Below are 72,089 nucleotides of genomic sequence, written 5' to 3'. Positions count from 1 at the left end.
AAAGGTATGTGTAAAAACTTATGAAAAACCAACAGAAAGAAAATAAAATCTGGAATTAATAAATGAGTTTATTAAGGTTACAGGATGCAGGAAAAATGTGAAGAGTCAGTCTTATTGGTATATACTAACAGTGAGCATCTGGAAACCCAAGTGATAAACACAACATTTACAATTACAGAAAAACTGAAATGCTGATATGTTAAACTTTATAAAACCTAAACAGCACCTCTAGCTATAAGTTTCAAAATGCACATGAAAAAAAAAAAAGACCTACAACCTACGTAAATAAAGAGACATACTATGTTTGTGGATTGAAAGACTCAACATTGTAAAGATATCTATTTTCCCAAAATTGATCTTCAGGTTCAGTGCAATTTTAATTAAATTCTAGGAGGGTTTATTTTATTTTATTTTTTAGAAATAGACAAGCCTTTTATAAAATATGTATAAAAAACATATACTCAAATATCTCAAACAATCATCAACAAGAAGAATAGAGGGAATTGTTCTACCTGATTACAATACTTATTATATACATACAGTAATCTAGACTCTGTAGCATTGGTGGAAAGATAGAACCATAGATCAACTGAATAGAAGAATACCATGCAATGGTCCCATGCAAGGGTGACTTACTGTTTTTTGACAAACCCACAAAAACAATTCAATGGAGGAGAAATAGTCTTTTCTATAAATAGTGCTGGGACAATTGGCTATTTCTATAGATTGAATGTTTATGTCTTCACCAAACTGATCTATTTAAACCTAATCCACAATATAATAGTATTTGGAGGTGGGGACTTTGGAAGGTAATTAGGTCATAAGGTCTGAACCTTCATTCACAGGATTAGTGCACTTATAAAAGGGTTTCAGAGGGCCCCCTCACCTTTTCTGCCATGTGAGGATACAGTGAGAAGGCCATCTATGAAACCGGATGGAGGTCTTCAGCCACTAATTCTACAAGTGTCTTAATTTTTTACTTCTCTGCCTGCACAACTCTGAGAAATAAATTTCTGTTGTTTATAAGATACCCATTCTACAGTATTCTGTTATAACAGTCTGAGAGGACTAATACATATATCCTTAGGCAAAAAGAATTAGCATCAACCTAATCTTCACACATTAAACAAAAATTAATTCAAGATGGATTATAGAATTAGATGTAAAATGTAAAACTGTAAAATATCTGGAAAGAAACCATGGGAGAAACTCTTGGGGAACTCATGCTTGATGAGCAAATTTAGATCTGACACAAATATTATGATCCATGCAATCTTTAAAAGATGATAAATTATGCTTTGTCAAAATTAGAAACTTCTGCTTTGTGAACAACCATGTTAAGAGGATAAAAAGACAAGCTACAAACTCAGAAAGTATTTGAAAAACCACATAACTATTAAAGGACTCATATCTGGAATATATAAAGAACTCTCAAAACTCAACAGTAAAAAAAAAAAAAAAACTGTAAAGAAAAACAAAAACTAAAAATGAGCCAGTTATAAAATCAGTAAAAGCATGAACATATATTTTACCACAGGTGATATCCAGAAGGTACATGAAAACATATTCATCGTTATTGGACCATCAGGCCAGCATAAAGAAAGACCATGGTGAGATATCACTACACACCTACTGGAACAGCTAAAAGAAAAACAAAACAAAAAACACTCATGATACCAGATGTTGGTTTGAATGCGGAGAAACTAGATTCCTTGTATGTTGCTGCTGGCTTTCTAAAACAATACTAGAAAAATAGTTTCGCTGTTTTTCTTTTAATGTAAACTTACGCTTATTACATTATCCACCAATCACACCTATGGACTTTTTTTTTAAGGAATGGACACTTGTGTCTTTACAAACTCTAGTACAAAATTGTTCATAGTAGCATTATTTACACTAGAAAAACATCTGAAAAAATAAAATTTCTCATAATAGACTAATGAATAAACAAACTGTGATAGAACCATAACATGAAAAATTAATAATAAAAATTAAATAAACAAGAAACTATTGATCTATCTAATGACTTGAATGGATCACAAGGAAATGATGCTGAGTGAAAAAGAAGAATCCACCATCAAAATGTCACGTATTTTGTATTTTGCAGTTCTATTTATGTTTTTATTTATTTATTTATTTATTTATTTATTTATTTATGTGTATACTTTAAGTTTTAGGGTACATGTGCACAATGTGCAGGTTAGTTACATATGTATACATGCGCCATGCTGGTGCACGCTGCACCCACTAACTCGTCATCTAGCATTAGGTATATCTCCCAATGCTATCCCTCCCCCCTCCCCCCACCCCACAACAGTCCCCAGAGTGTAATGTTCCCCTTCCTGTGTCCATGTGTTCTCATTTTTCAATTCCCACCTATGAGTGAGAATATGCGGTGTTTGGTTTTTTGTCCTTGCGATAGTTTACTGAGAATGATGATTTCCAATTTCATCCATGTCCCTACAAAGGACATGAACTCATCATTTTTTATGGCTGCATAGTATTCCATGGTGTATATGTGCCACATTTTCTTAATCCAGTCTATCATTGTTGGACATTTGGGTTGGTTCCAAGTCTTTGCTATTGCAAAATGTCACATATTTTGCAGTTCTGTTTATGTAACATTCTTAAGATGTCAAAATTATTGAGAGAGAAGGTAGACTATTGTTTGACAGGGGTTGGGGATGGTGTATGAGAAAGAGGTGGATGTGAACTTACAGAGGTTGCATGAGGGAGATCATTGTGGTAATAGAAGAGTTCCTTGTCATTACTGTGGTGGTGATTACACAAAACTACATGCAATAAAATGATATAGAACTATACACACACATTGTACCAATGTCATTCTCAATTCCTTAGTTTCAATATTGTATTATAGTAACCTAAAATGCAACTGGGTAAAGAGAACACAAAACCTCTCTGTATTTTACATTTGTTTGTGACTTCCTATAAATCTATAGTTATTTAAAAATTATGTATATGTAATATATTACATATTATATGTATGTTGCATTAGCTTATCTATCAAGTTGTGGGTGTTGAGGAAATTGGTATCAGTGTCTGGAAAATTGGATAATCATTTTAAGCTGTGTCAAAATATTTTATAAAACTTTAGCCAGTGAGAATTTGGAAAGCAGATTATGAGCCTTTGAGGCTGACAGTTCTAGAGGAAATAACTGGAAATATAGGATTAATATAATCCTGGGCATAATAATGGTCACCTTAAAGATGTTCACATCCTAATCCCTGGAATCGGTGAATGTGTTATCTTTCAAGGCAAAGAAGAATTAATACTGCAGAATGCAATCGGAGTACTAATCCACTCACCTAATAGGTAAAATAGGTAGATTATATTGGACAATATACAAATAAGCCCAGTAAAACCACAGTGATCCTTAAAGGTCAAAGAGGCAGGTGGAAAAGGAGAACCAAAAAGGTGCCATTGTGAGAAGAATTCAGTTGAACATTGCTGGCTTCAGAGACTGATGAAAGTGTACATGAGCTGAGGTCAGTGAGCAGCCTTCTAAAAGCTGTAAAAGGCAAGAAAATGAATTCTCCCCAGAGACTCTAGAAGGGAATACAACCCTGCCGACAACTTAATTTTAGCCCAGTGAGACTCATTTTAGATTTATGGTCTACAGGCTGTTAGATAATAAATATATGCTTTTTAAGCCACTAAGTTTGTGGCAATTTGTTACAGCAGAAATAGAAAATGAATACAGTGAATACACTGTATGAATGCACTGTATTAGCTACTACTGGCTGTGTTTGACAAGGTATTACAAGAAAGAGATGCACTCAGAGGAAACTTGGCCAGATTGTGGGTATAATGAAAGGAAATGGAAAGTCCAGCACTGTTTCCTTTTTTTTTTTTTTCCACTTCAAAGAGGAGTTAATAACACCTGTTTACTCCGAATTTGAAAAGTAGCACTGTAAAAGTCCTTGAGCTGTGGAAACACATTAAGAAGATGGTTTTGTTAAAAATCAGGTAAAGAGTGTGGCCTTAGCATTAAAGCTTGAGACCCTCAAAGTAGCCACCATTAGACTGAGGCAGTAAGTGCAATCACGGTGGTGAAAAAGAAAAAAAATTGACGAGTAAAATATGTAGAAAATGGCTCTATATGCGGCTATTGGAATATGGAACTAAATCAAAACAAATCAGAAGTTAACTGTGTTTTTGCAGGAATTGTATTTCTAAAAAAAAAATGAAATAAAACATAAAACCTTAAGCCCAGATTAAATTGTCTTTGACCATAAAATAAGTAAAACAATCTTAAGCCACCAACTTTCTTTGAGTAGAAAACAATTTTCAAAATTTCTATGATCTTCTGGATTCACAAATACTCCAACTTCATACATGGCAAGAGAGGATAGACAAGGAAGAATGTTGTACAAGGCAGGGACATGAATCAGAGAAGAGACAAGGGAGTTCTTTCCAGGAGCAAAATTAGGAATAATGAGGAAATGTACCCCCACATCCATAGACAATGACACCCATAACCGTCTCTCTCACAATATTGCAGCATTGTGGAAGCTCTGTTTGTCCCAGCTTTGCTGCACTGTATTTGTATATGGGGGATGGAGGCAGATAACTTGACTTCTTGTTTCTGTACATTGTCTAGCAATTCTAGATTTATACTCAGAAGAGGGTTTATTGAATTGGACTATGGCATGAGTCAGAAAAAAAACAACATTTATTATGTGAAGACGCTGGGATTTGAGGCTGCTTGTAATATCTGATAGCAATATTTATCTTTATTAATTTAGATTCATTAGCATAAAGTGATAGTTAAAGCCATGGAATTCGATTAAATAAAAGGGAGGAAAAAACTGAGAATAGACAGAAATCTCAAAATATTCAGAGCTGAAATGACTATTTTTCAATAGGATGGATGAGACTCCATATAAGCCCATGTAAGCTGAGGATTGCCAAAGTCCATGGCACCCCATTCATATGAATTATGTGTAATAGGCATCCCTGGAGTTACACAAAACAGCTGTCCTGCGAATAGGATCTAGACTAAGCTAAGGGGACATTATTATGGAAAATAGAATGAAAATAAAGTTAAAAAAATGAAAACAACAGTATTATCCTGTAAAATTGCCCCCAACACAGATTTATAATCAAATTTAAGACTACTGAAAGCACAGTAAGAACTCAGAATACAAATTTCAAGCAGATAAGCTGCTTTTATACATTCTCTGCAGCAGATTTTGCTCTGAATCATTTTCTTCATTTTAGTTTTTTACATGTGACTTTATGTGTCTTTGTTTGTACTTCCAGTGCTCCTGATTTTTAAAAAGATACTATCTTCAACAGGATGAAATACAGGACAACGTATATTTCCCTTCAGTGTACAATTTGCAACAACTAATTCCTTTGTATCTCTGCCACCTCTGAAATCCAAGCTACTTATAAAATTTCATCACTCAGCAGTCTGTTCTTAGTTAAAATATTTTAAAATTAGATAATAAATAAAAAAGAACAAGAAATATATTTTATCATAGTAGAATTTGGAAAACGGAGTGTTCCAGATTTGAAATGCAATAGACAGAAAATTCCACTCTATATATGTATCTTTAAGTGTTTTGTGTGTGTGTATGTGTGTGTAAATATACACTCTGCTTTATTTAAGATTTTCTAATTTAGGCTTAAAGAGATAAAGAGTATGTCCCAATGGAATTGCACCATTCTTTTTATTCATTAATTATGAATTGGAGAGTAAAATAAATTGACTGTATTATCAATTCCTAAGCACTGTATATATTTTTATCCTCTACCTAATCTATATGCAGATACTTAATGTTCTTCCTCTTTGTCCAATTATTTTCTCTATTAATATTGCGGTTAGTAGGAAAGTGGAGAATGTCCCAGCATATATTCATTCTTTGTTGTTTTTCTCAGACAGGATTCTATAATAATAATAACATAGATTCCCTTTTATTATTTGATTTATAGCAATTGAATGTAACTATCATGGATAAACACGATATTTCTTACATAGCTCTGAATTCCTTTATTGTGTACATCATAAACTCATGATATCCAGCCTTTAACTCCCCAAAAGCCCTTTCTCATTATGGTCATGGGTAAGTTTTCACTTTTATTTTTATGAAAATACCCCATGACAGTGGCAGAAGATGAGAAATTATCTTGTTGAAATGAAAATAGGGATTTAGAAAAGAAAAGAAATGGTTTGGTTATGTGTAACTGCACTGGAGAAGGAAAATGAACCTTTTGCAAGAAGTTGTCTGATGGATGAGGTAAGTTTTCTCATTTACAAAATTGAGTGCAGAATGGAGAGCTATTAAATAACTCATATAAACTTCAATTCAAGAAACATGTTCTGAGTATTAATATGTACCAGGTAGTTTTATATGTGGTTCAATGTAGCCATCTTTGAAACCCTGCAAATGAGCTGATAGTAGCCTTGCTTAACAGATAAAGACATTGATGCTCACTGAATGCAGGTGATATGTCCAGAATCATTGGAGGTAAATGAGAGCTAAAACTGTGCATGCTTTTTTCCCCCTATATATATATTCCATTGTTTTCTTAGAGTGGAATATTTTTGTAGACTTGCTGTAAGACTGTGCTTTCTTGGGTGCCCATTCCTCTCTGGCATATAGTGTTAGCATACACATCTCTGGGTAGAAAAAAGTAGAACTGTATTTCAAAGACTACTTACTCCTGAATTGGGTAGGGTGCTTCCTGAACAAGGGAGGAAATGTGGACACTACACAGTTACCCCGTGGTCTCTGACCACAATGACTCCACCATGTTACATGTTTCCTTCAAGATTATGCTGATGATGGACCATGTCTGCTGTGCAAAATACTCAGTGTCTGAAAGGTGAACATTTTACCGCAGTTTGTAGAGCAGAAAGTGCTTAAAATAATGAGTGTAATAATTATTAATGATGGGATAGAAATCAATCCTGTATAGACTTCAAGAAATAGTATTCAAAAGTATGGTTCAGACTGCAAATTGTTTCTAGAGATCGTGTTGGAAATTGTTAATGTCTGTTATTAGGAACAATTGATTACCTTTCAGAACACATATTGGTTTTTGTGTTTCATTTTGTTTGGTTTGGTTTTTGTAACATCGATGTCAGGCTATTTAAAATATTGTGAAAGTGACAGTAGTCAGTAAGTAATGAAGGATAATTCTTTTATCCCTTTCTGTTGTTCATATGATTAGTATTAAAAGAGAATGCTGCCCAAAATGAGACTGCCACCAACATAGAAAAGCCTATTGTCTTTCATTGTTACCTAATGACAAGTTTGTTTATTGGTGGAAAAAGTTTATCTGGCTACGTTATATTGTATGTAAATTTGATTTTCTGAGCAACACATGCCATATATTTATAGCTGATTACTTTTGTATAATAATTATATTTCTGAAAATGTATTTTGAAAATAATTGAAAAATAATAATTTACTCAATTTAAATCTTAGCAAGTTACTTTGTGGATATTGAAAAACTAATTCTAAAGTTTATTGAGAAAGGCAAAAGATCCAAAATCGTCAACACATTATTAAAGAACAAAGTTGAAGGATTGCCACTACCTGACTTTAAGTCTTATTATAAAGCTGTAAGAATAAAGACAGTATGGTAATGGTGAAAGGATAGACAAACAGAGGAAGAAAACAGAATGGAAAGTCTGTGAACAAACCTACTGAACTATAGTCAACTGATCTTTGTCAAATGAGTAAGGACATGTCTTTCCAATAAATGGTGCTGAGGCAAACTGGACATTCACATGCAAAATGACGAATCTAGACACTGACATTATAAGCTAAAATGGATCATATACCCAAATGGAAAATCACAAACAGAAAATTTCTAGAAGAAAACAAGAAAATCTAAGCTGCTTGGAGTGTCATGGTGAGTTAGTAAATACAACACCAAAAGCAAGATCCATGAAAGAAAAAAGTTAAGTGTGACAATTAAAATTAAAAAACTACTCCTCTGTGAAGGGCACTGCTGAGAGAATGAAATGACAAATCCCATACTGGGAGAAAATATTTTACAAAACATCTTTTTGATAAAGGACTTGTATCCAATATGTACAAGCAACTCTTAAAACTAAACAATAAGAGATCAAACAACCCAATTTAAAAATTGGCAAAGGATCTGAATGGATACCACAGAAGATATACAAATGGCAAATAAGTGTATTAAAAGATGTTCATCATTATGCATCATTAAATAAATACAAATTTAAATAACAATGAGATACCAGCACACCACTATTAGAATGGCTAAAATCCTAAACACTGAGAATACCAATTCTGTCAAGGACATGGGACAACCTGAATTCTCATTCACTGATGGGGGGAATGCAAAATGATTCAGCCTCTTTGAAGGCATATGATTTATGCCTTCTTCTCTTACTATATGATTTATTAATTGCACTCCTTGGTATTTAACTCATTTACCAAAATGAGTTAAAAACTTATGTCTACACAAAAACCTGCATGTAAATATTTCTAGCAACTTTGTTCACAATTACCAAAACTTGGAAGCAACCAAGATATCTTTCTGTAGGTTTTTGAATAAATAAACTATAGTACATCTATACAATAGGATATTATTCAGTGCTAAAAATAAATGAACTATCAAAACACAAAAGACATGGAGAAACCTTTTATGCATATCGCTAAGTGAAAGAATCCAGTTCTAAATGGCTACATGGTATACAATTCAAACTGTATAATATTCTGGAAAAGACAAACCTATAGGAAAAATGAAAGATCAATACTTGTCAAAGATACAGAGAGGGGAAGTAAGGATGAATAGGTGCATCACGGGGAATTTCAGAATAATACCGAAACTATTCTGTATAATAATATAATGGTGATATATGACATTATGCATTTGGTCAAATCCATATAACCAGACAGTACAATTTTTCTTCAAACTTAAAAGCGTTCTAAAAAATAATCTATTTAGTAAAAAATTATGGAACCTGAATTATTATCATTAACTTATTGATTTAAAAATAATGTGGTTTATAGATAGTTTTTTAATAGCATCTGATTTGCAAGATGTATAAATAGGTAAATTCTTAATTATATATAGTTTATATTGAAGGTAATGGACACGTCAATGAATACTTAAATATCTTAATTTTTTATTTTTTTTAATTATAAGCTCCATTTTTTTTAAATTTATTATTATACTTTAAGTTTTAGGGTACATGTGCACGACGTGCAGGTTTGTTACATATGTATACATGTGCCATGCTGGTGTGCTGCACCCATTAACTCATCATTTAGCATTAGGCATATCTCCTAATGCTATCCCTCCCCCATCTCCCCACCCCACAACAGTCCCTGGTGTGTGATATTCCCCTTCCTGTGTCCATGTGTTCTCATTGTTCAGTTCCCACCTATGAATGAGAACATGCGGTGTTTGGTTTTTTGTCCTTGCAATAGTATGCTGAGAATGATGGTCTCCAGCTTCATCCATGTCCCTACAAAGGACATGAACTCATCATTTTTTATGGCTGCATAGTATTCCATGGTGTATATGTGCCACATTTTCTTAATCCAGTCTATCATTGTTGGACATTTGGCTTGGTTCCAAGTCTTTGCTATTGTGAATAGTGCCACAATAAACATACGTGTGCATGTGTCTTTTATAGCAGCATGATTTCTAGTCCTTTGGTTATATACCCAGTAATGGGATGGCTGGGTCAAATGGTATTTCTAGTTCTAGATCCCTGAGGAATCGCCACACTGACTTCCAAAATGGTTGAACTAGTTTACAGTTCCACCAACAGTGTAAAAGTGTTCCTATTTCTCCACATCCTCTCCAGCACCTGTTGTTTCCTGACTTTTTAATGATCGCCATTCTAACTGGTGTGAGATGGTATCTCATTGTGGTTTTGATTTGCATTTCTCTGATGGCCAGTGATGATGAGCATTTTTTCATGTGTTTTTTGGCTGCATAAATGTCTCCTTTTGAGAAGTGTCTGTTCATATCCTTTGCCCACTTTTTGATGGGGTTGTTTGTTTTCCTCCCTAACTCATTTTATGAGGCCAGCATCATCCTGATACCAAAGCCTGGCAGAGACACAACCAAAAAAGAGAATTTTAGACCAATATCCTTGATGAACATTGATGCAAAAATCCTCAATAAAATACTGGCAAACCGAATGCAGCAGCACATCGAAAAGCTTATCCACCATGATCAAGTGGGCTTCATCCCTGGGATGCAAGGCTGGTTCAACATACGCAAATCAATAAACGTAATCCAGCATATAAACAGAACCAAAGACAAAAACCACATGATTATCTCAATAGATGCAGAAAAGGCCTTTGACAAAATTCAACAACTCTTCATGCTAAAAACTCTCAATAAATTAGGTATTAATGAGACGTATCTCAAAATAATAAGAGCTATCTATGACAAACCCCAGCCAATATCATACTGAATGGGCAAAAACTGGAAGCATTCCCTTTGAAAACTGGCACAAGACAGGGATGCTCTCTCTTACCACTCCTATTCAACATAGTGATGGAAGTTCTGGCCAGGGCAATCAGGCAGGAGAAGGAAATAAAGGGTATTCAATTAGGAAAAGAGGAAGTCAAATTGTGCCTGTTTGCAGATGACATGATTGTATATCTAGAAAACCCCACTGTCTCAGCCCAAAATCTCCTCAAGCTGATAAGCAACTTCTGCAAAGTCTCAGGATACAAAATCAATGTACAAAAGTCACAAGCATTCTTATACACCAATAACAGACAAACAGAGAGCCAAAGCATGAGTGAACTCCCATTCACAATTGCTTCAAAGAGAATAAAATACCTAGGAATCCAACTTACAAGGGATGTGAAGGACATCTTCAAGGAGAACTACAAACCACTGCTCAATGAAATAAAAGAGGATACAAACAAATGGAAGAACATTCCATGTTCATGGGTAGGAAGAATCAATATCATGAAAATGGCCATACTGCCCAAGGTAATTTATAGATTCAATGCCATCCCCATGAAGCTACCAATGCCTTTCTTCACAGATTTGGAAAAAACTACTTTAAAGTTCATATGGCACCAAAAAAAGATCCCACATTGCCAAGTCAATCCTAAGCCAAAAGAACAAAGCTGGAGGCATCACACTACCTGACTTCAAACTATACTATAAGGCTACAGTAACCAAAACAGCATGGTACTACTACCAAAACAGAGATACAGACCAATGGAACAGAACAGAGCCCTCAGAAATAATGCCGCATATCTACAACTATCTGATCTCTGACAAACCCGACAAAAACATGCAATGGGGAAAGGATTCCCTATTTAATAAATGGTGCTGGGAAAACTGGCTGGCCATATGTAGAAAGCTGAAACTGGATCCCTTCCTTACACTTTATACAAAAATTAATTCAAGATGGATTAAAGACTTAAATGTTAGACCTAAAATCATAAAAACCCTAGAAGAAAACCTAGACAATACCATTCAGGACATAGGCATGGGCCAGGACTTCATGTCTAAAACACCAAAAGCAACGACAACAAAAGCCAAAATTGACAAATGGGATCTAATTAAACTAAACTGCTTCTGCACAGCAAAAGAAACTACCATCAGAGTGAACAGGAAACCTACAGAATGGGAGAAAATTTTTGCAACCTACTCATCTGACAAAGAGCTAATATCCAGAATCTACAATGAACTCAAACAAATTTACAAGCTCCATGTTTTTATAAAAATTTTAATTTATGATCAACATGCAAGAAATTGATTTTTTAGTCTGATCCTTAGATTATAAATTGGCACACCACATCAAATAGTTTTAACTATGATCTTACAGATTTCAATGATTTTAGTGGTGATAATTGATAACATATTAGATCCATTCTTGGTGAAAGTATGGATTTATCAGTGTATTTTATCACCACCTTTAAAACAGAAACCATCAGCTTTTTGAGGAGTTCTATATGGTATTCAATAAGATAATATTGTTGCAAAGAAGATCTGATTTTCATAACAAAACTGAAATAAATGCAAAAGATACTTAATAAAAACTCAGTGTTTAAGGTAGTGTTAAGATTAATCAATCAAAGTAAATATAAACCAGAAAACGAAAGGTAGGAAAGTCCTTGATGATTAGCCTTTTAGTAAGGAGGAAGTAACAAAGGACAAAAAATAGTAAAGGGGAACAGAACACTGTAGCAAACTGTCACAGAAAAAGCCAACCAGATTACAAAATTGCAGAAGGTATACTGAGAGAACTGAGAGGCAAAAATGAATACTTGACATTGTCATAATAGAAAATAGGAACTAAATAAGAATTTAGGCCTTGTCAAATTATGCATTTTAAAATTTTTCTAGGCCGGGCACCGTGGCTCAGGCCTGTAATCCCAGCACTTTGGGAGGCCAAGGTGGGCAGATCACTTGAGGTCAGGAGTTCGAGACCAGCCTGGCCAACATGGCAAAACCCTGTCTCTACTGAAAATATAAAAATTAGCTGGGCGTGGTGGCAGGCACCTGTAATCCCAGCTACTTGGAGGCTGAGGCAGGAGAATCACTTGAACCCTGGAGGCAGAGGTTGCAGTGAGCCAAGATGGAGCCACTGCACTCCAGCCTGGGCAACAGAGAGAGACTCCATCTCAAAATAAAATAAATTAAATTTTTTCATATGAAAATCCAAAGAATGATGTGCATAAGAAAGGTTTTATTTACTCTCATAGAGGAAATAGACATCTATACACATATTGTAAAATGAAATGAATGCTCACAAGTGATTCAGAAGCAGTACTCAAGCTTTTTACTAGAATATGAGCTCCCAAAGAGAGGGTTGTATCTGTTTTGCTTTATCTAGACAAAGCTAGGAATATAGTAGGCATTCAAAAATCACTTTCTGAATAAGTATCTTTAAGGCCAATTATCTAAGTAGATTTTAGTGTCTTCCCTATTCTAGGTCCTAGGTTCATTAGGGTAAAAAATGTTATAAGGAATAGTAATGGAAATCACATCTGAAGGGTGACATTGATACTTAAATTTAAAAAGTTAATCAGGTGCTTATAAATTTGACAAATATACAACAGGATTCTGAAATATCAAAAGCATTTTTGCTAAAATAAAAAGAAGTATTAGTTTAGTAATATGTAAGAAAGGTTTTCTCAACACAATTGATGCTCAAAGGCATCCAGTCCATACAAAGTTTTAGTTAACCAGAAATTGATGAACACCCATTCCTTTAATTTACATTCTAATCTATATTTTTCATTTTTTCCTAGCACAAAAATCCACCTGCAGTGTTACAGAAATAAAATTATGGTGTCATACACCATTAAGTGGTTTTGTAACTGTCCAATGGGTTCTCCTTGTCTGCTGCCCAGATAGATCTGATTTATCAAGACAGGGCAATTGCAATAGAGAAAGAGTTTAATACACACAGAGCTGGCTAAAAGAGAGACCAGGATTTTATTATTACTCAAGTCAGCCATTCTGAAAACTTGGAGAGTAGGGTTTTTTAAACATAGCTTGGCAGGAGAGGGTCCAGGGAACGTGGAATGCCAGTTAGTTGTGCTGGAGATGAAATCATAGGGAGTCAAAGCTATTCTCGTGCACTGAGTCAATTTCTGGGTGGGGACTACAAGACCAGATGAACTAGTTTATTAGTCTGGGTGGTGCTGGCTGATTCATCAGAATACAGGCTCTGAAAAATATCTTGAAGGTAAATCCTAGGCTTTACAACAGCAATGTTAGCCACAGGAGTAATTAGGGAGATGAGGAATCTTGTGGTCTCTGGCTGCATGACTCCTGAGCCATAATTTCTAATCTTGTGGATAATTTGTTAATTTTACAGAGATGATCTTGTCCTCAAGTAAAGTGGGGTTCGTTTTGGGGAGGGGATGTTATCATCTTTGTTTCAATGTTAAACTATAAACTAAGTTCTTCTCAAAGTTAGTTCAACCTGTACCCAAGAATGAACAAGGGCAGCTTGGAAGTTAAAGGCAAGTTGAAGTCAGTTAGGTCAGATCACTTGCACTGTCATAATTTCTTCACTGTTATAATCTTTGCAAAGAGTGTTTCAATTAATGTTTTTGTCCTTTGGTTTTGAACATTTTAGTGTAGTAAGTTCTTAAAAGCATTTTACATCTAAAATTGTTATTAAGTAAATAGAATGTGTATGCTCTTTTTGTGCAGGTTGTTTTGAAGCATTTTTATTTATTTTTAATTGTGGGTAAATAATTGATATTTTGCAAAAATACATTTTGTTATACTGGTAAAAATCTACTTTTTAAAAATAAAATTTACGTCTCTATTTCTTTTAATCAAAGCCAATGTTAATCACCATATAGGCGATCACAGTCATGTGAAAAAATCACAGTCATGTGAAAGAAATCTTAGATACTGATGAAATTTGAATGTAACAAAAGGGAGCAACTTGTCAAGAATAAATGGGGTGATGATGCCTGCAAAGAAAAAGAAGCAGGCAGATTTGTCACCATTTGTGTGCATGGTAGGTTAATTAGGTGAATTCATCATACCCTAGATTTGGTCATCAAGCAGGGCCACCCAAAAAGTAGGGTAGGTTCTCAGTTCACTCTAAAATGTTGGTTATAGCTTGAAGGAAATCTAAATAAGAAGAAATCAAAAGATAATCTGTGTGTCAAAATAATTACATATATGGCTGTAGTTGATCAGAATCAACATATCCAGAAAGCAAATGAATCATCCTAAATGTGAATTTATAAAGACAGAATCAGAGCAAAAGGAAACAGAGAGTTTTAATGAAAAATAGTAATATAAAGAGTAGCTTTCAGTGATTGAGCACACACTATGTACTATTCTTTTTGAATTTATGTTCTCCAATCTTATCAGCAATTCTGTGAGATAGAAATTGTATTTCCTCACTTGAGTTTAAAGAATAGAGAAAACCAACCAACCTTTCTAATTCTAAAGCTCATACACATTAGAATAATTTTCTTAACAGCTCACACCGCTCTATTCTATGTTAGTTATGTGGGACATTCTGTCTAAATATGTTAATATCTCTGAGATGGAACACTCAGAGGAGGAAGACTCAAGTATGCTAATGACTACTGTGCTACGGGTAGAGTTTCCATTTTGTAAAGTGAAGCCATTGGTATTTTTGCCTTAACTTAGTTTGGTCGCTTTGGGCAATCTTTTTTGAGATAATACTTTCTTGGCTCATTTCACTTGATCTCCCATTCAGTTGGTTGGTTAATCATTAGATTTGAATCAGCTACCAACTGGTGAGATAACTTAACCTTCTTTTGCTCATCCAGTTCTTCCAGCACATTAAAACCAGTTCCTGGTATTCAATTTCCCATTTGAAAGAAGTAGCATTGTGTGTATTTTCCTAACTGGACATTGGCTAATACAAATGCAATACAGGAAATATTATGTGACGTGAGAGCACAAATTTAAGAGGAACCAACCGGTACAACCTAGGGAGGAATAGAAAGCTTTCAGAATGAAAATGACACTGGAGCTGATTCTTGACGGCTGAAAGAATAATCTAGGGGAGAAGGTGTAGGAAAAAGAAGTCGATAAAGCTGAATAAAACAAAAACAGCTCAGCAAAGTAGGAACTGAATCAGTTCTTTCATCTCTAATCCCACAAAATACATTTATAAGATTTTTAACTGTGAACCATTTTGACTGTCAAAGATAGGAAGTTATTTCTATGTTATCAATAGCTATATCCTCCTAGAAAGTGTTTCTTTCATCCTGCTGTTATTTTATTCATTACTTTTCTGTCAAATAATAGAAGGCTCTTTTTGATTTAAATACTAGGAAAGCATGGTGCATGAATATAACTTTCCTCAGGGCATGTCTTTACAAATTGCCTCTATTCAAAAGTATTAGGATTGGGGTTGTGAGAAAAGGAAGCTGTCAATCTAAACTAAAGGAAATGATTAAAACTAATAATATGAATGGATAATTTATAACATGCTTTTTCTAGGGAAAAATTACAGACCCTAGATATTTAATATTGTCTGGGGTTTTCCTCAAAACATCTTTGCATTTTTTTCATCATATCTTACTATTTCTCTTAGGAAATTATACACTGATTTTAATTGTAAAATCTCAAATATGAATATCACAATCTTCAAACTTTTTGACTGATTAATTTGACCAGGAACAAAATGTGTAAACTTACATATCTATAGACTCCAATCTTCATATTAAACATGATGACTTCCTAGTCCACCCATGATGGGTCACAGTGAGGACATTTTCCTATGTATATTCACAGTAGAGGGTAGCTTTTCTGTAGACAATAACATAAAAATTCATTTTACAGGGCCCCTTGCATGTGAGATACATAGAACAGACAGTATCTAATCTGCCATTGATGCAGGACTTATCTTAATCACTTTCACCAGCTGGAAACACCCAGCTGACAATACCCTTGCCCCACCTTGGCCTGCAGCTTTGGGGCTGGCTCAGCCCTGCCAACATTTCTGTCACATGGGGTGGCTACCATCTGCCAGGGGAGGGCAGAGGGCATGATGTTACAGCCTTCTCTGTACACAAGTTCAGTAGGTCCTGAGCTCTTGTCTCACATCCAAGAAGAATGAGGATATGCTGATGATCAAAGAGTGAGGAGGGTGGAGAATTATTTTATTTTATTTTATTTTATTTTAATTTTATTATTATACTTTAAGTTTTAGGGTACATGTGCACAATGTGCAGGTTAGTTACATATGTATACATGTGCCATGCTCGTGTGCTCCACCCATTAACTCGTCATTTAGCATTAGGTATATCTCCTAATGCTATCCGTCCCCCCTCCTGCCACCCCACACCAGTCCCCGGAGTGTGATGTTCCCCTTCCTGTGTCCATGTGTTCTCACTGTTCAGTTCCCACCTATGAGTGAGAATATGCGGTGTTTGGTTTTTTGTCCTTGCGATAATTTACTGAGAATGATGATTTCCAATTTCATCCATGTCCCTACAAAGGACATGAACTCATCATTTCTTATGGCTGCATAGTATTCCATGGTGTATATGTGCCACATTTTCTTAATCCAGTCTATCATTGTTGGACATTTGGGTTGGTTCCAAGTCTTTGCTACTGTGAATAGTGCCGCAATAAACATACGTGTCCATGTGTCTTTATAGCAGCATGATTTATAGTCCTTTGGGTATATACCCAGTAATGGGATGGCTGGGTCAAATGGTATTTCTAGTTCTAGATCCCGAGGAATCGCCACACTGACTTCCACAATGGTTGAACTAGTTTACAGTCCCACCAACAGTGTAAAAGTGTTCCTATTTCTCCACATCCTCTCCAGCACCTGTTGTTTCCTGACTTTTTAATGATTGCCATTCTAACTGGTGTGAGATGGTATCTCATTGTGGTTTTGATTTGCATTTCTCTGATGGCCAGTGATGATGAACATTTTTTCATGTGTTTTTTGGCTGCATAAATGTCTTCTTTTGAGAAGTGTCTGTTCATGTCCTTCGCCCACTTTTTGATGGGGTTGTTTGTTTTTTTTCTTGTAAATTTGTTTGAGTTCATTGTAGATTCTGGATATTTTTGCAAAAATGTTCTCCCATTTTGTAGGTTGCCTGTTCACTCTGATGGTAGTTTCTTTTGCTGTGCAGAAGCTCTTTAGTTTAATTAGATCCCATTTGTCAATTTTGGCTTTTGTTGCCATTGCTTTTGGTGTTTTAGACATGAAGTCCTTGCCCATGCCTATGTCCTGAATGGTAATGCCTAGGTTTTCTTCTAGGGTTTTTATGGTTTTAGGTCTAACGTTTAAGTCTTTAATCCATCTTGAATTAATTTTTGTATGAGGTGTAAGGAAGGGATCCAGTTTCAGCTTTCTACATATGGCTAGCCAGTTTTCCCAGCACCATTTATTAAATAGGGAATCCTTTCCCCATTGCTTGTTTTTCTCAGGTTTGTCAAAGATCAGATAGTTGTAGATATGTGGTGTTATTTCTGAGGGCTCTGTTCTGTTCCATTGATCTATATCTCTGTTTTGGTACCAGTACCATGCTATAATAATTTTATTGAGCAACGGAACAGCTCTTGGGGAGAGGGGACACAGGAGTGGTCCCCCACTCCTGCAGTCAGGTCGTTTCTCCCCCAGGATGACTGAGTCTGGAGTTTTTGTAGGCACAGGATGGGGGTGGGGCAGGCCATAGGTAGTCTTGGAAAAAGCAACATTCAATTGATTAAAAAGTATAATTCAGAAATAACCAAATGGAAAAGGGCCGGAAAACAGAAACAGAATTTCTCACTCCAGGTTGTGTTTTTCATCAGGAACCAGCAGTCTGGTTTTTCAGGCTTCAGGCTGTTTTTGGCTTGAAGGTAGGGTTTTACCAGGGAAGTGCCCCTGTCTGCCTAGGCATTTGTCTGTCTCCTGCCACTATTAATTTTCCCCTATCAAGAGGTACACTGCCCTTAGGAAAAGGATCGTGATCACTCTTAACTGCTTTCTGCTGACAGGTAAGCTGTTTTGGAAAGAGAGCAGTCAGATCTCTCTCATATGCCTATCTAAGGGTCTCTGGTAAATGGCAGCCGTAATATGAGGCTCCAGTTGCATGAACATTTGGAGTTTGATGGCCCGAAGGCAAGAAGAGACAAACCAGATTATTAGAAGACATGTATCAAAATGAAACAAGGGGGTAAAGACAGCTCAAGATTCCCAAGGCTGCTGACATGCCCAGATAACTGGTGGATATAGTTATGCCTGCTAAAAGGTGGTTTCAGGTGAAGATAAGACACTTGTTGGGAACTGGAATAAAGTTGATACACAAAGAGACTGGTGGCATTTTGTTCCTGCTCTACAGATCCGTGAAACTTTGAACTTGAAAGAGATGATTTAGATTATCTGGTAGAAGAAATTTCTAAGCAGCAAAGTGTTCAAGAGGAAGCAGAGCATAAAAGTTTTGAAAATTTGCAGCCTGACAAAGCAGTAGAAAAGAAAAACCAATTTTCTGGGAAGGAATTCAAGCTGGCTGCAGAAATTTGCATAAGTAACAAGGACCCAAATGTTAACCACCAAGACAAGGGGGAAAATGACTCCAGCCCACATCAGAGATCTTCATAGCAGCCACTACTATCACAGACCTGGAGGCCTAGGAAAGCAAAATGGTTTCGTGGGCTGGGCCCAGAGCCCCCTGCTCTATGCAACCTTGAGACATGGTGCCCTCTGTCCCAGCTGCTTCAACTCCAGCTGTGGCTAAAAGGGGCCAACACACTGTTGAGGCTATTACTTCAGAGGGTGCAAGCCCAAACCCCTGGTGGCTTCATGTGGTGTTGGGGCTATGGGTACACTGAGGTCAAGAATTGAGATCTGGAAACCTTTTCTTAGATTTCAGAGTATGTGTGGGAACCCCTAGATGTCCAGGAAGAAGTTTGCTGCAGTGACAGAGCCTTCATGCAGAGCGTCTGCTAAGGCAGTGCAGAAGGGAAATGTGGTGTTGGAGCCCCCACTCAGAGTCCCCACTGGGGCACTGCCTATTGGAGCTATGAGAAGGGGGTCACCATACTCCATACCCCACAATGGTAGATTCACTGACAACTTGCACCGTGCCCATGGATAAGCTACAGACACTCAATGCTAGTCAATGAAAGCAGCAGAGAGTGGGCTATACCCTACAAAGCCACAGGAGTGGAGCTACCCAAGGCTGTGGAAGCCCACCTCTTGCATCATCGTGACCTGGATATGTGACATGGAGTCAAAGGGAGATCATTTTGGAGCTTTAAGATTTGGAAGCCTTACTGGATTTCTGACTTGCATGGAGCCTGTAGCCCCTTTTTTGGCAAATTTCTCCCATTTGAAACAGGTGTATTTACCCAATGCCTTCACCTCCATTGTATCTAGAAAGTAATTAACTTGCTTTTGATTTTACAGGCTCAATGGTGGAAGGGAATTGCCTTGTCTCAGACAAGATCTTGGACTTGGACTTTTGGGTTAATGCTGGAATGAGTAGAGTCTTTGGGAGACTATTGGAAGGACATGATTGTGTTTTGAATTGGAGGACATGAGATTTGGTAGGGGCCAGGGGAAGATATGATATTGTTAGGCTCTGTGTCCCCACCTAAATCTCACCTTGGATTGTAATAATCCCTATGTGTCAAGGGTGGGGCCAGGTGGAGATAATTGAATCATGGGGGCAGTTTCTCTCATGTTATTCTCATGATAGTGAGTGAGTTCTATGAGGTCTGATGGCTTTTATAAGGAGCTTTCCCCTTCACTCAGTGATCATTCTCTCTTCTGCTTCCCTGTAAAGAAGTGCCTTCTGCCATGATTGTAAGTTTCCTGAGGCCTCACCAGCAATACAGAACTATGGATCAATTAAACGTCTTCCTTTATAAACTACCCAGTCTTGGGTATGGCTTTATTAGCATCTTGAGAACAGACTAATCCACAGGGTTAGTCTAAAATACAGATAAAAACTTAAACTACTAGTGAGACTAGAATTTAATGACTAGTCTATAAGTTTTGAAACACAAGTTGTCTCTCTCCAGTCTTTATTTTTTTAAAAAAACAAATTATGACAGAACTGAGTTGTTTGCAAAATAAAGTTTAGTCTTATACTTGGCCTGATTAATTGCATAAAGTACAGCAAGAATAATTATTTTCCCATAGGCTTTTCTAGATTGGCTTTGAGGGAACTCTGTTTCACAATGAATCTCAGATAAGACCTTTTAAAGCCAAGCCCAGCAATGGGTTTGTATGCTGAAATATCTGTGAGTCAGGTAAATTCCTCTCTTCCTGAGGTCCAAAGATAGCTTGAGGCTCCTAGACCTGTTAGAATGTGACATTCTTTACTCATCACAGGTCAAGAACCCCATACAGGGACTTTGTAGACAATGCATGAGGCCAGTTTTCCCAAGGGATTTATATTGGTTCTGTTAAGCTTAATTCCCTGAAGGAAAGCACACCATTCTAGTCAAACCCTTGATAAAACAATTTTTTTTGTCCAGTTGTGTCCTGCTGCAAAAGAAAATGGATTCTTATTGTACTTTTGCAAATAACTATATTGCCATTAGTTAAGAATACTCACGAATAGTTTCCAAATTCTGGAGAAACCAGGTAAGGAGAAACAACTACCTTCAAATTTTATTCACAGGAATATACTTTACTCAGTTTTTAAAAGTTGCAGATAGCTCAAATTTTCCTTGACTCTGGAAAATAAAACAAGGTTCGACAATATTTTAAACAAAAAGTTAAAAAGGATTACTTCAGTTTTCTATTTAGTTCATTCCACTTACTTTTGCTCTGCTTGATATTCATGAACATCACAGCTCTTCATGAGTCCTGTACATTTTTCCTCTATGCCATTATCACAACATCCAAAGTTATCAGAAACCTGCATTTGACAGCACCTGCCGAAGTCCTAGAGCTGATTATAAACCCTCTTTTGTAAAGGATCAAGCAAGACAGCAATTGTCTGTGAGTTACAAAATGTCCAGAGGAGTTACAGTCAAAAACATGATTGACAAAGAAAGTAGGTTGTATCTGCGATTTACAATAACTTAACATTATATCCTTTATTATGATTGGTAGCATATGCACAGACATTAGAATTTTATAAATGCCATAAAATTTTGAAACAGATATTAATACTCACTAAAATATAACTTGAAGAAGATTAAACCTTATTTTTATTTTGGCAATCCCATGTAACTCAGCATGTGAAATAGCCCTGTTCACCTCTCTTTTGGATGCTCCAGGGGCCTCTGTAGCATTCAAAAGTTTAGGGGTCAGAAAAAAACACAACTTTTGAAGCTGAAGTTTAATTTGTAGAAGCCTGTTAAATATTTTAGAGATTTAAACACTTCATATTATTAAATAGAACTCCAGATTACCTTAAGTTTTTTATTTAGCCAAAATATGACTCAAATATTTTCAAACAAGGCAAAAACCTTTACTCATTAAGACAGAAGACTTAACTTTCCAAACAATTTGTTTCTTGTTATCTTCTTTTTTGGTAGTTCATTCACAAGGCAAACAAAAATCATTCATTATCCTTTAGTATTACACAAAAATCTTGTTCAAGGGAGAGAAAGCCAAATTTCACCCTTGCATTAGTCTACTAACAATCTTAACCCCAATTTTTAAATGAAACCTTATAGATAATTCTATCCAATCTTAATCAGTTTGACCATGAGGTGAGATTCCTATAAACCTTTTATAATCCTTTGCAAATTTCTGTTAAAAAGGACATCAGTGCCTTAAGAAAACCTTGTGTTTTTATTTCAATGCTCAATTTACAGAAAAACCATATAATACTCTTTTGAATCTTGTCAATATGTTCACATAAAGAATTTATTTGCTAAGATTAATTTTTACAAATCTTTCATAAATTTTTTAAACATTCAGCTTTATCTTATCTAATTTAAGACAATCCTTTAACCCTCTAACTAGGCAAAAATTTACATTGTCATGTCTTTTTATAATCTTTTAGTAAAATCACATTTAACTTTCCTTACATACCTTGAATGTAAATCTATTTTCAGTAGTCTCAGTATAACAATTACATGTAATAATGGTAACTCTTAGCAATTTTTACTTTTAATGTAAAACCTGGTAAGTTATTTTAATTACGTACTAGGTGCATATGAGGTCTGACTCTTTCCAGCATAGTTGGGGGCGTGGTTAGTTTCATATGTCTCCAGGCCTTACCAAACTGTAAAGCAGGCAAATTGAACAATTTTCAAAAGCCAAAGAAGCAGTTTGTGACTTTAAAGCATTTAGCAAACCTAATATCTGAACATAATTTAGACCACAATTTTACATTTTGAAAACATTTGTATTTTACCAATAATCTTTAATACTGTTTTTATTTTTCAAATAGTAAAGTCATGTGAACTGAAAGACATTACAGCTTGCCTTTTCTTTAAAAATATTTGAGCTAAGCACTTATTTTTCTGCATGCCAATTACTTAGAGCTCTTTTGTATATGAACATCACACACATAAACCATATACGCAGACAGGCAGAAGAAGATCCAGTAATTGTAAGATTTTTACTTGCCAATCTCTTAATTGAATTATTGGCCTCATGGTGAAGCCTTTCAAGAAATAGGACTAGGAAAACATTCAGTTTTTAGGGTTTAATAATCAGGTATAGCTGGAAGACAAAAACAGATTTTTAGAGGGATCTATCCACTTTTAATTCTTGGGGTTCCATGAGGAAAACAGATATTTTTTTCCAAAATTGGGTCTGTGGTGCCTTCTTTGTTTCTCCCAAGGAGTCCCAAGCTATCAGAAGTTACCTTAGGGCCTCTCGTGTGTGCATTAAAAGTGAATAAAGATAATTCAATTGACTGAGAAGAAAAAACCCTTTTTCCAGCAAAACAAGATCCAAGAAGATTAAAAAAAAAAAGACATAAAGGCCCTGTTAATATATCTATAGCTTGGATATCCATTTTTAATTAAGCTGAGTTTTAAACATAGCACTCTTTTAAAAAATTATTTTAAATCCATTATTACACGACTTTAGCCACGCGAAGTGGCCAAAATTTCTGGCTTTTGAACTTTACCAGAAGTAACCTCACAGATGAAACCAACAAGCATTAACTACGGTTATGACTTAACTGCGAGTGTATGAGGTATTTTCAAAGAGGTGATAAGGAGTTTTTACAGTATCTAGAATCTTCAATGGTAGCTCAGAGAAAGAAAGATTTAAGAAAGGATTCTAGAAGTCGTTCATGGAAGGGAAGCGAATCAGCAAATGTCACACAGATATTAACCAGAAAGTACTCATTTCCTTAGGCAGGGTTGAACCCAGGCTGTCATTGTAAAATGGCAGAGATCAAAAGAAAGGACTGCCACATGGTTACAAGGTCAAGCTCCCAAGGATGTAAAACAAGGTGGAGAACTCATCCAGTTTGTTTGTTTTTTTCTTCAGAGACCTGCAGAAAAGTTGTTACTAACCAGTTTGCTAGGCTGGCTTGAACAGTGAGCTTATGGGGTCCTAGGCCAGCATTCTATCCTAAGGTAACCCTCTTTCTGATAGAACCATAAAGAAAGACACACAAAGCACACCAGATTGGCTATAGCATAAGACTAGCCTCACAAATTCTTATTTCCATTAATCAAAACTTTACAGAGTATGTACACAGTGATTTTTACCATTCCCACAACCAGTTTGCACAGAGAGAGAGAGGCCAGAATTCTGACTGGTAAGGGCTTTTACTCTTTTGTCAGCATGTCAGGCTGCTGGGTTTCCTTTCCCTGAGCTATGGAGCCCTTTTGACCCTGGAGTCCTGTAAAGGGGGAATAGACAAATAGGTTCTATTTGCATACTGTAAAAGTTGTCCCTTCTCAAGAGACTTGCGTAGTTAGATCTGTAATTTCTTCCTGATTCATTTTTAAACCAAACAATTTAAGGTTTGGGGAAATTAAATTTTTCTCAGTTTGGGGAATACATCCCAGGGGAGGGTCCTGTGTTATGGACACACAATTACTCATCCACAAAGAGAGGATGGAGGAGGAAACAGGAGAAATTGGGCATTTTTTTTTCCACAGGAGTCCCAATGATTCAGGATGCATTCAAGAGAAATACAGACTGACGATGGTTGGTTACCCATCTGGAAATAGGGGAAAAATATCTTCTGTAGTTTGTTTCTCTTCCCAGTGAATACACAGAGTGTGTGAGAGAGTGAGACAAAAATGTGTCCTCGTTTTTTCTTCCACACTTATATTTCTGAGTCCTGGCAACCTCGGTAGGCACCACTTGTGGTTGCCAATGTGGTTTTCACCCATATAACAGGGAGACCAACAGGGTAGGATTCATCTGCACTCACCTATGCACTGGCCTATCCTCCCCGCTGTCAGTAACGTTTGAGTTCCCTAGATCTCATCTATGCCATGTATACGAGCATGATTTCCATCCATGAAATGGGGCAGGGGGGCCGGGGGGGGGCACTAATCAGCTGGAATTAGTCATACTCACGTGTACTGTGCCCCTTGACTTCTGTTGTCATCTGCCTCTGGATCCCTCAAATCCAGTTTTCCTTTCTAGGGCTTCAACTGGAAGCTTGGAATTGAGTTTGGGACAAAAAAAAACCTCAGGAGGGTACATGGACTCATTAAGATAAGTCCCAGGTGGCCCTTGCCAGACTGCAGTCAACAGCCAGGAGGGCTGCTCTTTCACTGCTTTCTTACCATAAGCCAAAAGCTAAGGTGAAAACTGTGGAACTGAATCCTCCTCAAACAAGGGAGAGAGCAGGGAGTCCCTTAGAATTTGGGACCTGACCTAGGAACATGTCTTCCAGAAAAAAAAAAAAAAGAAACATAGAAAAGTTTTCTGTATTCACAGGGCTGTGTTAACTCCTAGCATGGTGGAGAAAAGAAGTAAAAACATCTTTTAATGCAGGGAGGGGAAGATGCCTGGGGAAAAAGTCTCTTGCTCTCATGCAAATTGGTTCCTTCAACAGGGAAAAAACAAACAAAAAACTTTTAATCACTGACTCCTCCCTGCTTCTGAGAATAGATGAAAACTGCACTATTCTGAATTAAATTTTTGATGACTGTTCTGAATTACATATTTTGATGACTATAACTGGATAGTTATAGAAACATAACTATCCAGTTATGTCTCTAGTTTGCAACAACACCCCAACATTGTCAAAGAAAAGATAGGTGCCATGACGCCCTAAAATAAAGAAGGAAAATGCCATAAAAAAGACTAGATTATACTGAAACTGACATTCCCAACCCCTGAGAGCAAAGAGGGTGGTGGTGGCAGTGTCCTCTCCCACATCCTGTCCTCTGTAGTAGTGCTATTCACTCTTAACTAGCTAATCGGAGATTTGGTCCTTCATATATCTTTAGTAAAAAGTCTGAGGACAAGAAGCCTTAGAAAACAATGAAGAGTGTAGTTCCACATTTACTCACCCTTCAGGGATCCCAGATGATCCCCCAGAAAATGACACAGGATTTTTCTCCATCACTTTTGCCAGCCAGAAACACCTGGCCAGACGCTCCCTTGCTGCACCTCGGCCCAAGGCATCAAGGCAGGCAAAACCCTGCCAGTGTTTCTGTCACATGGTGTGTCTGTCCTCCTCCAGCAGAGGGCAGAGGGCCACGATGTTATAGCCTTTTCTATACACATATTCAGTGTGTCCCAAGCTCTTGTCTCATGTCCAAGAAAAATGAGGATATTCTGACTCAAAGAGTCAGGAGGGTAGAGAATAATTGTATTGATTGACAGAATAACTTTCAGCAGAGGGGAAATGGATGGTCCCCCACTCCCATGCTTGGGTTGTTTCTCCCCCAGGGTGGCTGAATCTGGGGTTTTTATAGGCACAGGATGGGGGAGGAGCAGGCTGTAGGTAATATGGGAAAAGGAAACATTTGATTCATCAAGCATTATTCAGAAAGAACCAACCAGGAAAGGGAAAGAAAACAGGAAAAGAAGTTCTCACTCTGTGTCACATTTTTCATCCAGAATGAACAGTTGGGTGTTTCAGCCTTCTGGCTGTTTTTGGCTTGAAGGTGGTGGGGTTTCATTGCAGACCTGCCCATATCTGCCTAGGCATTTGTCTGCTTCCTGCCACTATGACCATTAAGACTCTCTTCTCTGTCCACTCTTTTGTCTCAAGGGAGACAGGCCTTCCTGGTGTGTAGGTGTTTATATTTCACAGGCCATCCCACACAGCTGTCAAGGGTTAATTCCTCTGTAAATCTTATTGGATTCATCGCTCTTCATTTTCATCATATTATTATCACTTTTACTTCTAAAAAGCTTTTTTGTCAGCATCAAAAAAAATTAGAAAAAGGTACATTAAGATGGGGAGATGTTAAGTGACTTGTTGGTTATTCAGCTAGTGGCAAAGCAATGGTTAGCACCCCATCCTGACTTTCTGAGACACTCATAATCCACAGAAATCCTAAACCTTTTGTCTACTACCAGGCATATAAACAGAACCTTACTGTTATCTCATAAATATGTACTATCATTTACAGTTTCATTATTAATTTTACTCTTCTCAAGTACCAAAACACCACCTCCCCCTAACAAATGAACTTATGCTTTTTGTGTTCTACCTGTGAGTACTAGGATCATCAATCATATCTACAACTTCCCCTCAGTTGATTTATGGATAGTTTGTATTTTCACTGTATCTGTCTCACACCTTTTTGAAAAGGGAGCATTATATGCCTACTTTTATGTGATTAACTCTTCCATCAATTTATGTGTCAATGATTGCCTTCCTGTAATGGATTCAATTTCTCTGTCTCCATTGTTTCTCTCTCACTAGAGAAGTTCTTTAAAATTCTATGAAAATGAAACTATGCTAAATTAAAAATCTACTCATGATAATAGGAGACACTCAAAATTATGGGTTTCAGTTTCAGGCTTCTCACCATGTCCTCAGATTGTACTCCCTTTCTAGCCCTTCTGCAGCAAATAAACCTTTGCCATCAGTTCGCCAAAAGCACTCATGAGGGGAAAAATGGCATATTGCTAAATATAGAGTCCTTTGTCACTTCTTGATTTCAAATTTACAACTAATACTCAACACTTTAATTAAATCTTTCTTTTCTCTTCTTCCTAAAACATACATGCAAATTAAAAACAAAATCTTGACCCTATTTCCTGTCTGTCTTACTCTTCTTCTGCCTTCTGTATGCACATGCAAGAAATCTATCTTCATCTGTTTTATTTCTCAGTTTTACATATGGGAATTCATCTTCTAGTCATCTAATATCAATAATTCCCAAATCTAGATCTCTAGTTTTAGAGATAGTTTTATTTTGCATATTAATTTTTTCTGCTATCTGTTTAACAAACAGCATATTCAAAAACTAACTCATTATCTCTTTATTATAAAATGCATTTTTCCTTTTACTATCATTATCTAAAAGCTCATTAATAATATGCTAGAATACTTTTTATTTTTAAAGCAAATGATCACTGAAATTGTCTTGCTCAGTATTACAATTTAAACAAATAATCAAATGATCATTGTGTGACTCATGAATAAGTCATCTCCATCAGCACATGGAATAAATAGTTGGAATCATGTGGAAGAAGTGCAACATGAAGCAAAATACAAATTGAATCAATCAGGAAGCATTCAAAAAGCATTAAATAATCAGGCAGATAAGGGAGTAAATGGCAGGGGCTAGCTGCTTTTCTGACTTCGGCATGGCTGGCCATTAGACCCTCTTATGAAGTGTAAATGGGACCCACTTATAGGTAGATAGGAATGAACCTACAGCCTGGATGGGTACATTCTCTTAATTATAGGCATAAAAAAGAAGAGTGTCTTGAATAAAAATTGTTTACAACAAATTATATAGGAAATACAGTGCTGTAGTAGATACCTCTGGTGCCTATGACATGCCCCCTCAGCCCACCTCAGATGCAGCCACAGCTGTTGTGAACTGTTATGAGGAGCTCAGATTCATTTCCTGCTGCCAATGACTCACCTAGCGTCAACTCCGCCCAACTTTCTGCATTCTGTTGCCAGGTCTTCTTCAGTGGCAATTTCATCTGGAAAGGCAGGGGCTTATCATCCTCAAGGCAACCTTTAACTAACAGTTACTGCAGACAGTAGGAAAAGGCATTAGCTTTTTAGGTGAACAATCTAAAAAGCATCCTCTATGATTGTCAGAAGTCTCATGCTGCCTACAGATGGCATAACAATAATAGACCTTAAGTTAGCTTTTCCTCTTTTCCTGTCTCATGCTCTACAATCTGTTATTCCATAGATCATCTCCCCAAAAAACATCTGTATGTATGCAAGTTCTTTTTTCTGTCCATTTTTGATAACCCTAAATTAAGACAAGCACATTTTGATATTTTTTTCCTAACTCAATAATAAATGTGTAATTACATTTATGCAAGAATTATTTTCTTCCAGGCTAATCCTGTTAATTTGTCTTTCAAATTCCCAAAATTTTATTTTTGTCTGTTTGTAGTCTTCAGCATGTGGGTGAGAATGTGACATTTTTTCTTTAGTGCTCTTATTTAGTATATTTTGGTATTCGTTTATTCACTTGCTTCAGCAACAATCTTTAATTAACAAAAACCCTTAATTGAATTCCACAATATGCTTTAGTTTCCAACAATAGCCTCTGCAGTTGTTGATCAATCTCTTTCTCTCTGAACTGCAAGGCTTTTCACTGCACTTATGTGTCTTTTACAGATTGCATTTGTCTCTGTCACGATCAGTATATTGCTCAAGCAGTGGAAATAAGAAAAGAATTATAAATATTATCCAATGAGAGACTCACTTCTTCTGTGGCCTGAATGGAAAATGTACTCTTATTGTGTAGCACCATGCCTTTGTGTGTAAAAAATCAATAACTATTTCTTGGAAAGAGGATCATCTAGGTTCACCCCCTGGGCTCAGAAAAGGAAACTTAAGTTATTACACCTAATAAGCTCTGTGGGCTTAGATATGTAAATCTTCTCTTGCTCTCCACTTGTACATCTATATGATAACATTATCTTACTGATTTTACGGTTGTCTCCAGCTAGAAAAATGTCTATGTACAAAAAAATGCCTTTTTCTTTATATTATTTCCCTCTTTTATAGAAAACAAAGATTTTTTTTTTAAACAAACTCTATTTTTACTGCTTTTTTAAAATTATACTTTAAGTTTCAGGGTACATGTGCATAATGTGCAGGTTTGTTACATATGTATACATGTGCCATGTTGGTGTGCTGCACTCATTAACTCATCATTTAACATTAGGTATATCTCCTAATGCTATCCATCCCCCGTCCACCTACCCCACAACAGGCCCCGGTGTGTGATGTTCCCCTTCCTGTGTCCATGTGTTCTCATTGTTCAATTCCCACCTATGAGGATGTTTTTGTCTTTCAACAATGGAACCTCCTCTTCATGTCCAGACACCAGGATAACATTTTTCCAGCTAGTCCAAAGATCTGTTGTTGTTTCATAAAACCACATAGTGGCTCATAAACTAAGGCAGCTTGCTTGTAAAGATTTCAGCTAGATAAGCATCCTATTTGGCACCAACTATTCATCTCTCAAACTAGGTTTGTTTACCTAGTTTCCTATCTCAGCTATAACACCTATACTTAATTTCTAGTGAATGTTAATTTATATCTCACAGCCCAACCTGATGTATTATCTCAGCAGCTTGCCAGAATGAATTTTCAGTTTCTTTAACACATTGAATTAAATCTACTGTCACTGAGAAATTTACTTTTATTTAAACATGTATTACTATTAATATATCTCTTAGAATTTTCTGTTAGAGGTCACACTTATTGGACAGTTGCAAAAAACATAGAGGTTTAATACCAAACCAGACAAAGTTCAAATCCAAATTCCCACTTTTATTAACTCCATGAAATTTTATCTCTTTGAGTTTCTAGTTATTTCCTGCAATACAGGTAAAATATTTACTCAGAAGGCTTAAAAATAAAATGATACAGTATTTATAAAACAAGTAACAAAAGACCTAGTACGTGACATGTCCTCAACAAATATTACTTCCTATAAAATAATAAATGTAGTCTAATTCCAAGGATTCCAAAAGATAAATACAATTGATTCACATCAGTTATAGGAGATCGAGAAATATGTCTTTGTCTTTGGAGCCATTGTATAGTAGGGAAAATAATGCAAGTCCTGCATTCAGAGGTAGAATCATTCCCCTGTTTGGCACATACTAGATGCATGCCCACTGGCAAGTTGTATAGAGACAAATGCAATCTGTAAAAGACACGTAAGTGCAGTGAAAAGCCTTGCAGTTCAGCAAGCCTTTATGTTTCTTGGTGAAATAGGTTCCTTATTATAGAACTGTTTTGAGGGGAACATTAGATCCAATAACAAACACAAAATGCCAAACAAAGTACCAGGCAGGGAGTTGATTCTCAAGCCACAGTAGCTAATAATAACTAAATAAGTTGTTAGCACCTTTCAATACAGATGAGTTTAAAAGTACGTCCTGTTGAAAGGCCAAGAGGTGGTTTACCTGTCAGCGTGTCTAAATATATTAGTGCAACATGGGCATTGTGCAAATGGATCCAAGATTGACTCCAGTCTTAAATACATTTCTTCCTTGTGAAAGAATTGTTTTTCAAATATACAGGCTTGTGTGTTGTTACAGAATGTTTCTCATATCTCTGAGGATATTTCTAAATTAATCAATTGGTATTGTTTGGGAAAAGATTAGATATATTTATCTTCTAGAGGACCCCTGTAATATTTCAGTTTCCAACTTTATTAAACTAATGCCAATTCTATTTATCAACTTAAATGTCCTTTCTTCTAGGAAGTCTTCCCTTACTTAAGTGAGGTGTTCCTACTTTGGCTCTAGGGAAGTCTAGGGGAGCAAAGGTCACAGATGCCAGTGTCTATGTTCCATTAAGCACCAAAATTGGTGATTCTCAGGCATTGCTTTAGAAACTACTTAGCTCCCTGCCTGAGCCCTCTGATCATGTATATGCCTGAAAATAAATCAACAGAATTGTGGTGTCTTCTTCTCTCCAAATTTCAAATCTCACCTTAGTGACTCTCATAAGAGGAAGCAAAAAGAAACGCTTATATTGTCCCTGGCTTGTACCCTACAATACAACAGAGATCTGAGAAGAAGCTCGTGGCAATAGTGAGTTAACAATCACAGACTTTACCAGATAAAGATAAAGAAAAAGATGTTCCCTCAATCATTCTATTTTCCTCTTTTGGGTCCATGACTACCAGATAGCTAGAATTGCTGTGTTGAATAAATCAAGAGGATGAAATAAAATACAATTATAAAGTGTCCATTTGAGTTGCACATGCATGAGCTATACAAGCAACTATCTGATTACTCTGCAGATTGTCAGATGCAATGCAGAGATGGTGCAGACTGTGTTCAGGACTTTAGCTGCTCAGGAAGATTTCTTAGTACTAAATTGTCCAATCGGCATGCTTTTTTATATATTCATGTGACTAATAACTGAGGTCGTGGAATAATTAAATACCTATGTTGAATAAATAGCATATGAAGATAAGCCAGAAAAAGAATATTTTCAAAGCAGAAGGAGGTTTACCATGTTTATCTACTTTAGTATCAGCATTTAGATAATTAGAATTCTATAGAAAGGGATACCTGAAAGTTTTTAATTTTTCTCTTTTCCTTTTCCTTTTTTCTTTTAAAAAAAATCCTTTCTTTTTATCTCCTTTTTAAAAAGTATTCTTTTAAAATTGAATATAGTGTATGTGTAGTATACAAATCTTAAACATATAACTCAATGAAGTTTATACATGTTTGTAACCATTTAACCACTACTCACATTGAGATATAGAATGTTTTCATCAACAAAAAATGACTCCTCCTGTTCCAACTCACCCACTACATTCCAGAGGTAATTCCTGTTCTCATTTTTTATTATCAGAGATGAATGTTTTCTGTCATTGAGATACATGGTGAATTATATAAATATTCTCTTTGTGTTTATGTTCTTTCATTCAACGTATCTGTGAGATTCAGCAATGTTGTTGTGTGTTATCAGTAGCTTGTTTATTTTTATTTTTATATAGAACTCTATTATGTAAATCTATTGCACCTCACTTAAACATTCTTTAGTTACTAGTTTTTAAAGTTGTTTCCACATTTTGGAATTATGAGAAGCTGCTATGAGCACTCTAACATATGCTTTTGATTGACATACACACTCTTAACTATATAATCTAGGAGTAAAATGTTGGGTCATAATGTTGGCTTGTGTTTACTATAAATGGATATAAGGCCGGAAGTAGTGCCTCATCCTGTAATCCTAGCAATTTGGAAGGCTGAGGCAGTCGAATCACTTGAGTCCAGAAGTTTGAAACCAGCCTGGGCAACATGGCAAAACTTCGTCTCTACCAAAAATACAAAAATTAGCTAGGTGTGGTGCCTAACACCTGTAGTCCCTATTATTCAGGAGACAGATGGGAGGATCGCCTAAGCCTGGGGAGCTGAAGACTGCAGTGAGCAGTGATCATGATCACAGCACTGCACTCCATCCTGAGTGACTAGTAAGACCCTGTCTGAAAAAAAAAAAAAAAAAAAAAAAAGATGTAACACTCTTTTCCAAAGTGATTTACCTCAGAAAATAGAAGAGTTCCACTTCCTGTACATTCTCTCCAGCACTTGGAGTCCACGTATTTCCAATATAGTCATTGAATTAGTGGTGTATTATTACAATAATGTCATTTCTTGTTATTACTATTAAATTTATATACAATTAAGTAGATATTTTTGGTATATAGTTCTATGAATCTAAGTTATATATAGATTTTGTAACCACCATTACAATCAGGATACAGAAGCATTACACCAGCAGAAAATGTTCCCTCATGCTGCCTTTTGAAGTCAAACATTCCCTTAGGATAATGTTTGGCCTTCAGTTGCATCAGTGTTACTACAAAGGATGTGATTTCATTCTTTTTATGGCTGTGTAGTATTTCATATGTACCACATTTTCCTTATTCAATCCACTGTTCATGGCCATTTAGGTTGATTCGTGTCTTTGCTATTTTGAAGAGTGACATGATGAACATGAGAATTTATGGGTCTTTTTGGTAGAAAAATTATTTTCCTTTAGGTATACATACACTAAATAATGGGGTGGCTGGGTAAATAGTTGTTCTATTTTTAATTCTTTAAAAAATTTCCAAACTGCTTTCCACAGTGACAGAGCTAATTTACATTACTACCAACAGTGTATAAGTGTTCCATTTTCTCTCCAGCCTTGCCAACATCTGTTGTTTTTAGGCTTTTTAGTAATAGCTATTCTGACGGATGTGAGATGGTGTCTCATTCTGGTTTTGATTTGAATTTCTCTGATGATTAGTGATGATGAGCATTTGTTCATATGTCTGTTGGCCACTTGTATGTCTTCTTTTGAGAAGTGTCTATTGAGGCCCTTTGCCCACTGTTTAACAGGGTTATTTGTTTTTGGCTTGTTAAGTTCCTAATAGATTCTGGATATTAGACCTTTATCAGATACATAGTTTGTGAGTATTTCTTCCATTCTGTGTTTTTTTCTATTTACTCTGTTGATAGTTTCTTTTGCTGTGCAGAATCTCTTTAGTTTAATTAGGTTCCACTTTCTTTTTTTTTTTTTTTTTTTTTTGCAATTGCTTTTGAGAACTTAGTCATAAATTATTTGTCAAGGCAGATGTCCATAGGAGTATTTCCTAGGTTTTATTCTAGGATTTTTATAGTTTGAGGTCTTACATTTAATTCTTTAATCCATCTTGATTTAATTTTGTTTATGATGATGGGTAGGGGTCTGCTTTCATTCTTCTGCATATGGTTAGCCAGTTATTCCAGCACCATTTATTAAATAGGAAATCCTTTCTACATTGATTTTGTTGTCAACCTTTTTGAAGATCAGTTGGTGGTAGGTGTGTGGCTTTATTTCTGGGTTCTGTATCCTGTTACATTGATCTTTGTGTCTGTTTTTGTACTAGTACCAAGCTATTTGGTTATTACAGCGTTATAGTATAGTTTCAAGTAAAATAACTTGATGCCTTGGACTTTGTTCTTTTTACTTAGGATTGCTTTGGCTATTTGGGCCCTTTTTTGGCTTCAAATGAATTTTAGAATACTTTTTTTCTAATTCTGTCAACAATGATATTGGTAGTTTGGTAGAAATAATATTGAAAATGTAGATTGCTTTGGGCATTATGAACATTTTAATGATATTGATTTTCACAGTCCATGAGGATGAATTTTTTTTCATTTGTGTCATCACTGATTTCTTTCAGTCGTGTTTTGTAGTTCTACTTGCAGAGCTCTTTCATCTCCTTGGTTAGATACATTCCTAGGTGTTATATTTTATTGTTGTGGCTATTGTAAATGGGATTCTGTTCTTGATTTGGCTCTCAACTTGAATGTTATTGATATATAGGAATGCTACTGATTTTTATATGTGGCTTTTGTCCTGAAACTTTACTGAAATTGTTTATCAGGTCTAAAAGCCTTTTGATGAAGTCATTGCAGGTTTTTAGGAACAGAATCATATTATCAATGAAGGGACATAATTTGACTTATTCTTTTTCTACTTCAATGCCTTTCATTTATTTCTGGGCTTCCAGTCCTATCTTGAATAGGAGCAGTGAGAGTAGGCATTCTTGTCTTTTTCCAGTTCTTAAGGGGAATGCTTCCAGCTTTTGCCCATTCAGTATGATGTTGGCCATGGGTCTGCCATAGATGGCTTTTATTATTTTGAAGTATGTTACTTCAATGCCTAGTTCGTTGAGGGTTTTTATCTTGAAGGGATACTGGATTTTACTGAGAGCTTTTCCTGTGTCTACTGAGATGATCATATGGTTTTTCCTTTTATTTCTATTTTTGTGGTGAATTACATCCATTGATTTGCATATTTTGAGCCAACATTGTGTCCCAGGAAAAAAGTCTACTTGATTGTGGTCAATTAGCTTTTTTATATACTGCTGGATTCAGTTTGCTACTATATTGTTGAGAATTTTTGAGTCTATGATTATCTGGAATATTTTTCTGTAGTTTTCTTTTGTCCTTGTATCTTTGCCAGGTTTTGGTATCAGGGTGATGCTGGCTTTGTAGAATATGTTAGAGAAGAGTCTCTCTTTAATTTTTTGGAACAGTTTCAGTAGAATTGGTATCAGCTCTTCTTTGTACGTCTGGTAGAATTTGGCTGTGAATTCATCTGGTATGGAGCTTTTTTTTTGGTTAGTAGGGTTTTTTATTACTGACTCAATTTTGGAACTCATTGTTGGTCTGTTCAGAGTTTCAATTTCTTCCTGATTCAATCTTGGGAGATTGTGTAATTCCAGGAATTTATCTATTTCCTCTAGATTTTCTAGTTCGTGTTTATAAAAGTGTTCATAATAGTGTCTGAGGATATTCTGTATTTCCGTAGAATTAATTAGAATATCTTTGTCATTTCTGGTTGTATTTATTTGGATCATCTCTTTTTTTCTTTATTGATTTAGCTAGCAATTTATTGCTTTTTGTTATCCTTTCAAATAACCAGCTTTGGGTTTCATTGATTCTTTGTATGGATTTGTGGGTCTTAATTTCACTCAATTCTGCTCTGATTTTACTTGTCATTTATTGTGCTCGCTTTGGAATTAGTGTGTTCTTATTTTTCTAGTTCCTCTAGGTGCAATGTTAGATTCTTTATTTGAGATCTATCTTCTTAATGTAGGTGTTTAGCACTATAAACTTTCCTCTTAACACTGCTTTTCTTGCATTCCAGGGATTTTGTTATTTTTGCTCCTTTTTTATTTATTTCAAAGAATGTTGTTTTGATTTCTGAGTTAATTTAGTTGTTGTTCTAAAAGTCATTCAGGACCAAGATGTTTACTTTTCATGTAATTGTGTGGTTTTGAGACATACTCTTGTTATTGATTTCTATTTTTATTTCACTTTGGTCTAAGAATATGCTTTGTATGATTTTGATATTTTTTAATTTATTGAGACTTGCTTTATGGCCATGCATTTGGTCAATCTTAGAGTGTGTTCTGTGTGCATGTGAGAACATATTTGCTGTGATTGTTGGATAGTTTATTCTGTAGATGTCTATTAGATCTAATTGGTCAAGTGACAACTTTGAATCTAGAATTTTTGGTTAGGTTTCTGCTCTGATGATCTGTCTAACACCTTCAATAAGATTGTGAAGTCCCCCACAGTTATTGTGTGGCTTTCAAAGTCTTTTCATAGGTATAGAAATACTTATTTTATGAATCTGATTGCTGCAATGTTGGGTGCATATATATGTAGGATTGTTAAGTCTTCTTAATGATTTGAAACTTTTATCATGTAATGCCCTTCTTTGTCCATTTTTACTCTTGTTGGTTTAAAGTGTGTTTTATCTGATATAAGAATAACTATCCTTGCTCTTTATTGTTTTCCATTTGCCTGATAGATCTTACTCCATCCTGTACCTTGAGCTTATGTGTGTCATTCCATGTGACATGGGTCATTGAGGACAGCAGAATTTGGGGTCTTGTTTTTTATCCAACTTGCCATTCTATGCCTGTTAAGTGGGGTGTTTAGACTGTTTACCTTCAAGGTTAATACCGATATATGAAGTTTTGAGTCTTTTATGGGATTGTTAGATAGTTGCTTTGTAGTCTTAAATGTGCAGTTGCTTTATACGGCCTGGGCCTATGTACTTATGTGTGTTTTTGTAATAGAAGTTATTGTTCTTTGGTTTTCATGTTCAGAACTCCCTTAATCATATCTTGTAAGGTTAGTCTGTTGTCAAAAAAAACTTAGCAATTGTGTGCCCAGAAAATAGTTTATTGCTGTTTCCCTTATGAAGCTTACTTTGGTGGGATGTGAAATTCTTGGTTAGAATTTATTTTCTTTTAGAGTGCTAAAAATAGGTCCCAAGCTATTCTGACTTGTAAAATTTGTGCTGATAAGTTCACTGTTTGCCTGATATAAATCCATGTGTAAGTGATATGACCCTTATGTCCAGCTGCCTTTAAGATATTTTCTTTTTCATCGACCTTAGAAAGTCTGATGACTATGTATTTTGGTAACAGTCATCTTGCATAGTATCACACAGCGGTTCTCTGAATTTCTTTAATTTCTGCATCAACTGCTCTAGAGAGATTAGGAAATATTTTGTGGATTATATCTTCACATATGTTTTTCAATTTGCTTACTCTTCTCTCAAAAATGTCAATGATTCATAGATTTTTCTATGATTCATAGAGTCTTTATTGATTTTTTTTCAATTGTTTTTTCTTTTTGTCTAACTGGGTTGATTCAAAACACCAGTCTGTAAGCTCTGAAATTCTTTCCTCAGCTTGATCTAGTCTATTGCTGTTAAGACTTCCAATTGTATTTTGAAATTTCTATAGTGAATTTTTTAATCCTGTAAGTTCAGTTTGTTTTTTCTTTTAATATGACAGTGTCATCTTTCATGTCTTGGAGCATCTTTCTGTCTCCCTTGGATTGGATTTCTATTTTCTCTTGAATTTCATTGTTTCCTGCCACCCAGATTCTGAATTGTATGTCTGTCATTTCAGACTTTTCAATCTGGTTAGAATCCATAGCTGTGAGATTAGTGCAATCATTTGAAGATAAAGAAGCACTCTGACTTTTTGAATTGCTGAAGTTCTTGCACTGATTCTGTTTCATCGGAGGGCACTGGTGTTTCTTTTCTTTTCTGGAAATTGCTTTTGTTTAAATTGGCTTCTTGTTTTGTTTGTTTGTTTGTTTGTTTGTTTTCCCCTTGAGAATTTAACCGTGGTGTATGGTGTGTATAGTAGATTGTCTGTTTCTGTGTGCTTTCAAAAGGGCCAAGACTCCGTATGGGTTCCTTAGTTGTAGATAATTTCCTGCATTGGGTTTCATGGGCTTTGTGTGTTGAAGGAATTTATTTTTGTTTGGTGGTATAATTCAGGCTGCAATCCAGTAGATGGTCTTTAAGAGCAGGGTTTGGCAGATAGACTCTTACTCAGGGCATGCCTCTTTTGTATTACAGAGCATATGCAGCAGTGCCCTGGGGAGGGGAGATGGGGGCAAGAAATGACTCCTTCACTAGTGGATTCCTTGGACTGCTTCAGTTAATGGTGCCATGTATGCATTTCCATAGCCCGAAGGAGGGCTTAACAGGACCCCTTCCCCACCATTTTAGCAGTTCTAATAGATATGCATTGAATTTCCATTGCAGTTTTATTTTTCATTTTTATAATTGTTGATAATATTGAACATCTTTTTATGAGAGCAATTGCCAAATCGTTTTGTACTCCTGAGTTTTGAGAGTTATTTAAGTATTTTACATTCATATTGTCTCTCTATTGGAAAGACTTGTATTCAAACCATTTGGAGTAAAAGTCATTTCTAAATTAGGGTCCAAACTGATAGTAGATATTCTCTGTAATAACGATGTTATTCTATTTACAGTTTGTTACTAAAAAAATCCCCAATTGCAGGATTTCTTCAGAAAGCCCTATGTTAAGCATCTTATACTACAGTTTTAAAGCATATCATACATATCATGTTTTTTTAGCTGCACAATCAAATTGCTGCTCAAAAAAGCCTTTTATTTCTATCATTCTATTATTTCAATTATTAAAAATATATATAATCAATTTCTTAGTGTCTGCCTCACTACTAGATAATGAATTCATTGAGGAAAGTATATATGTCTTACTAAAATTGGGTTTCATTGAATGTCAATGTTATTTGTTCTGCAAGTAAACTTTGTTTTCTTCTGAAAAAATAACATGTAAGTCATTAAGTTATCTAAAAACACAAAAAGTAATTAGTTGAAATTCTAAATTACCAGATGAAATAGTGTTTTTATTGCTACATAATCAATGTAGCAATATCATTTGTGAAAAATTCACTGAAAAGTTTTTGAGCTACAATTTAAAGCACAATTAATTAGCAGTCAAGACAATATGATAAAACTTAGCCAATGAAGGTAATCATTATGAGACTTTGGTTATAGCTTTTTTTAATTTAGGCCTTAGATTTCTCAAATATGAAATAAATGTTTTTCTTCATGATATTGAGATTATTTCCAGCTATAATGTCTTTCTAGCCTTCAAAATAGCCCAATGATCTCTAATTTTTTTAAAAAAAGAAAAGAAAACACTCATTTTCTGCCTGAAATTTCTTTGATTAATGGACTTTGAAAAATAGATGTTAACCAGTATGTTAGAACATAATGCTTCAGGATGGTTTCTTAAACATACAAAGTAAAGCCCTACAGAATTCTATTTCTTAAAAAGAAAAATGTATTTTATCATCAAGATGTGTTCATTCAAAATTTCTTGTCTTTATCATGAAATTTGCACTGAGAGAAAAATAATTTGTTTTCTTAAACTGACACAAAAATATCTACCATTTCTTTCAAAACTGAGTAAAATGATACATGTTGGGCAGTTTGCTTACGGAATCCAGAACTTATACTTGACACAGAAAGTTGGTTTCATTTTTGAGTCAGTATGATCATTATTGCATTAGCAGCTGAGTTGCGATTGCAACTTTCATGATAGTGCTTTTGTTCCCATCAACCCCCTTTGGCTGTCATGCTACTCCCTGGACATACACAAGCACTGTGTCTCAAACAACATACAATAATAGGACATTTGAATTTGAATGAAGTATTTATGACTCTACTCTTACACCACTCCATTCCACTGTGAGAAATAAATTTAAAATACATAAATCTATTATTCTGTTTAAATAATTTCCCCACTCCCATTCTTGGTAATAAAGTCCCAAGTAATATAGCCTAGAAGATTCATCCTGATTCATTTATTGTAACATTACCATTATAATCTCTGACACTCTCCTCAATGGTATTTATGTTTTATTGACTATTTTTAATAAAAACTTCTATTTCAAAACTTTTGTCTCAAAATTATTTATTGAATGTTAAACTAAAAGCCTTCTATAATTGCTTATTTTGTTTTTCACAAGTCTCTCACATTTAAAATTTTGAATTTCAACCATTTTTTCATTTGGAAAGTGATGGGCAGGTTACAATAAAAATTTAAAATACATGTATTCTAATTCCAACAAAATGCCAGAAAGATAGCATCAATGCCAATGGAGAAAAAATAGAGAAGATCCAAATAAACGTAAGTAGAAATGACAAAGGGGATGTTACCACTGATCCCACAGAAAGACAAATACTCCCTAGAGACTACTATGAACATCTCTATGTACACAAACTAGAAAATCTAGAAGAAATTAATAAATTCCTGGACTCCTATAACCTTCCAAGACTGAACCAGGAAGAAATTGAATCCCAGAACAGACTAATAATGAGTTCCAAAACTGAATCATAATATAAAGACTATCAACCAAAAAAAGCTCAGGACCAGATGGATTCAGAGCTGAATTCTACCAGATGTAAAAAGAAGAGATAGTACCATTCTTGCCAAAACTATTTTATAATATTGAGGAGGACAGGCTCCTCTGTAACTTATTCTATGAGGCCAGCATCATCCTGATACCAAAACCTGGCAGAGATGCAACAAAAATAGAAAACTTCAGACCAATATCCTTGATGAACATTGATGCAAAAATTCTCAACAACAATCTAGCAAACTGAATTCAGCAGCACATCAAAAAGCTATTTGACCGTAATCAAGTAGGCTTTATCTCTGGGATGCAAGGTTGGTTCAAGCTATGCAAATTAATTAATGTGATTCATCACATAAACAAAACTAAAAACAAAAATGTCATGATTTTCTCAATAGATGCAGCATAATAAAATAAAACCTGCCCAAAATTTTGCATCAGAGAAAAGTGAAATCAAGATACAGATAATAAGAAAAGTAATACAAAAATAATTCTAATATTAAGAGTAATTGAAATAAAAACATTTATTTAGTGCCTACCATGTGGCACTTGCTTTAAATAATGACTCCATTAATTGTTTAATATGACGTTTTAAATGAGAAAGTATTAACCTCAGTAGAAGGGAAAAGTACTGAAGATGAGAAAATTTAGGTGATTTGCTCAAATATAGTCCATAGAGAAGTCAGGAGTTAAGCCTATTTTTGCTTCCACAAATATTCTTGTTCTCCTATGACAATACTTTGCCTCTCTCTTTGCCAAGTAAAATTACGTTATGCAGGTCAATGAATTTAATATCTTTGGAAATCATTTTTTCATCTAAAATATGGGAATAATATTACTTACATTAAATATTTTTTTAGTACATACTGTGAAAACATACTTATGTTTTCAACTGTATGTTATTAAATATTCATTCATTCAATAACATTTATTGAGAAGCAGACTTTGTGGCAGACACCCCTCTAAGTGTTCTAAGAACTATAGTAGTAAATAAAAGTGACACAAACCCCTGCTTTCAAAGCATTTTTATTCCAGTGGGGTGAAACAAACAATAAGAAAAATAAAGAATCAAGTATGAGATTTGTCTTTTGCTTTGAATTGCAACATAGACTTAAAATAACTGAGAGTTCTGTATGTGATTAGGATGTAGAAAGATGCAAAAGAATGTTGCTTTCATGCTAAGAATGAGAAAAGCCACATAATCTACAAAATCAAAAATTTCTTTGACCCTATTCAGGAGCTGAGGTCACAAGGCAACAAAGGGGGCTGAATTTCAAAGAGTAACACGTGCCTCCATGGAGAGCAGACATATGAACTGTTTCACCTTTATCAAGCATGGGAGGAAGAAGCAGCCCCCATAGAAGAGGGTAACAATAAATCACCTGAATTTATTACAAATTTCTAAAGGCCAAGTGTGGAATAGCACACCAATTTAACATAATGACAAGTCCAGAAATCAGAGCACACACTTCCTCAGAAGTTTCCCTTTGGGTACTCACAAGAAAGCATAGGGGTTAGACCAAGGCCCAAAGGAGCTGTTCTCAATGGCACAGTTTTATGAGACGTGTCAGCTGCTGATGCAAGAGATACCCAAACACCACCCACTTCCTAAAACTCTTCTCTCACACATTAAAAAGACTTTCAACCACAAAAGAAAGGGCATCGAAACTTTTGATATCTAAGGTCACTTGTGGAGAAGTAAAAGCAGAAATTCTGCCTTCCCAAGGTTAGAAAAATCTCTCTTTATCTCAAGGAACCAAGTGAAGAACAGGGTTATTATTGTTGTTAGTGATCATTATATTTTTTGGAAGAAGGGTAAAAGCGAAAGCCACCTGTAACTGGGAGATGAGTGGGAAAATTTCTCATGCTCAAGATCTCCCACAGACATGAGATTGTATTGGCCATAATGAGAAAATGGATGAAGGAGTTGAAAAGGCTCAATCTTGAACCCAGAAAGCTCAGGTCTTACCTCAAACAGAGGGTATACCAAGAAGATTGAGAAATCTTTCTTGCCTGCACCATAAGCCTAGCACTGAATAACAAGCAGCAAAAGTCTACCACTGCAGAAGTGTGAAATGTGTGGGAAAATAAATTGCAATAGCAAAAACAAAAAACCCAGACCCAACTCAACTGGTGACTAGAATGACCCAATACTATACATACACTAATGACTGGATGACAAAGAAAAGTGCCCATTTGCAGTTGGATATGTCTCTGTATCTACTGTTCTTTTTTATACAAAACCTTTTACCTAACTAAAAATGACAATGTATGTAAACAAGCACAAAAATGATGTATTTTCAAGACATAAACTCAAAGATGACACAGTTGGAATTACTCTACAAAGCCTTTGAAATAACTATGATTCCTAGGTTAAAGTTTGTAGTGTGTTATGGGTTGAAATGTGTCCTCCCAAAGTATACATTGGAGTTCTGACCCCAGGTACCTGTGACTACATCCTTATTCAGAAATAGGGTTTTTCAAACATATTTAGTTAAGGTAAAATGATATCATACTGGATTAGGGTTGGCACTAAATCCAATATGGCTGGCATTCTTAAAAGAAAACCAGAAGACAGAAACACGCAGATACAGATGGACAATGGAGAAGGTTATGTGAAAATGGAGGCAGAAATTGGAGGGATGCATCTCTATGCCAGAAGATACCTAGGATTATTGGCAACTACCAGAAGTTAGAAGACACAAGAAAGGATTTTCCCTAGAGCCTTTGGAGGAAGTGTGTCCTTGCTGGCACCTTGATCTCAGACCTCCAGTCTCCCGAACGGTAAGAGACTAAATTTCTATTGTTTTAAGCTACCTAGTTTGTGTTGATTTGTTACAGCAACCTTAGGAAACGAACACATACTATCAATGGTGGAAAACATGGAAGGCTAGAAGGAAGACTGGGGAATTTCAGCAGAGACATGAAAAAATATGTTTAAAAAGTCATTTAGAACTCCTGGAAAAAGTACAATATCATATATAAAACATTTCTTCAATGGGTTTATCAGCAAAATGGACATGACTGAGGGAAGAATCAATCAACCAGAGGGGATTTTAGAAATTATTTAAATTAAGTCACACAAAAAAGAATAAAAATCCAGAACAAAGATTTAAGAGATATAGGCCAACATCAAAACATCTATCTATCTATCTATCTATCTATCTATCTATCTATCTATCTAAGTCTATATGTGACTGGTATCTCAGAAAGTGAAAAGAAACTAGTAAAAAAATTTCAAAATTTAATAGTTAAAATTTTTTTGAGAATAAAGAAAACTTAGACAACCAAACATAGATTCAAAAAGCTAGAAAAATATTTTTAATTAGAACAGATAGGAACTATAGTCTAATTTCACAAAAGCAAATATTAAGAACATTTTGAAGGCAAATCGAAGGGAAGATGGAAACATTATACACAGAAGAGTAAAAATAAGACTTACAGTGGGGCACCTTTAAAATACCAAAAGGACTTACAGATGTAGAATTCTGTACCTAGTGAAAAATATCTTTGAAAAATGAAAGTGAAATAAAGATTTTCTCAAAAGCTGAGAAAATTTATTGCTAATAGTCCTAATTATGGCAAATGTTAAAAGAATGTCTTTTTCTTTTAACTTTTATTTTAGATTCAGGAAATATACGTGCAGATTTGTTACAAAGGTATATGGTGTGATGCTGAGTTTTGGAGTACAGTTGATCTTGTCTTGGTAGTAAGCATAGTACCCAATAGGTAGTTTTTCAACCCATTCCTCCCACTTCTTGTAGTCCCTAGAGTTTATTGTCCCCATCTGTATGTCCATGTGTACCCAGTGTTCAGCTTCCAGTGATAAGTGAGTATATGTTATACTTGGTATTCTGTTTCTTTGTTAATTTACTTAGGATAATGGCCTACATCTGCAACCACGTTGCCACAAAAGACAGGATTTCATTCTTTCTTATTACTCCACAGTATTCCATGATGTCTATGTACCACTTTTTTTACTCCAATTGACTGTTGCCTAGGTTGATTCCATTTCTTTGCTATTGTGAATAGTGCTGTCATGAGCATGTAAGTGTATTTATGTTCCTATGGGTATATAGCCAATGGGATTCTGCATTGAGTGGTAGTTCTGTTTTAAGTTCTTTGATAAATCTTCAAACTGCTTTCCACAGTGACTGAACAGATTTATTAATATTTTAGCATCAACAATGTATAAGCTTTCACCTTTCTCCATAGCCTTAGTAGCATCTGTTGTTTGTGACTTTTTGATAATAGCCACTCTGACTGGTGTGAGATGATAACTCATTGTGGTTTTTGTTTGCATTTCTCTGATGATTAGTGATGATGAGTAATTTTTCATATATTTGTTGGCCACATGACTGTCTTCTTTTAAGAAGTGTCTGTTCACGTCCCTTGCCCACTTTGCAATGGCGTTATTTGTTTTTTTCTTGTTGAGTTGTTTATGTTTCTTCTAAATTCTGGGTATTAGACCTTTGTCAGATGCATAGTTCACAAATGTTTTTTTCCCACTTCATAGGTTGCCTGCTTAGTCTGTTGATAGCTTCTTTTGCTGTGCAGAAGCTCTTTAGTTTAATTAGGTTCTCCTTGTCAATTTTTTTTTCATTGCAAATTGCTTTTGAGGTCTTAGTAATAAATTCTTTGCCAAGATCAGTGTCCAGAAGGGTATTTCCCAGACTTTTATAGAATTTTTATTGTTTGAGATCTTTCATTTAAGTCTTTAATTCATCTTGAGTTAATTTTTGTGTATGGTGATGAATAGGGGTCTAGTTTCATCCTTCTGCATAGGGTTAGTTAGTTATTCCAGCATCATTTATTGAATAGAGTGTCCTTTTCCCATTGTTTACTTTTGTTGACCTTGACTTTTTTGACTTTGATTTTTGCATATCGTGAAAGGTAGGAGTCCAGTTTCAATCTTCTGCATATGACTACACAATTATCCCAGCATCATTCATTTGTTGAATAGGGAGCCATTTCCCAGTTGCTTGTTTTTATCAACTTTGTTGAAGATGAGATGGTTGTACGTGTGTGGCTTTATTTCTAGGTTCTCTGTTCTGTTCCATTGGCCTACATGTCTGTTTTTGTATCAGTACCAAGCTGTTTGGTTACTGTCGCCTTGTAGTATAGTTTGAAGTTAGGTAGTGGGATGCCTCTAGCTTTGTACATTTTGCCTAGGATTGATTTAGCTATTCAGACTCCTTTCTGGTTTCACATAAATTTAAAATAATTGTTCTAATTCTGTGAAAATGACATTGGTGGTTTGTTAGGAATAGCATTGAATCTGTTGATTGCTTTGGGCAGTATGGTTATTTTAATGATATTGATTCTTGTTCATAAGCATGAAATATTTTTCCATTTATTTGTGTCATCTCTGATTTCTCTCAACTGTGTTTTGCTTCTCTTCCTGTGGAGATCTGTCACCTCCTTGGTTAGATGTTTTCCGTGTGTGTGTGTGTGTGTGTGTGTGTGTGTGTATGTGTATGTCTCTTGTAAATGGGATTGCAGTCTTGATTTGGCTCTCAGTTTGAACATTATTGGTTTATAGGAATGCTACTGATATTTGTACATTCAATTTAAAATTTCACTGACATCATTTATCAGTTGGATCCTTTTGGCGAGTCTTTAGGGTTTTCTAGGTAAATAATCATATGATCAGCGAAGTGAGAATTTATTTTGGCAGAAGGAATATGATACCAGTTGTGAATTTGAACCTACAAAAGCAATAAAGAGACGTGGATAGGGTAAAGATGAAGGCACATATTAAACACATATTCTCCTTATTTTTAATTGATTTCAAGAATAATGAGCTGTCTAAAGCGAAGAGAGTAACTATGTACTGAGTTTTGTATTACACATAGAGCATTAAATTGTATTAGAAATAGCTTACAGGATAGAAAGAAAATTACTATATTACAAGATTCATACAATCTGCAAGAAGTGGTATAATATCATTTGATAGTTCTTTATAGTAAGTTAAATACATTTATTTTTAAATATATAAAAATATATTAATAAAAACTAATAATAACTTAACATTGGAGATAGAATGAATTCATTAAAAAACCACAATCCAAAATGGCAAAGAGTGCAGATTAAGAGTAAAAGAGGCAAGAAAGACAAATAGAAATCAACTAGCAATGGTAGATAAAAATACAACCATATCAATATTAAAATATTAATAGTCAATACAAATATAATGTAAAGTATGTATATGTCACACAACAAAACTTTAAAATTCATGAATTAAAAAATCATAAAATAAAAGAATTATTAGAAAAATTCACAATTACTTTTTGAGAATTCACTACATTTTTTCAGTGTTTAATAGAAAAAGTAAACAGATAAATGAGTAAGAATATATAGGACATATAGGATTTCATATGCTAATAGATAACTTTACCCATTTGACATTTTTAAGACACTTTATCCTGAAAAAAGTAAGATAGAAAAACAGTAAAAAAGAAAGATACTTTCTTTTCACATGTACATTGAATATTCACTAATATTGTAGCTGATTAAAAACACTCAACAAGTTTTTGTTTTTGGATTTTTTTAAGACATGGCTTTACTGTCACCCAGGATGGAGTGTAGTGGTGCAATTAGGGCCCACTACAGCTTTCACCTCCTGGGCTTAAGCAATTCCCCTCTTTCAGCTTCTTGAGTTGCTGGAACTACAGGTATGCACTACCATGCCTGGCCAATTTTTATATTTTTTGTAGAGATGGGGTTCCACTATGTTACCCAACCTGGTCTTGAACTACTGGGCTCAAGCAATCCTCCTGCCTCAGCTTCCAAAAGTGCTGGGATTACAGGCTTGAGCCACTGTATTAGTCCATTTTCACACTGCTGATAAAGACATACTTGATACTGGGCAATTTATAAAAGAAAGAGGTTTAATGGACTTAACAGTTCCACATAGCCATAGAAGCCTCACAATCATGGTGGAAGGCAAGAAGAAGCAAGTCACGTCTTCATGGATGGCAGCTGGCAGACAGAGAGCTTGTGTAGGGAAACTCCCATTTTTAAAACCATCAGATCTCATGAGATTTGTTCACTATCATGAGAACAGCATGAGAAAGACTCGCCTCCATGATTCAATTACCTCCCACCAGGTTCTTCCCACAATGTATGAGAATTGTGGGAGTTACAATTCAAGATGAGATTTGGGTTAGGACCCAGCCAAACCATATAATTTCATCCCTGGCCCCTCCCAAATCTCATGTCCTCACGTTTCAAAACGAATCATGCCTTCCCAATAGTCCCCAAAGTCTCAACACATTTCAGCATTAACTCAAAAGTCCACAGTCCAAAGACTCATCTGAGACAAGGCAAGTCCCTTCCACCAATGAGCCTGTAAAATCAAAAGCAAGTTAGTTACTTCCTAGATACAATGGGGGTACAGGCATCAGGTAAATACAGCCGTTCCAAATGAAAGAAATTGGCCAAAACAAAGGGGCTACAGGTCCCATGCAAGTCCAATATCCAAATGAAGCAGTCAAATTTAAAGCTCAAAAATGATCTCCTTTGACTCCATGTCTCACACCCAGGTCATGCTGATACAAGAGGTGGGTTAACATGGGTTTTGTAGGGTATAGCCTCTCTCCTGGCTGCCTTCATGTGCTGGCATTGAGTTTCTGTGGCTTTTCCAGGTACATGGTGCAAGTTGTCATCCACACTGCCCTGGCAGACATTTTCCATGAGAACCCTGCCCCTGCAGCAAACTTCTGCCTGGACATCCGGGTGCTTCCATTCATCCTGTGAGATCTAGGCAGAGGTTCCCAAACCCCAATTCTTGGCTTCTATGCTCTGGCAGGCTCAAAACCACGTGGAAGCTGCCAAGGCTTGATGCTTGCACCCTCTGAAGCCATGGCCGAGGTCTACTTTGGCCTGTTTCAGCCACGGTTGGAGTGGCTGGGAAACGGCACCATATCCGTAGGCTGCACATAGCACTGGGACTCTGGGCCCAGCTCACAAACAACACTTTTTCTCCTAGACCTCCAGGCCTTTGATGGGAGGGGCTGCTGTGAAGACCTCTGACATGCCCTGTAGAAATTTTCCCCATTGTCTTGGGGAATAACATTTGGGTCCTCATTACTTATGCAGATTTCTTCAGTGGGCTTGGATTCCTTCTCAGAAAATGGAATTTTCTTTTCCAGTGCATTGTCAGGCTGCAAAGTTTTCAAACTTTTATGCTCTGTTTTCCTTATGCCTTTAACAGGACCCAAGTCACATCTGGAATGCTTTGCCGCTTAGAAATTTCTTCCACCAGATAATCATCTCTTGGAAGTTCAGAGTTCCACAAATCTCTAGGGCAGGGGAAAAATGCTGCCAGTCTCTTTGCTAAAACGCAGCAAGAGTCACTTTACTCCAATTCCCAACAAGTTCCTCATCTCCATCTAAGACCACCTCAGCCTGGATTTCCTTGTGCATATTACTATCAGCATTTTGTTCAAAGGCATTCAACAAGTCTCTAGAAGTTCCAAATGTTCTGCATTTTCCTGTCTTCTCCTGGGCCTTCCAAACTATTCCAACCTCTGCCTGTTACCCAATTCCAAAGCTGCTTTCACATTTTTGGGTATCTTTTCAGCAGCACCCCACTCTACTGGTGCCAATTTACTGTATTAGTCCATTTTCATCCTGCTGATAAAGATATACCCAGGCAATTTACCAAAAAAAAAAAAAAAAAAAAAAAGGTTTAATGGACTTAACAGTTCCATGTGGCTGGGGAAGCCTCACAATCATGGCAGAAGGTGAGGAGGAGCAAGTCATGTCTTTCATGAATGGCAGCAGGCAAAGAGAGAGCCTGTTCAGGGAAACTCCCATTTTTAAAACCATCAGATCTTGTGAGACTTATTCACTATCATGAGAACAGCACAGGAAAGACCCACCCCCAAGATTTAATTACCACCCACCAGGTTCTTTCCATCACAGCTGGGAATTGTGGGAGTTACAATTCAAGATGAGATTTCCATGGGGTCACAATCAAACCATGTCAGCCACCACGCCTGATGCAACAAGTTTTTAATAATTGAATTTATACTCTGTTCACATGGAGTTAAATTAGAAACCATAATAAAGAGCTATCTGGAAATTTCCTGAGTACTTGTAAATTAAGCAATATACTTCTAAAAACTAGATCAAGGATGAAATTGCCCAGGAAATTCATTTTATTTTGTACTTAGTGGAAAAGAAAAAACACAACACAGCCACATGTATGAGATGCAACTAAAGTAGTGATTAGTGAGATTTTTATAAAATTAAATGCCTACATTATGAAACATGAAAGATCTCAATTCACTACATAAAGCTTCCAACATGAAAAATAATAAGAAAAAGGCAGGGATCCACCATCTCATCTCATCACTGACCAAAATACACATCGCTTCATAAGTCTCTATTAAATGTTCCTTACTAAGAAACTGGATTTATCACCCTCTTTCTTTGCCCTCTCAGCTTCCTTGGGCCCTGAAGCTCAATTCCATAGACCCACCAACTGTGAAACATGTGGCAAGCACTAGCCAGGAACTGAGAGACCAAGAAATGCACAACAACCTGAGGCATTTTTAGGCAAAATCTCAGGTGGCAGCCACTTCGATGTTGAGTGGCATGGCTCACCTTTCGAATGCTTGTAGGTGAGTATGGAGATGCCCTGAAAATGTGAAGTGTTTAGAGTCACCTATACTCCTGTTCTCAGTGATTGTTAGCTGAGAGACAGCACATGCAGTAAGAAGGGCAGCCAGCGGCTACTGCAGTGGATGGTTGCTTCTGTGGGCTGCTTGGTTGGTGCTGGAGCCCAGGTAGCAGCAGAAGCAGAATAAAATTGCTTCAGTACGAATTACAACTAGAAAAATGTTATTCTTAAAAAACTCTACAGACAAAAGTCGACTTTGTTAAAACTGACATTTGGGCTATTCGTGTATACATAGGTATTCTTTTAATACCCTTTTTCTTTCTCTGTAAAACATCTCAGTCAACTGAATCTTATCTGTTTCTCCATTTGCTTCTATCTGCCTCTCCTTCCTCTTACAACCCTTTGTTAGGGATGGAAGGTCACCAAGTTACTGGTGGTGAATCCATATGTGTCTGCAGCAACCTCTATTCTTGCTTGCTCAGAAAAAAGAATTTGAGTGAGGGGCATGAGGCAGAAAAACACAGAGACTGAGGCAAGTTTCAGAGTAGGAGTAAACATTTATTAAAAAGCTTTAGAACATGAAAGAAAGGAAGGTGCACTTGGAAGGCACCCAAGCGAGCATTGTGAACATCAAGTGCAGCATTTAACCTTCATCCTATGACTTTATATGCTGACCCTCTCCTGGCATCTTGCACCGCTTTCCCATGATTCTTTGCTTGGGTGGGCTGCCAGCATGCACAGTGCCCTTCTTAGGCTTTGGGCGTGAGCATGGGCAGTGTGTTTTGGAAATTGTATGCATGCCCATGTGAGACTTTCTTCCCTTTCCAGTGGTATACCCCCCGAAGGTCCTACTCTTGCCATTTTGTCTCTTAATGCACATGCCCAGGAAGTTGCCTCTCTCTGGTGCCTACATTTAATTAACACTTTAATGTGGCAGCTGTGGACCATCAGGAGATTGTCTCTCCCTGGCACCAGCTGCCAAATTATCATTTTTAGGGAGGCAGTGTGATAACTGTCGAACCATACCCAATGATCGTTTGACATTCCTAGTGGGTGGGGGAAGAGCCCTCTCCTGCCCTGCTCATGTGTGTCTAACTACCTGTAACACCTTGATGCCAAAGGACAGACGAACCTTAAAAAATGAAATTTCTGACAGCCTGGGATCCCTTAGGAAAAACAGAAAGGTGCCAAAGACTCTGTTGTTTGGAGGAACGTGTTTTTCCTCAGGGAATCCCAAGCATTGTAAGCAGACAAATTCCCCTTAGGTCTAAGGCTCTGGGGTCTTTTGGTCTTCGTTATTATGTTACTTGATTGCTTTGGCTTTTCAGAGCTATGAGAAAATGCTTGGTATTCTGGGAGGACAGGACCCTGGTGTATAGTGGCTTGTAGTCATGACAGCTACAGTGTTAGTCATAGCAGACAGCAGTGTTGTTTGTAAGTGGTTATTACTATAGGGAACTACTTGGCTCTTTGCATGTTTTGGCCCTAAAACTTTCCTGATGGTGTTCCTTAAAGGGCTCTGCCCTAAAGCTAGTAATCTAATTAAGGAACAAGCCAAGTTAAAAGACTACCTATCAAACTAAATCACTCTTAAATTGTTTGTAAAAGAAATTTACATCTTTAAAGAAAAATCTCCCATTTGTAAGGGCATTTCTGTCTCTGCACTGAAACCACTAGGAACTCTACGGGGAAGACAATGGCTTAAAGTTTATGTAACAAACCATGCTTTTGTTTAGATCTAAGTTCTGTAACTTTGAGATGTAAATTTTCCCCTTCATAGGTGGCCTTTAAAAGGGAGGTTTGGCCTTTAAAAATCAAACTGCCATGGAGGCTGCTTTACCTGTAATTTTGGTTCACAGCCTCATTGGATTATCTATTGGCACAAACAAGGTAAAATCTGCAAGCTTGTGTTGCTATCCCATGGCTAAGGTTCCAAGCTATTGGATCTTTGTTTATGAGTGTATATACATGTCTAAATGTATTTGTTTGTATGTACACTTATGTGTTGTGAGCACAAACTGGTTTATAAGTAAAAGAGTGCAAAAAAAAATAAATAAGTCTAAGCAATTTGCAAGTTCACCTGACTTAAGTATAACTTTACTAAACAAGCTGGCTTTACGATTATTGGTAGAATAAAAATAGAAATGCCTTCAGAATTGTCAGCACACATTTTGTCTGAATTTTATGTTTGTCTTTGCTAGATATTTTAACATTTCAGTGTTTGGCAGAGAAGGTTGTAAAACTATACACCCAGCAAAAACAAAATGATCTTTGTTTGTGTGTTTTGTTTGGATGAATGAGAGTAATTTATGAAAGAAAAATATTTTGGGCCTCTAAAATCACTAAGCTGAAGGGAAAATTCAAGCTGGGAATGCTTAGACAAACCTGCTGTTAGAAATAGATAATCGGTGCCATGAAGAAAAGTCAGCATGGAGACAAAGGATTTCTCCACAAGGCCATTTTTATTTTCTGCCGAAAGGGTGCTCCCCGCAGATGGAACAATTTTAACAATTTTGGTGGCAGTCCGTATGGGGACCCGTTCTCCTCTGGCAGTGGTCTCTAGTCCTCTCTCATGAGGAGGTGTCCTGTCACCTTGTTTCGGTGGCCTCAGGGGTGAGGAATCAAGACCCACCCAGTGTGACAAATAAACCCAGACTCTCAGCAATGTGGAAAGAAACCGGCCAGCAACCTGGGGTAAAGGATTCTCATATACTGTGGCAACAACTCTGTGTACAGAACAAGGAAGGAAAAGCCGCAGGAGCCAGTAAAGTACTTCCCTGGCAGTCAGATTCTGGAGGGCTGAATGTGTGTGTGCATGAATAATCACAGACAACACTGCTTGTGGTGTTGTTTGTGTGGATGGTGACAAGTCCTACTGCTGGACAGAGTGAGTAGGTCGTCTCTGCAGTTTCTTAGCTACCTCATATGGCTTAGGGTGGATCCTGCTGTGAGATTTATAAGAGGGGCCTAATTCTCCCTCTGGGGAGTGGCCAGAGAGGATAACATGACTGAGAAGTGTGCGAGGGACCTTCAGAGGGGGAAAGTGAGGAAACAGTTCAACCTCCCAGGGCAGGCAAAGCAAGACATCCCTGGTTTAAGGGGTTGAGTCTTCTGGGGCAGGCAAGGCAAGACATCCCTGGTTTGAGGGGTTGAGCCTTCCAATAATTTCAGGAGATAGAACCTGACAAGTAACCAACATGGGAAACGTTTCTAGTAAAACAAGGACAGGGAGTAAAGATGACTCAGGGAAAGGTGAAGGTGATCAGATTTCTTCTAGTAGTCCTTCAGGGTGTATGTTAATATATTAGAAGGATAATGAAGACCAAAATCAAGAAAAAGCAGCTGCTGTCCCAGACCCTTCTCCTATCCCTGTTGTCCTCCTCTTTATAACCCTGCCTCTTGGGAATCATCCCAAAAGCTCACTCACTACCAGCCTAAGTACCCAGGGGACCAAAACCTATAAAGAACACAGAACCCAACTCTCCAGACAATATAAAGGGTGAAAGAGTAAAGCCAGGAGACTCATAGGAAGAAAAAAAAAAATCTTAGAAGAGAGAGAAAGAGACAGACAGACAAAGAGGGAGTCAAAGAGACAGAGACAGAGAGTCAGAGAGAGAGAGAGAGAAAGAGACAGAAGTAGTAAAGAGAAAGCAATGTACCCTATTCCTTTAAAAGCCAGGGTAAATTTAAAACCTATAATTGATAATTGAAAGTCTTCTCCGTGACCCTATAACACTCCAATACTGCGTGTAAAGAAGCCAGACGGGTCGCACCGGGTGAGTGCAAGACCTTCGAGCTATTAATCAGATAGTCCAAACTACCCACCCTGTCATTATGGTAATAGATTTAAAAGATGCCTTCTGGGCTTGTCTGTTAGCAGAGGACAACTGGGACCTATTTGCCTTTGAGTGTGAAGACCCTCACTCCAGTCAAAAATAGCAATACTGATAGACATTCTGACCCCAAGGGTTTATGGAGTCTTCAAATTTATTTAGTCAAATATTAGAACAAGTCATTTAATTAGCAAAGGTAAATGGCTAATTGAGCTTGAACGGATTAAAGGCATCATATCCTTTCCTCTGCCGGGGACTAAACAAGAACTTAGGAAATTTTAAGATTAGTCAGATACTGTCGTCTATGGATAGATTCTTATGCCCTAAAAACAAAACCCTTATACAAGAAGCTCATGCAAGACTGGAAAAACCCCCTCCTCATTTGGTGATTACCAGAAATCCAACAGGTGGAAAGGTTAAAACATCTATTAGTTTGAACTGCCCCTGTCCTAGTTTTACCCTCCTTAAGCAGCCATTCCACCTTGTTGTCAGTATAAACAAGGGTGTAGCCTGAAAGCATGGAGGCCACAGACAATCAAAAATTCTGTGATAACCTTCCTATCAAAAATTCTTAACCCAGTAACCCACGGATGGCCCAAATGCATTCAGTCTGTAGTGGCAACTGCTTTGCCAACAGAAGAAAGTAGAAAAATAACTTTTAAAGGAAACCCCATTATGAGCACACCTCACCAGGTCAGAACTATCCTAAGTCAACAAAAGCGAAAAAGTAGCTTACTAACTCAAGAACCTTAAAGTATGAGGCTATTCTGTTAGAAAAAGATGATTTAACATTAACCACTGATAATTCCCTTAACTCAGCAGGTTTTCTAACAGGAGATCTAAACCTTAATTATGACCATACAGAGGTCTGACCAGACATAGGAGGAACTCCCTTCAGGGCAGGATGATAGATGGTTCTCCTGGGTGACTGAGGGAAGAAGACACTATGGGTATCCAGTAACTGATAGGGAAACAAACTCTTGTAGAAATGAAGTTAGGAAAATTGCCTAATAATTGGTCTGCTCAAATGTGCGAGCTGTTTGCACTCAGCCAAGCCTTAAAGTACTTACAGAACCAGGAAGGAACCATCTATACCAATTCTAAGTTAATTTGGACTAAATGATGTCTTATTAATTGCAAAGGATAATTAAAATCCCAAACACGAAGTTTTCAACAAAAGTAAAATTTGCTAAAATTAACAGTGTAACATGTATTCATCCTAACTTCTAATCTTATGGCCTTAGGCAGTCTAGTCCACAAACATGAAGGAAGTTCGCTTTGGAAAAGGATGGCTATCATCTTAAAAAAAGGGGGGGGGGGAGAATTTATGTAAAAAGAATGTCATATGGTAAATTCTTGTCTTAAAATAAATTAACTGGTTGTTTAAAGAAAGGGATGTTTACAACAAGTCAGAAAGTTGAGGCATGTCAAAGATTGTCTGTGAAAGTCATGAAAAGTTATAAAAGGGAATTTATGCAAGAAATGTTGTACAATTTAAAAGAAATTAGGCCCCCTGAATGTAAAACTATTGAAGAAACAGTTTATGTGCAAGGTGTGTAAGGAAAGTAAAATATACTTTTGGTAAAAGGATTTTAAGGAGGCATAAGAATGTGGATTTTTACCTACATTAAAAGGTTGAAAAATGTTATCCAAACCCCTTATAAAGGAAATCTTGTTCCAGCTACATCAAGGAGCCCCAAAGGGTCCCTCAGAGACGACATAAGTAAAACTAAGGAAAAGGAAATGTCTCAGCAAGAAGGCACTGGGGAGTATAAAGTCCACTGCTAATGTCCCCATATTTAAAACAAAGGATCAATTTACTAAAAATTATATACTTGGTCTCTCTTCCACTTTCCCTTCCCTCAAAACCAAAAGTCTTTTAGCACAGGTACCACCCCTAGAATTTCCAGTAAACCAGCACCAGCCTAAGAACCACATCCTCATCAAAAGGGTGGAAACAGGGGAAACTCAAGCCAGCCTGGGAAGAACCCTACCTTGCACTGCTAACCACCGAGACTGCCATTCGCACAGCAGAAAAGGATGGACACATCATACCCGAGTCAATAAAGTGTCATCACCATCAGAGTCATGGGCCATTGTTCCAGGGTCAAGCTCTACCAAGTTAAAGCTAAGAAAACATAATCTAGCTATCTTTTCTTCCCTTTAACTACTTCCCATCTTATTATTATTAATATAACTAGATCTAACTCATCTCAAGTTATTACTTTTAATGCCTATTTCCTTATACCTTATGGAGATTGACAAGACCAAAGTCTCTATAGCAAAAGTAAAATACCTAAAGCAAACAATAACAATTAAGACAGGGTATCAGGATGTAAATGCCTGGCTAAAATGGATTAAATATTCCATCTGCACTCCAAATAAAAGCAACTGTTACACTTGTGCACACAGTAGGCCAGAGGCCCATATTGTCCCTTTTCCACTGGGATGGTCCTCAAATCAAGCAGACATGGATTGCACGGTAGCTCTTTTTCAAGATTCCACTGCCTGGAATAACAAATTGTGCCAAGCTCTTTCTCTGCTATTTCCTGAAGTTCAGCACCCTGCGGGTCAGCCCCCGAGGGCCATCCAGCCTCCATCTTCCAAGACCAATTTTACCTCGTGTCTCCAATGACAAGGGGAAAATTTTGGCATTCCTTGGAGACTTAACAGGATGCAGTGAAGTTAGGCACTTCCAAGAGCTGACCCATCAGTCCGCTCTTATTCATCCCCAAAAGGATGTATGGTGGTATTATGGAGGACCTTTACTGGACACTCTGCCAAATAATTAGAGCAGTGCTTATACCCTAGTTCAATTGGCTATCCCTTCTACCCTGGCATTTCATCAACCAGAAAAAGAAAAAAAAAAAAAAAAAGCATAGCCTCAATTCTTACCGCTATAACAACTATAAGTATACTCCTTCTTCTTAGGTGTTATGTTGTACTGTACATCCAGGAGTTAATCAAAACAACTAAGCCAAGACATGTTAAACAAGTTTGAAGAGGAACTATAAAGTAAAATAAGAGGAAATTGTAGAAAGTAGAAAAGTTCCTCTTCAAAGCTTGTCTTGGTTTAAAAATAAAATAACAGACACTAGAAATAATAGCTTCTTACTCTAAAGCCTCCTATCAACTATTAGTTCTTACACTTTGGCCCAGTTAGTTGCTTTGTCTTAGTCAGGCATGTCTTGGCAGGCCCAGGCAAGTCTTAGCTCATAGCTTATGCCCCTTCCTTATTTGGAAATGTTATTGCTTTCTTAAGCCTTTCATAAGCAACTTCCTCTCCTGCTTTATTCTCCCTTGCACTTACCTGTTTAGGAAAATTTTAGGTTATTAGCAAATCAGCTATCAGTTTAAGACTGTGAGGTCCAGCACCAGCCAATGGATGTAGGACACAGCAGTAAGGACAACCCAAATGTGTAAGGGATAAATATGTCTGCTTTTCCTTTGTTCAAGCAGGCTCTCACCATTGTTCCATCTGCCATGAGCACCCTTTTTGCAGAAAGTAAAAATGGCCTTGCTGAGAGAAATAAATTTATGTTTCAGTGCTATTTCTCTGTGGCACCAGGAAACAAGCATTTCTAACACCTGCCTTCCATTCTATTCAAAGTCACTCCTCTGCTCACTGAAATAAATGCATATCTGATTGCCTCCTTTGGAAAGGTTAATCAGAAACTCAAAAGAATGCAACCATTTTTCTTCCACCTGCCTATGACCTGGAAGCCCCCAAGCTCCCTCCCCTCTTCGAGTTGTTTCCCCTTTTCAGACAGAACCAGTGTTCATTTTACATATGTTGATCGATGTCTCCTGTCTCCCTCATTAAAAGTGGAAGAATTTAGTACAATGAATGGGATAAATTCTGGCTGTCAGTTTGGGACTGAACAAAGGAGGACAAAGGTAGAAATGAAGACAAAGACAAAAGGATCTGTTTTAAAGAAGGAGTCAGGGGCTCCTTGCTTCTAGGGAACAAGGGCCCTGAGCTTCTACAGCCCTTCATATTTATTAGGTAGAATCAACAGAGAGGAAGAGGTAATGGTTGGTCAGCTGCTTGATTTATCAAAGGCTTTCATAATTGTTTTATTTATACAACAGGCCCCAGATGTTCCTATAGATAACCACAAGGAACACTGCCCCTGGGGCGTGAATGCCTTCAGCATTCCTTCTGGCAGCAGACACAGTTGTCAGCTTGCCAACATCCTGCATTCATGAGAACAGTTTGCTGTTTGCTCATATAGCCTCCAGTGGTATACTGAGTTGGCCACGACCCTCATTCTTTCAGCCTCCAACAATAAATGTTTTAGGTAAACTTTTGTATAAATTAAAATGTTAAAGTTATTTTTGACATTCATTTAATATCTGGGTCATTTCTGATTAGGAAAGGTTTGGAATATGGGGAAATATGCTTCTAAAATTGTGAAAATGTTATCTCAAGATTTCTTGCTTTTTCAGGTTTAACTAAAGTTTTAGGATAAGAATTCTAGTTAACATGTAATTCTGTATACAAAATGTGCCAAAAAGGGTTATATTATTACAGAGAAAAATTAATTTTGTCTAATTTGGAAGTTATCCAATAGTTCAAATTACAGATTTTAAAGTGTTATTTATGGAACAATGTAGTAAGGAACCATTAAGTAGAGGAGAAAGATGAGGAAAATTTTGGATGATAAAACATTCTTTAAAATCTAATAGGGAATTGGAGACATTTGGCTAATTAACTTTTTCATACTTAAATCCCTTAGTGAAGTCATTATTTCTTCCATTTATCTGGAATTCCTAAGCTACCTTTGTTGGGGCCAGAGGAATTAATGGAGCACACTAGCCTTTTAACCTTAAACTAACTATTTGGATTTAGGCTTCCTGATACTTTAAATGTGTTCAGTATACTCTCATAAATAGAATTTAAAAAGTAGAATTTAAGTCATATTTCTCTCTCTTTGCCTAATTTCTCCAAAATTTGTAAACTGTTTGTAAATATTTTTAATTCATGGCAATGTGTTTGTTTGCATACAGTCCAGCAGGGTCACTAGGGCCACTCAGGGAGAGAACCCAGAAACCTGACATGCCGGCAAAAGGGTGAAAAATTCTTACCAGTCTCTGGCCTATTTCTCTCTGTGCAGACTGGTTAAATGAAAAGTAAAAGTCACTGTTTATCTCCTCTGTAAAGTTTTAATTAATGAAAAAGTATTTGTGAGGTTGTTCTTAAGCTATAGCCAATCTGGTGTGCTTTGTGTGTCTTTCTGTACAGTTCTGTCCAAAGAAAGGGTACCTTAGGGATAGAATGTAGGCCTAGGACCCCATATGTTTGCTGTTCAGGCCAATCCAACAAAGTGGTCAGTAACAAATTTGGCCACAGGCCTCCGTCTGGTTTCATGTCCTTGGGAACATGACCTGTAATCACGTGGCAATAGTTTTAGTTTCAACCATTTTACAATGGAGGCTGTCTTCTGGTGCTTAGTCAGTTCCTGGGAGGGGGCTACAAAATCAGATAAGCCAGTTTATCAATCTGGGTGGTCCCAGCTGATCCATTAAGTATAAGGTTTACAAGATAACTTAAGCACAGATCTTGAGAGTAGTTTAGGGAGGGTCAAAATCTTATAGCCTTCATCTGTGTGACTCCTAAGCCATGGTCTCTAATCTTGTGGCTAGTTTCATTATCTGTTCCCCAGGCAAGAGGGAAGTATATTTTAGGCAGGGGCTATTATCATCTTTGTTTTGGACTGTAAACTGTAAACCAGGCTCCTCCCAGAGTTAGTTCAGCCTATGCCCAGGGATAGGCAAGGACATCTTGAGGGCAGGAAGCAAGATGGAGTTTGTTGGGTTGGATCTCTTTCACTGTCTCAGTCACAATTTTGCAATGATGTTTTCAAAACCTGCTTACCCTCTCCTTTGAAAATACCTTGTACACTCGCAGGTAAGTCATAATCTAATTAAGGCTTGTTGGTTTCACCTATAAGGGTACTGTTTGTAAAGTTCAAAAGCCAAAAATCTTAACTGGTTGGTGTGGCTTAAGTCAAGTAACAAGGGATTTTAAATGATTTTTTTAAAGAGTGCTCAGCATAATTAAAAGTGGATATCTAAGTTATACGTATATTTAAAAGGCCTTTTTATGTTTTTCTCTTCTTGAATCTTGTTTTTCTGGAAAAAAAGTTTTTTTTTTTTTCTTCTCAGTCGACTGAATTATTTCTTGTCATTCTTAATGCAAATGAAAGGCCCCAAGGTAACTTCTGGTAGCCAGGGACTCCTTGGGAAAAACCGAGGAGGTGCCACAGATCCCAATTTGGGAAAAAAAAACCTCTGTCTTCCTCATGAAACCTCAAGAATTAAAAGTTAATAGATCCCTCTCAATATCAAAGGCTCTGTTCTGTTTTGTATTGTGTTATCTGATGGTTTTAAGGTTTTGGGGCATCAGAAATTACTTTGCATTATGAGAGAACTTTGGTATGTAATAACTAGGTAGAAAATATACTTTAAGGGTTGGCTAATAGTAACTATGAAGGGATACTTAACTCTTTGCACATTTGAATTGAAGAAGCATGGTTTTGGCCACCTGAAAAATATGGAAACATCCCCACCACCTATTAAGAGATGAGACTTCCATGACAGATGGGCTAATTACAAAATTGATTGATTGGCTTTGGGTTGCCTTGCAATGAAATGAATGATAGAAGCAATGCACTGTCTTCTCCCTTACTATCTCCCTCCTTTTGGGAACCCAAGATCCAATATAAAATAGCACACTTTATTTTGGGGATCTGCCTTTGCTTCACTGTGCCTGCTTATTAAGCCCTAAAGATGCATGCTTTCCTGGCCCTGTTCCTCCAAAGGCTCCACCCTGAAGCCAGTAATCCAATTAAGAAACTGGAAATAAAAAATCTTACAAACACTAAATCTTCAGACTCTCTGTCTGTCTGTCTGTCTCTCTCTCTCTATATATATATGTATGTATATATATAGTGTGTAATGTCTATAAAAACAAAGCTATAATTAATTGGCTTAAAAAATAAGCACTTAGGTGGCTCACACCTGTAATCCTAGCACTTTGGGAGGCCGAGATGGGTGAATTGCCTGAGCTCAGTAGTTTGAGACCAGCCTGGGCAACACAGTGAAACCCTGTCTCTACTAAAATACAAAAAATTAGCCAGGTGGTGACATGCATGTGTAATCCCAGCTACTCAGGAGGTTGAGGCAGGAGAATTGCTTGAACCTGGGAGGCGGAGGTTGGAGTGATCCAAGATCATGCCACTGCACTCCAGCCTGGGTGACTCCATCTCAAAAACAAATAAATAAATAAATAAAAATAAGTGCTTAAATCAAATATTTTTTAAAGGAAAGATAAAAGCTGTAATGCCTTTTATGTTATGTGACTTTAGTCATTCAAAAAAAGTCTTAAGAGATCGTTGGTAAAACACATATATCATCAAAATGTAAATAGGTGGTCTAAGTCATATAAGTCAGACACTAGGTTTGCTAAGTGTTTCAAGGCTGTAAACTGCATGCTTTACAACTTGGTAAGGCCCAGGGACATATGAAATAAACCACATCCCTAAGTAGGCTGGAAATAGACTTTCTCTGTGCCTAATATGTAATCAAAATAAGTTACCAGGTTTCACACTAAAGTTAAAAATTTATAAAAGTTACCATCATAACATGTAATTTAAACTATTAAAAGTAAATTTACATGTATGATGTGTAAAAACAATAGAATGTGTTCTAGTAAAATATTACAAGCCAAGGAAATGTAAAATGTAAATTTTGCCTAGTCATGAAGGATTATCTTAAATTAGACAAGAAAGCTGAAGGTTTAAGAAAGTTATAGAAAGATTGTAAAAATTAATCTTGCAAAACTCCCATGTGTAAACATTAACTAAATTCAAAAGGGTATTATAGGATCTTTTCATAAATTGATCATTGAAATAAACACACAGCAAGGTTGTCTTAAGACACTCTTCTGTCCTTTAGCAAAAAGGTTATAAAAGGTTTGTAAAGACTCCACATCAAAGTTAAATTGGTTAAGATTAGATGGAATCCACTATAAGGTTTTATTTTAATAATTGGGGTTAACATTAATAAACTAGGCCTGGTGCAGTGGCTCATGCCTGTAATCCCAGCACTTTAGGAGGCTGAGGCAGGTGGATCATCTGAGGTTGGGAGTTTGAGACAGCCTGACCAACATGGAGAAACCCCATCTTTACTAAAAACACAAAATAAGCTGGGCATGGTGGTGCATGCCTCTAATCCCAGCTACTCGGGAGGCTGAGGTAGGAGAATTGCTTGAACCCAGGAGGTGGAAGTTGTGGTGAGCAGAGGTCATGCCATTGCACTCTAGGATGGGCAACAAGAGAGAAGCTCCATCTCAAAAAAGAAGAAAAAAAAAAAGAAAAGAAAGAAAACAATATTGTTAAACTAATTCAAGGGTAAAATTTGGCTTTGGTCAGGATTTTCATGTAATAGTAAAAGGTAATGAAAGGTTTTTGCCTTTTGAGTCATCATTTTGGCAAAATAAGTAATTTATAGTAATCTGGAATTCTATTTCATAACATCGAGTGTTTTAAGCCTCTAACATAGTTAGCAGGTTTCCAAAAATCAAACATCAGTTTCAAAATTGTCTTTCCTAATGCCTGGCTCTTTGGATGAATCAGAAGGCCCCCAGAAAACATCTAGAAAAGAGGTAAACTGAATAATTCAACATGTTTAGCTACATGGGATTGCCAAATGATATTCAATCTTCTTTAGGTTATATTATTGTGAATAATATTAATATATGTTCCAAAATGGTATGGGATTTCTAAAATTCTAATGTCTAATTATGTGGTGTAATTATGGTTATGTTATTATAAACCACAGAATAACCAAATTACCTTGTATAAAGCTGCTAACCAAGTAGAATAAAAAAATTAAATACCAAAAAATAGTTTGTCAGATTTTTATGTTAAACCAGCTGATACTGAAATTGTTTAAATATACAATTTGAATAAATTCCACAGTCTAAGTCAAATTACCTATGATAACCCATCATTTATCAGTGCTATGCACTTAATTTGGAAAAACAACTGGTATTTAAGAGGATATAAGTCTAATGTTAATTAAGCATGGGCTCATGGAAAACCAGGATGACTACCTTGTTTTTCCTGAGTCCTGAAACTTTTATTATTAAAAGTTCTGCATTCCATGACTCATCATGGAGAAGATAAAGTAATCCAAATAGAATATATTGGTGTGGTAACTTACAAATTACTAAAATAGTTTATAACCAATGGTTGGCCCCATATTCCTGGGAAAACAGTTAAAGCTTCAGGTACATTTGGTTACCTGGTGGGACATTTAAACATTTTATAAAGGAATTTCATTCAATGGTTATTTTCAATGCATGTTTTCTGATTGTATAAAAGCTTTCCCATGCAAGAGGGCTGATGTTATAACAGATTATTATACTACAGTGTATTTTCACTAGATAAAAAAGCTTTTTATGATTTAGATCTTCTGAGTACATCAGAGAAAGACTGTCCTTGACATACACAATACAACAAAACTTTGAGAACTGGAACTTTGGGTTCATAATCTTGCAACTGAGAAGGGTCTTTCCACACTCTTGGAATAGACATAGATTGGATGAAGAATCCTAATTTCCCTTCCCCACCAAACCCTATCTCTTACCTTCACTTTCAGCCTCATCTAAATTTCCATTTCACCTCTGCATGTGTGTGTGTGTGTATGTGTGTGTATGCGTGCACATGTGCACATGTGTTCTGGTGGGGGCTGAGATGGAGGTGTTAAAATATCCAATGAGTTGATATTTTTATTGGTTGTTTTCTAAGATATTTTGGTGCCACTCACACTCGTTGTCTGGAGGCAAATTTCTTGCCATCTTTTACACATTTAAATTCATCCTTTAATATTCTTCTTATAGAGAAGTAGCCAGAACTGAATTCAATCTTTCTGAGCCCAGCTGTATGTCTCTAGCTTTCTTGGTTTAATGATTATGTCATATGATTGTTTTCATTTGAAGTCCTCCCTTTCAGTTTGTAGAGTTAGTTTTCACCATTATTGCAAACAACGTATAATTTTTATATGATATCATGCTATTTTATTATATGTTATGTGAGTTTTTTATGTTAAATTATTTGAAATTTTTCATTTATATACTATAATACACCCACCTGTTCAACCTTTTTAAAAAAGAATGGAGAGAGAAATTACTAGCACTACTAAAGCATCTATTCAGTGCCAGGCACTGTGCTGTAACCTCAGTGTACATTTTCTCATTTTTTCTCAAATCAACCTTTTAAAGTAAGCAATATTATTTACATTTTAAATGGAAAACCAGGTTCAAAGAATCTAATTAAAATGCTGCAGCATATACAACTTGTTACAGAAAAATCAGAAGGTGAGCCAATATTTGTTATTTTCAAAGCTCGATACACGTGACTTGAAATCTTCAGAGTGTAGCAATGGAATAGTTTGAATATATTTTATAGAAATATTAGCAAAAATAGATTGTGTATTGTTATGTTTTGCAATAGCATACACATTAGAATTTTGAGTTTCTTTTTTTCATATTTCTAAGACAATATATATTACCTATTACTTTAATATGCTGTGAAATTTACAAGAACTAGCTAGAATTTGCATGCTCTAGTGCACTAATGGTGAAAGTAGAAGTTATTTTTACAGTGATTAAATTATGAACATAACATATAGATGATTTAGCTAATATCTTCTTTTCAATTAATTATTGTACATTTTTGAGAAATATGTAATTAAACAGCATTTAAAGCAATAAATATTACTCTTTGATTTTGTGTGTAACAACCCTGTTAGAAACCCTAGGCCAAATGATAAGTAAAGGAGCACTGCAATTTTCTTGGGTGGTGATTTGATTACCCAAGAACTATTCCCTTGTGCTAACCATGTTTTCCCAATGCTACTGCTACCAGCTTTTCAACCTTGATAAATAAGCCTAAACTTATTCGTCGCTTTGGCATGTTGAGATTTTGGTGGCACTTTCTTTATTTGTTCTTCCAAAGCAACACCTGCCCTAGTTACAGCATTGTGAGATTTAGTACTGACAACATTTTTTTTAAGCATCGCATGGGTCCCTCACTCAATGCTAGCAGTTGGAGGACCATCGTTTAGCTTCCTGCCCCTAAAATTTGTGTGAGATGCAGTTTTAGAGAACACTATTTTCCTAGTCCAGTCATCTCAATGATTTTTTTTTAAGATGGAGTTTTGCTTTCTCACCCATGCTAGAGTGCAGTGGCACAATCTTGGCTCACTGCAACCTTCACCTCCTAGGCTCAAGCAATTCTCCTGCCTCAGCATCCTGAGTAGCCGGGATTACAGGTGTGCACCACCATGCCTGGCTAATTTTTTTTTTTTTCGTATTTTTAGCAGAGAAAGGGTTTCACCATGTTGGCTAGGCTTGTCTCAAACTCCTGATCTCAGGTGAGCTGCCCACCTTGGCCTCCCAAAATGCTGGGATTATAAGCGTGAGCCACTGGGCCTGGCCATCTCAATGGTTTTTAAGTAAGTAGCCTTCACTTCCTATCCATAACGTTAACAGGGTTGGCTGAAACATCCTATCTCATTGGTCTATTTATTTAATTGATGTTCCTGGTCATTAGTTTGGAAACATGGCAGATGTACCCATGTAATTTTGGTGCCATCAGGAAATAGGAAAACCATTGCATTAATATGCATTCACTTACGTGCTTTACAGGCTTTGGTGAAAGAGATGGTCTTCATGTGTAATCCTTTCAGAGGAATTTTCTGGACCCCTGTGCTTTCTTTCTGGCAGTTAAGAACTTCATTTGATTATTGTGACCATTCAAAGTCCACAAATCTCACTAAGTATAAGGAAATGGTAGAAACCGTGACTGCTCTTTGCAAACCACATGCTGATGAGGCTCTAAATGACTTTGAGGATCACTGTATGCACCTGGAAAAAAGAAATCTGACAGCTAATTTTTATGCAGATAATTTTAAGGAAAGGAAGATCAAAATTTAAATAGAAATTCTAAGTCATAGGTTAGACTTGTTGATACATGAAAGCATCTTAACTGTTATTACTTAAGAAAAGCAATGGCAATGGCTCTTTATTATACTTTTTAAGAGATATAAAATAAAATAATTTTACCCATGATTTATTTATTTATCAATGCCATGAAATTGCATCTGGTTTCTGGAGAAGTTTTAAGAATTAGGCAGCTGGACAGTGACCTTGGAATGTTAGTCTCATTACTCTGCATTCCAGCCACTTCAGTCTGACCTCCTGTACAATAAGGAGGAGTTATCTCTTGACAGTACAGCAGCGATATCAAACAGTTTGTGAGCATTATCCAGGAAGAGGAGAGACTCCGCTTTCACTTTCCACAGAATGCTAAAATCATCTTTTTTGGACTTCAAAGGCACTGAAAGAAAATACCTCAGGTATTCACGGAGATAGCATCTTAGCAGAGGTAAAGGTGATTCTGCTTATTGCCATGACTAAATGAAATAATGTTGATAAAGCACTTTATCCAGTTCCTAGTCCATAAGAGCTTCAGTATCATATATTTCTTTTCTAATGGGGTTAAGGTTTTTGTATTATCATTAATAAGTTGTTTATATTAATGTTAATATTTATTTTTCTAATGAATAGGTAATGACTGGAATGACACAGTCTTTCATGTTTTTACTAAGTGGTCACTGTTTTAAGGTATTGCCTCTTTTAATACACTTCTCTTTGCTAAGTACCAACATATGTTCCATTTCTGCCAGCACTCCATAGGATACGTGAAATGTGAAGAAGTCTCTGTGTCTATACTTTTAATCACACATCAAATGAGATACAACTTAAACAGAAGTCACTAACAGATATGGGCATACACTACGTGCCAAGTTGGTAGATGAGAGTCACTATTTTATCATGACTAAGTACATGACTTTACTCATGAAGCTTTATTCTAGTGAAGGCTCTGAAACCTAGGAAAAGTAACCTATGCTTTCTTAATCCACTTATTATTATTCTTATGACTTGCTTTATAAAACAAAAATACTACTGCTACCTATCCAGTAGTGTTCTGAGGTTTAATGTGATCAATATATATAAAGCAGTTAGCTTTTAAAGAATGTTGAGAGATGTGAGGGCTTATGTTGCTAAAATCCCAATTTGTGAGTTGATATGGTTTGGCTGTGTCCCCACCCAAATCTCATCTTGAATTGTAGCTACCATAATCCCCATGTGTCATGGGAGAAACCTGGTGGGAGGAAATTGTATCATGGGGGTGGGTTTTTCCTGTGCTGTTTTCATGATAGTGAATAAGTCTCATGAGATCTGACGGTTTTACAAAAGACTGTTCCCCTGCACATGCTCTCTTGTCTGCCACCATGTAAGACATGTCTTTGCCCCTCCTTCACCTTCTGCCATGATTGTGAGGACTCCCAAGCCATGTAGAACTGTAAGTCCATTAAACCTCTTTCCTTTATAAATTATCCAGTATCAGGTATGTCCTTATAGCAGTGTGATAATGGATTGATACATGAGTGCACATGAACTTGGCTGGTTGATGAGTGAAGAAGTAGGCAAAGTTTTCATCAAAGCATCTCTCAAATGCGTCCCTTCCCTCAATCCTCATTCCCAACCACTACATTCCCAGTATATTGTCAGTCCTGAGTTTGCTCCTTGGTTGTTAGGAAATTCACCAACTTCACTTCAGAAACCAGAGATAGGAAAGAGGTGAAAGTATAGCTTATTTTATTGTGTAATATTATCCTCCTTTTATCTACACAGTTATCAGGTTAATCATCATTGTCATCCTCATCTGCTATTCATGTAATCACTCTGATTTTTCCTAGAAGGCTCTTGTCCAATGATTTTATTTGCTTTTCTCGATGGACTATGTACTGCTATATTACTTCCCTGCTAATTTGGTTATGGACTTTACATATATTCTAATTTATTTGCCATGTACAAACTCAGCTTTAACAGTGATTAGTGTAGCACAATTTCTACCTATTGAAATGAAAATAACAAGGTAATGTTAGAAGGCAAACGTATCTACAAATGCAGTTTGAATCCCCAGCTATACTAATTATGTAAGTGATTTTATTATATTTTATATCCATCCCATTGACTAATATTACACATTTTTATAGACAATTTCACAAATACTGAACAAAATTAAGTTGGTGAGAAAGGGGATTGTATTCTGTATCTCTACTATGCTTCAGGAACACTGCATTTCAAATTTTCTCATTTAATTATATAATAAAAATGTTTTGATCAAATATTCATATATGGAGACTGCTGTAGATTTTGGGAATAAAGGTAAACATGAGACAAGCATGGATGCATTTCACATTCCTAATTTTTAAACTCTAAAAATTGTCTGTTGTTTTCTACCCAATCTAAAATTAATTCCCAAATATGCTTTGAACATTGGATATTTTACAAGTAAGAATATTAAAACCCTAAGTAGTATAGACTATTGAGGGTGAGGTGGCTGTAAATGTTTATTAGCAATCCGCATATCTTGTTCTTACCCTTAATTTTGCTTCATAAGTAAAAGGATGGAAATTGACAAAAAGGTGAAGTCCTTAGGGTTTATAATGGATGATTTTGTAAAACAGGAATCTTAAGACAGTCTGCCTGTCAAGGCTGAATGTACATACACTTGAGAATATATATATGATATGTATACATATTAATATAATGTATAATAAGTATTAAATAAGTAAAGTTTTAAAACTTGTCCAAGCATAGAACTAACAAGGAGTCCATCTGGGATTCATATTCTGCTGTGTGACTGCCTTTATCCTTAACAATACTTAATCTTTGGGTAAATTGAATACTTGACTATTGATGTTAGCATAAGAACCAGGTATAAAATATATTTATTTTATATAGATATAAAATATATCTTATTTCATATGAAATATAATACTTATTATATAATACATTATTATATATAATGTATTTATCTTTATATAATGTATATATAACATATTATATGTCTTAAATGTATATTATATATCTTATTTTATATAAAATATAATCATAAAATATATTTATATAAAATATACATATTATGTATTTTATAAATGATAAATATATTATACATATATTATATTTAATGATATATAATAATAAATATATAATACTATCTAATAATTATAATAAATAATATGTAATAATAAACATTTTATTGTATTATTTTATAAATATGTCTTATTTTATATAAAATATAACACCTATATTATTTTATAAAGAATAAATATATTTATTAATATATACTACTAAATATATAAATACTATATAATAATTATAATAATATATAATGCTATTTTATACATTTTATTTTATACATAAATGTAATATTTTATATAAAACTTATTTCATATATAAGTATAAATATAAACTTACAAATTAGTACAGATAAGTATTATATATGTATAAATATAATATTTCATATATTACATATACTTATTTCATGTATTATATATGTTATATTTTACATAAAATGAGATAATATATTTTATACCTATATATAATAAATATTATATTTTATATCTTGTTCTTATGCTGAAATCAATAATCAAGTATTCAGTTTACCCAAAGACTAAGTATTTTTAAGGAAAAAGTCAAGACAGAGTCACACAGCAGAATATAAATCGCAGATGGACTCCTTGTTAGTTCTATGTTTAGACAAGTTTTAAAACTTTCTTCATCTCAGTTGTGTTTCTTCATCTGTTCACTGAGCATAATAATACTTTATATCTATCTATCAGATTATCTGAGGTTTAAATGATAAATATGATTCTATATAAATATTGTGTACTCAAATAGTATTAGATTTCACTAAATAGGAGCATTTTAGCTATAATATAGGAAATTTTCAAAGCATGAACCATCACATCATATTAGTATACTGCTGACCAAGCAAAGTGGATTGCTGACCAAGCAAAGTGGATCACTGACAAGTCTGAAGGAGAGTTGATAAACTAAAATTTATAGCTTTAGATTTTGCGAATTATATTTCTACATGGTTTCTCAAAAATTATTTTCTCTACTATTGTCATAAGAAAAAATACCTCCTTTTCAAGGGGTCATCAGAAACTTGTTTATCTTATAGTTTATAATAATACTATGAGAATTTATTTATTTGTTTGTTCAAAAAATATTTAGTGTCCACTTGTTTGCCAATTACTGGGCCACATACTGGGAAAGAATGAGAATGTTTAAAAAACAAGCAATCTGTCTTTGTGGTACAATTTTAAAACCTGTAATTTAAATAGATCCCTAATGTTTTCACACAACATATTTAATTGAATCTTGATAGTAAGCACATGAGGTGGGTGTTGTAAATATTGAGACAATTTTACTGATGGAAACAATAATGATCAGAAAGTAAAAGAGTTTCTTACCTTGCCTAATAATTCCAAATCTCGTACCAACAGCACACATCCTAACAGAAGATGTGTATTGTGTGCAACTATTAGTACACAGTGCACCCAGATTGTGGGTTTTCATGACAAAATTGTCAGCAGATATTGGCTCTTTATTGTTTTTAGGGCTTACCTCCATTACCAGATCATCCGTAATTTTCCTTTTTTTTATACTTGCCATTTCCAATAGCCTGGATCAGGTCTCCTCTTCCATCAGTGCATATAATTGAGAGCTGACTTGCAGTGTGAGAAAGCCTATATTGAACCATTTTCTTAATCTAAAAAAATTTCTTTCACCCTCATAATTTTCTGCTTCTTGTTTAAGCTAAAGAATAATAAATGCTTGATTACTTTTTCTTTTATAGCTGCAATTATTGTCTATTTCTAGAAAACAGCTATTTGTATATTACATTTTACAAAAGATTAGATCTATCACCTCATTACCTGAGGAGTATGCCTCCATACATAATGTTTATCTTGCAATCTTTCCTCTACCTTCCCTACTTCAATTATCTTTCTCCCCTTCTGATTGTTTGGCATGTATTGCCTGAATTAGTAGGCCATGAAATGTTCTTGTTCCTATAACTCAGTCCCTGACATTTCCAAATCTTCCTTGTGAGAGATATCAAAAAGGAGCACTTCATTTCTTTACAGAATTAATAAGATGTGTGGCCTTAATTGCAACCTTTTTTGCTAATTAAAATGCAGCAGGAATGCATATGGTGGAGATAATGTCTGAATTTGCTGCTGGAAATATGCATGATTTTAAAATTTTATGCTTTTGAAATTGTACCTTTTTTGTATATTGAAATATATACGAATATACTGAATCCTGTTGCACAAAACAATGAAGATGGAAAAAAAATAATTTCATTGTTCATTGCCATTTGTGGCACTCTACCATAGTGAGTGTATTTTGTAATCGTAATTCATTAAGAGCAAGAAAGAGATTTCTGATTCTTACTGAATTTGTTCTCGTGTTTTACTTGGACAATAGAAATTGCATCCTTAAAGCACTAGCTCACAGTTTCTACAGATTAAAAATTGAATAACCTCAAATGCTCAGGAATATCATCTGAAGATATACAGAATTATTTCTACATGGCAACTTGAACTATGTCCATTCACAAAGACCAATTATGTATATTAAAAAACAATTTGGTCAAAGTAAGACTTTAATTACATATAAATGTGAATTAATCCTGATTGCTTTCTTAGTATTAAAGTTCTGAAAATGGGAACATCTGTCTATAGAATATTTTCTAACATATAAACATTCTTTTGGTTACTATTGATGATTTTTATACGCTTTTCTGTAAAACGTGCTTGAATGGTCATAGATGAATATAAATTCTATGAGACAGAAGTCCCCATTGCATAGGGAGATAACTGCTCTATCTACTTGCCTCAGACTTTCAAATTTTTAAGGTTTTACTATCTCTCTCACAAGTACCTTTTAGTAGGCTTCATCTTTTA

The 72,089-nt window shown here is 35.9% G+C and overlaps 1 long non-coding RNA gene across 1 annotated transcript; it reads right to left on the bottom strand.

Annotated features, from left to right (window-relative positions):
• Positions 1-16,144: 16,144 nt before the first annotated feature.
• On the bottom strand, positions 16,145-66,265 carry LOC117979079 (uncharacterized). Its single transcript, XR_004669719.2, has 3 exons — positions 65,897-66,265; positions 21,013-21,133; positions 16,145-16,255 (listed from the first exon to the last, which is right to left on the bottom strand). It is a non-coding gene; the product is annotated as an uncharacterized LOC117979079 (long non-coding RNA).
• Positions 66,266-72,089: the final 5,824 nt, after the last annotated feature.

This window comes from Pan paniscus, chromosome 12, assembly GCF_029289425.2.
Source record: "Pan paniscus chromosome 12, NHGRI_mPanPan1-v2.0_pri, whole genome shotgun sequence".
Taxonomy (NCBI): Eukaryota; Metazoa; Chordata; class Mammalia; order Primates; family Hominidae; genus Pan; species Pan paniscus.
Note: the sequence above shows the minus strand (reverse complement) of the source record. Positions and strands in the feature narration are given on the sequence as shown.